A 72,089-nucleotide genomic window follows, 5' to 3' on the forward strand; every position below is an offset into this window, starting at 1 on the left:
AGAAACCCCAAAAACATTCCGGCCATCACTTCAAACACACATTTCTGCGAATTCAACTTTAGCTTGTATTTTCTAAGAGTCAAGAATGTTTCTCGAAGATCCTTCATATGATCTACCTCCTTCCGACTTTTAACGATCATTTCGTCAATGTAAGCCTCCATATTTCTCCCAAGTTGTGGCTGGAAGACAGTGTTTATGAGCCTCTGGAAAGTAGCTGGCGCATTTCGGAGGCCGAAAGGCATCCTCAGCCAACCATAAAGACATTTCTCAGTTATGAATGAGGTCTTGTCTTCATCCTCTGGACACATTGGGATCTGGTGAAAACCAAAATAAGCGTCCATAAAGCTTAGTAGTGCATACCCCGTCGTGGAATCAACTAGCCAATCTATTTTAGGCAGAGGAAAGTTGTCCTTTCGACAAGCCTTATTAAGATCGGTGTAATCCACACACATCCTCCAAGTTCCATTTGGCTTGGGGACCATGACTACATTAGCAATCCAATCCGGATAATAAGTCTCTCGGATGAATTTTGATTTTAACAGCTTCTGTACTTCTTGATCAACAGCTTGATTCCTGGCCGGACCCAGGTGTCTCTTTTTCTGCCAGATTGGCTTCTGACTAGGATTCATATTTAGCTTGTGAATGACAACTTTGGGATCAATTCCCGACATCTCTTCTACCGTGTAAGCGAAAATGTCTTCAAATTCTTTCAACAACTTGATCAGTTCATCTTTGACTCTGGGATCTAGAACTGACCCAATTTTCAACGTTCTTTCTGGACGTTCCTCATCCAAACAAATTTCAATCGGTTCTTCTACTGGTTCTGGCCGCTCTAATCCAACTCCCATGATGGTCATTACCTCTTCTGCTAAAGCCTTTTCTTCTTTAATAGCCATACACTTCCTCTTCTTGCTCGGCAAGAGGATGGACAGCTTGCTCACTTGAGGGTCTTTCTCCTGAACTCCTTTTACTTCATTCTTCAATTCAGCTATCTAGCCTTTCACTATCTTGGCCGACTCAACATCTATTTGGCTGCTCTGGATTTCCTCCCTTCCATGATGAAGGTTTTAGAGTGGTAAGGTAGCATTCTCGGGATGCTTGCTGATCTCCATATAGAGATCCAATCTTCCCTCCATCACACTCAAACTTCATTAACATCAGGTGAGTAACAATAACAGCTTTAATGTAGTTCAAGGTGGGTCGTCCGAGAATGACGCTATAAGCCGTCAAGTCTCGTACCACCAAGAACTTAACAAACAAAGTCCTAGAGGCCTCCTTGTCTCCTACCCTGACGGGCAAGGTGACAGTCCCCATAGGGTGGATTATACCTTCTTCAAACCCAATTATCGGATGATGGACTAGGACTAAGTCGTTTTCATTGAACTTAAGTCATGATAGACAATCTGCACTAATGATATTGGTTGAACTACCCGTATCAATCAGGATTCGTCTCACTCTAAGGTTTGCTATTTTCATTTCTACAACCAACGGGTCGTCATGAGGGGTCTTTTTCTTCCCGCAATCTAACTTGCTGACGACAACCTTAGGGAAAGGATCAGACTCTGCCTGATTAGTGAGCATTATCTGGCCGAGCTCCCGTAGGTAATTTTTATGGCCACGGTTGGTGGGACCTCCTACTACGAAACCTCTCGATATCACAAGCACTGCATCCTCATTAGTACTTTCATCTTCCATTCATCATCCTTGACGGTTATAATGATCATCTCGCTTCTGATATTTCCTCCCCCCCTTGAGGGAGGTAGGAAGTCATCTTTACTTTACGGGCTAGATCTTCCAAAGCTCTTTTCAAATGCTTGCACTCATTTGTATCATGACCACAATCTTTATGAAATTTACAGTACTTGCTTTTATCCCTATTCCTATAGAGAGTCCTCATCTCAGCTAGCGCCTTTAATTCATGCTGATCCTTTATCTCCATTAAAATGGAGTATTGATCTTTACTAAATTCTATAGGGTCTGCCCACACTGTCCGCTCACTCTTCTTGCTTCTTCTGGACGAGGTTGTCATTGAAGTCATTGTCCAAGTTTCATCTTTCCTGGGAATGTTCTTCTTAGGCTGAATTGCCTCTTCTACTTTTCTTGTCTCTGGATGTTTTGCTTCTGCGCATACTTCCGTAGCATGGATGAATGCCTCTGCTTCCTGAAGAGCCTCGTTCAGAGTAGTAATCTTCTTCTTCACTAGATCAAACTTGAAACTTCTTGGCCTTAAACCCCTAATAAAGGCGTTAAAGGCCTCGCCTGCATTCAGATCCTGGATCTGTAATGCTTCTAAGTTGAATCTCTTAACAAAGCATCTTAAAGATTCCTTAGGCCCTTGGATGATCTTACCCAGATGCATGCTAGTCTTTTGCTCCTGTCTATTTGCCACAAAATGGCTAGTAAATAGAATACTGAGTTCCGTGAAATTATTAACTGGATTAGGTGGTAGATTATTGAACTACTTTTGCGCTACTCCTTTCAATGTAGCCGGAAAATTTTTACACCAAGTGGCATCATCAACTGCCTAGACATACATTTGATGCTTATATGCTGATAGATGATCGTCTGGATCAGTAGTTCCATCAAAAGGTTCTATCGTCGGTAATTTAACCTTTGGGAAGGAGGGAGACTCCATGATTCTGACCGAAAAGGGGGTCGATAAGTTAATCTTGAGTGCCCCCGAAAGCCCTTCGTTGGGAATGAGCTTCCGACGATATTCCTTTAGCACTGGGTTGGACAAAGTATAATCAAAGCCTGGATGCCTATATATATTAGGCTGCATCTTCCTCCGATTCTCACTAATAGTTGGCTGATTCCCCTTGGACAGTTATAGGGACACTTCCTGCATGGGAGGTTTACTTGTCCCTGGCCGACCTTCTTGAGACTTCCCCTTAGGACGGGCTACAACAACTAGATCAGGAGAAACCTGAAAAAACAGCATGTTATTTTTAATCTGGTCCTCAACGACAGCGGCCATCTTAGTCTGAAGATCATTCAAGATTGTTTCCAGATGGGCAGTTGTTATAGAACGCTCGAGATTTTCCTGAATAACAAGCTCCCTGCTTCGTCCAGAAAGATTGACAACAGCAGGGGGCCGATCTCTTCCTCTTGGTGGTCTTTCATCACCCACCGTGTCTTCCACTCGGATCTCAAAACTTCTGTTCTTAGCAACGTTGGATGAGTGACAGTCAGTCATTGTTGCGTATGCCAGCAGACGGCACCAAATGTTACGTAGTGCTAGACTCGTGAATAATACTACTATCCCAACAGTAGGTTCAACAATAGGAGACTTGTGCAACAATGTTAGAACTCAAATCCCGAACCTGAGCTCTGCCTTTAGACCTGCAAAAAGGGATCCACGCTGGAGGTTTGGGTGCTATTTCCCCCTCCGAAGCTTAAGTCAGGTATCAGGAGTAGGAAAGGAACTTTTAGAGAGAGAGAGAGTATTTATGACAGAATAACAGTACTATGCTCTGAAAAACGTACCATTCCCTTAAATTCAAGGACTATTTATAGTATCAGTAATGACTGTTGAGTCTTGATGTCACCCTAATCTCGGAGCATCTGATTGGCTAAGCAATGATGTTGTGACACGTGGAAATCTCTGATTGGATGGCACACATCATCCTTTTTCAGAAAGATGCTATTTGCTTTTACTGGGCCTAAGTACGAATTGGACCATCATAAGGGCTAGTACACATTCCTTTATCCAAAAAAATGTACTTTTGTCCATACAAGCTTCTGATCCATGTACTTGATAATCAGCAGAACAGAGCCACTTGTAGGGCTGTGATGGGACCACGTGCTCCATTGATAGCCATTGATTTTTAGACTACAACACGTATCATGTGATATAGGATTAGCTCAATATTGAAACAACCACCTCATGTCAAAATTTTCCCTCTCTTGTCAATTAGTGGAAAACTAATTTTCCACAAAAAATATGCTAATTTTAGTTTTTTTGTCTAACTTTTAAGACATACTTCCTCTATTTTTTTTTAGTTAACCCATTTCTTTTAGGCACACTTGTCGAGACACTAATTTGTACCTTAATATCCTTAATTATTAATATACCAAAAATTATCAATATTTGATATTTGAAAAGTATATATTAAGACAAATCTACGAAGATCCCACATAACTATTTTTTTTCCTTAATTACAAATCACAGAAAATAGTCAAAACCATACATGTGAATAGTATCAAAAATTAAAGTGACTCGTGAAAAAAAACAGAGGAAGTGCAACTTATAAGTTGTCAATGTGTATTTATTTATCTCTTTGATTTATGGAAGTTCACATATCACATAATAACCTTATGTGATTAATTTCTTGTGTACTACCTCCGTTTCCTAAAGATCTTCCTTGTTACTGTTCCTACAGATACCAAGGAGAATCCATTTGTGTGGGGTGGGTAAAGTAAGAGAGAGAAAGGGGTTAAGATAAATAAACAAAAAAAAGGGTTAAAGTAGGAGAGAGAAAGGGAGAAAAATTGAATTAATAATGTAATGATGGACCATATGATAGGGACATGAGAGGGTAAAAATGGGAAAAAATTCCAAATAAGGCATAAAATAAAAGAGGGAAGATCTTTCGGAAACGCACTTAAACGGAAAGAGGGAAGATCTTTAAGAAACGGAGGGAGTATCAAGAATTTTCGAATACTTAATAAGAAATTACACTTGACATGGTCTGCTCTTTTTAGTTGTTGGAGTACAAAGTGACACTCAAGAAGAGGGGGTTGAATTGAGTGACAAAATATCAATTTTCGTCAAAACACTTTAGCACTGTGCCTCACACAATGTTAAACACTTGCAGACTTGTTTTTAATGTTTTTGCTCAAATAAATTGGCAGCAAAACTAAACGCAAGGAAATCAAATAACAAGACACATGAATTTAAAGTGGTTCGATCTCACCTCCGAGATCTACAATCACACTACCTACTCTTTTATGAATCTCTAAATATCACTCTTTTGATAGAATACGATTCCCCCACTACTAACTCTATTAGTAGTGTTCCTTAACACCTAACTTTAAGTGTTGCTACTTGTTGACCCTTGAGTTTTGAAGATGACCTAACCACAAAAGACATAGTATATTTTATTTGTGTTGTTGCAAGGTAACTCATGCTCGAGCTAAGAGAATACTTGATTGAAGATTAAAACGGAGAATTAATCAAGATCGAAGTAAAGATGTTCGAGAGATGAAGAATCAAGCATGGAATGAAGATTAGAATACATTAGGGTGTATTTATTATCTTCATGTTAAGGTTGAGTAAAAGCTTAATTAAGTTCGTGGTGAATTCTCAAAGGAACTTGGTTCTGTTCCCATGAAAGGAACACACCTGGCACTATAGGAACAAGGTTAGGGAACAAGACTTAAAACTGATTTAGGAACTCCTAAGAGACTCTAATGTTGTGCGCCTAAGTTAAATTTGTGCCCAATATAGTTGTTAGAGTTTTTAGGGTTGTTTTAACTAAGATCCACTATTTTAGGAATTTAGTTTAAGTTTGTTAGGAAAAGATTTTCTGATTTTAATTTAACCAATTTTCAAATCTTATCTTTTTATGTTTTATATTTTATTTAAAAGATTTTGTTTTCAAAAATAATATCTTTCCGGTTTTTAAAATGTTTCGATTTTAAAATATAAAACTGTTTTTCCGGTTTTATTAAAGATATTTTGAAAAAGATATTTTTCCTAAAACTAGCTAAAGTATTTAATTTATTTATTTCCTAAAAATTGGATTGCACGCCTAAAGCTACTACTACACGATTTATGTAGTTAGTGGATTTAGTGGCTTAGTTAATTATCCTCCAAGTATTTAATTAAATTAAATGAGTTTAATTATTCTTCAAGTTTTGTAAAACCACGTAATATGTTACTGCTTCCTTATGAAGTGAAGTAGTGGATTAGTGGTTTATTTACTTGACATACAATATTTAATTTATTTAATTAAATTAATTCACATGGAGATCATGGATAATGGTCTAACTTAGTGGTGATAATGTCTTGTCTTAATTGTCTATAAATAGGCGCCTAATTCATTTGAACAAAGTGTGTCTGACTTAGCTAATTTGTCTTAAGTTATCTAAAAGTGTCAGTGCCTTTTCCTTAAGAGAATTCATACTTACATTAATCGAGTTTATTACTTTCATTCAGTTTTACAAAGAGTATTTTTGAGAAAAGGGTTTGAGTGAACTCTTTGTGTGAGAAGCTTTGAGTAAAGCAAGAGAAAGAGAAAGAGAAAGGAACTTCGAGTGAAGTTTGAGAGGAACGTCAGTTGTGGGAATTGTCGTTGGGAACTTGAGTTGACTGACTTAAGTTGAGAATCGAGAGAAAAGTAATAGGTTGTAATCAGAGTTGTTTTGGCCTATTATAGTGGAAAGTTGTTTAAAATTCCCTTGTGGTCGAGGTTGTTTCTTCCTACTAGGCCTAGGAAGTTTTTCCTCGCTAAATCTCTCGTGTTCCCATTGTTTGTTCCCAAGTTTACTTTTAATTCCGCAAAAAGTATAGCTTATTCTCTCACTGTAATTCACCCCCCCCCCCCTCTTATATTGCTCATATTATACAACACTACTCTCTATAATAATGGAATTATAGAATGATTTAGTCCTCACAAGTGTGCTTCTTACATAAGAAAATTGAGAAATGTTACAATCATTATGGAGTACTTTCAACTCACTAGAACTCTGCGATATACTCTATGCTATGGATACATTTTCAGCTCTCATCAATCTATTTCTGGAAAATTGTATCTTTCAACTAATGATTATCCATTATATAGATTATATTCTGAACAAAGATCACTCTAAAATATATGATAATCTTCTTGAATAATTTTTATTCCTAAAATTAAGGGATAAAATCTTATATTTTCAAAAGCTGAACATTACCTTTTTTTTTAGAAAAACTATTTTTTGATCTTTTAACGATAAAAATTCACCCTTATCTTTTTCCAACAAAAAATTAGTTTTTACAAAAACAAGTTTTGTTTTCGAAAATCTTTTTATTAAAAACAATTCTTTTCGAAACCTAATTTTTGAAATTCTTTTAATAAAAACTCTTCTTTTTATTCTTTAAATACAAAAACATGAAATTAACATAATTACCTATTTTCCTAACTCTAAGAAGATAGTTACTTATCCTAATCTCATACTTTTAGCAAGTTTATTACATTGCATTAACATGACTAAGAACATAATTATACCTAAGCTTCCATTTCTTCAAAGTCCTTGAGCTTTCATGAACATCCAAGGTTGATAACTTTCTTAGATCACTATTACATACATCACATGCTAATAGTACAAAGTGTTTATCATCAACAAAATAAATTCATACTTAGAGTCACAACAAATTTCCCCTTTATTTTATGATACAAACACATAATACTACCCCCTTAAAAAATGCATTGTTAATCATATTAGAGAGAAAAAAAAAACATAGCACCACTTTTGATCAGACGTACAAAGCTTAAATAACTTATCATAGATTAATTTCAATCATTAATTTAAATATTATACCCTTCTTCCCCCTTTTGACATTATCAAAATAGAGAACAACCACATGTCTAGCTACACAAAAAGAGATATAGTCATCAAAATAAGCAAGTAGCTCAAGAAATTAAGCTAGTGATGTTGGTGCTACATATAAACCAATTCACAATTATCCTCAAATATGTATAATGAGCATCCAAAATAAATCACTAAAAAATCAGTTTGAGAAATAGTTCTAATGAAAAAACAGAACCCAAAAGTAATAACCAAGTAGTAGAATGAAATCAAGGAGCGGAAGGTGAGGTGATGACCATGGCGAGGAGGTTCATGATTTAGCGATGTTGTTGTCCATACCCTGTCTCTAGCTCGCTCACTTACCAAAAGTTGTTGTAGAGCCTTGACATTAGCAACTTGTTTCTGCATTTTGAGGCAGCCAACATAAGCCTCCTTTGGCTGAAAACCCAGAATATCCTTCTTGAGCAACTCTCCACCCATTAAACACAATTCCATCTTGCTTAGGACCCCATCACTCATAATGTCACGAGAACTCACACCCTTGGAGGTCTCACCAAGAACCTCATAATCCCTGAAAAGTTTGGTAAGCCATAAGCCATAGGGGAGAAAGGTGGAGTTAGGGGACAAGTTGTAACACCCCGACTCCTAAGCATCATTATCAGCTTAATTAATAGTTCATTAGCATCGCAAGACCTAATTTATTCGCAGCGTCATAGTCGTACCTCCCATCCGAAAGGTACAAGGCAACATCCTTTCATAATACTAAATATATAAAAACCATATCTAATAGCTTAAACGTAGCTAAAGTTTCATAATTTAGTGCAAGTGAACTTAGAATACACAACCATCATAGTTGTATAATGTAAAGTTAGTCTTTCCTTACTGATATGCCTTCCCATCTTCATAAGTAAACCTAAAACAGAAAAGCAAAACGTCATGAGCCGAGACTCAATAGCATACTACACTAACATCGTAAAAGAATTTCAGTTTATTTTAATTCCAAAAAGGGAGAAGAGAATATAGTCAAACTGTTTCATAAACGTATACTTTAAATCAAGAACATAAGAACCATTCAGGTTGTCATTATCATTATCATCATTCATTAACATAATCATTATCAACTTTCATTACTTAATTAAGTTCAACGGAAGGCAAAGCCATCGAGGGCATAAGTCCCCCATCAGAATGTGGCATATAATGCCATAAATCGTAGCAGAAGGCAAAAGCCACTGAGGATATTTATCTCCCATCAGAAAGTGGCATATAATGCTAATAGGTTAGAAGGCAGAGCCACCGAGGACATTGTCCCCCATCAGAAGGCGGCATAATGCCATAATGCGGGTGCCAGCGAAGATGTTGTCCCCCATCAGAAAGTAGCGCTGCCGCCAGAAGGTATTTGCACGACCCGACATAACTTAATACTCTTTCTCTTAACTTTATCGTGATTCATTTCTTTTAGGTATCATAATTACATTACATAATCGTAATCTTAAAACGTCATCATTATCATAATCATATCAGAATCTTCATACTTCATAGCATCAAATCATTTAATAAACATCGTTTATATAGACAAACATTTCATATCCCGCACACCATATAAAATATTGCATAAGCAATTCATAAAAGCATCATATGAAACATAGTTGGAAGGGGAGTGCGGGTGTTAGCAATAGACGTTACCTGGATTCTTGCTTAACAACCTTGATACCCGGGCGGGGAGGCTTGTAATATCCTTTATCTTCTTTAATTTATTAAAAAATAGTTTTATTAATATAGGTTTCATTATTTAGCTTTTAAGCCTAAATATTAGTTTGAGCTTATTGTAGTCATATGGTTCATCATAAGGTCATAAAAGAGTTTAATAGTAGTCATTATTGTCTAAGTTGTCTTTAATTTATCAAAGTAACTGTTTAATCGACTAATAAATGAAATGACTCCTTTAATCTCATTTTAAAATAATTGAACAATTATAATTCATAACAACTTATGCTAAATCATTTTATTATATAAGTGCATTATTATGTTTATAAATTATTATAATTATACGAGTCCATAGTTAATTATCAATTAACTCTCTACTATCAATGAACTAAGTTTATCGATATAACAAATTAACTGTCTACTATTAATTATCAATTAACTAATTATCAATTAGTTGTCTACTATTAATTTACTAAGTTTAGCCCAACAACATAACAAATCAGATTTAACAACACTTAGCTTTAGTTTCAAATGGATGATCCTAGGCCCAAAACGAGACATAATTGGGCGTGCAATACAAACATAGAAATAAAGATTAAAAAGAAACGTGGTTACCTCTGCTACTAGGAGCAGAGAAGCACGAGTCGTGATAAGTTTCAAATGATAAGTGGTTAGAAATGATAAGTGGTGCGATTGAAAATGTTCGGAGTGTTGTTGCTTTTTGCACATCAACACCAAAAAAGTATAAAAATTTGAAGATGCTTGTAATTATTGTAGGATTCCTCTCACTAAAAAACTTGTTTTGGATTATAAGACGAGATGCAATTCATGTTATGAAATGTTACAAGTAACCATTTTGTATAAAGATGCATTTACTAGGTTGGATTCAAAGGTGACTAATAGTGGAAGGGATAAATTTAAATTATCTAGTAAAGAAGAGTGGAAAATGGCTAGTGACATATGTAATAAGTTGGCATTATTTCATAGGGCTACCGAGGCTTTTTTGGGGAGAAAGTATCCAACGGCAAATTTGTATTTTCCAAAGGTTTGTAAAATTAGACTTGCCTTGAGAACATGGTTTAATTGTGGGAATAAGGTGATTGAAACTATGGCTTCAAAAATGATTGATAACTTTGATAAATATTGGAATGTGAGTAATGTGATGCTATCGGCGGCTTCGGTTTTGGATCCTAGAAGAAAATTAGAATGCGTGAGCTTTTATTATAAACTTGTGTATGATGATGATGTTGAATTTGAATGTGGTACAGTGAAAAGATTGTTGGTTGATTTAGTTCATGACTATGAGAAAGATATATGTCATGATGGAACTTCTTTTGTGACACCTGCATCATCTCTCAATGTTAATAGTAAGAGGCCTATGGTTGATTTGGATGAAGTTGAGGGGTTATGGGAGAAACATGTTTTGGAACAATCACCTAAGAAGTCTCGTAAATGTGAGGTGGAGACATATTTGGAAGAGCAAAGAATTGTTGTTGATGAAAGTAAGTTTAATCTTTTGGCTTGGTGGAATGCACAATCACATGCGTTTCCCACTCTCTCTAAGATTGCTAGAGATATTCTTGCGGTTCCTATATCTACCATTGCTTCCGAGAGTGCATTTAGCACAAGTGGTAGGATCATTGGGCCTCATCAAAGTAGACTTCTCCCGGAAACTATTGAAGCTTTGATGTGTCTTCAAAGTTGGAGGCGTTTACATTACAAAAGTATTTTCAAATTATTTCATTTATTAGAACTTTTAGTCACTACATTTTACATAATACTAATGTAGCATAATTATGATTTCTAGATGTTACCAAGGGTAGTCTTGAATGTACACCTATCTATGATGATGAAGATGTAGAAGCTATGGAAGAATGAAAAAAGGTGAATTTTATATGTTTATGTTTTGTGTATTTAGTTAATTTTAATTATAGTGACACTTGCAAGTTACAATGACTTTATTGTATAGGTTTATGTTGGCCATGGTTGATTAAAGTTGAGGGTTGAAGACTTGGATGAAGATGTTTAGTTTTCATGGAAAGTTGAAGAAAAGTTAATGTAATTAATTGATTAGTTTTCATGGGAAGAAGATTGCTATTGTTGTATGGACCTTAGGTTGATTTGGATGAATTGAGAACTTTATGTTGAATGGCCCTTTCTTTTTAATCATGTATTTGTCTATTTGATTTTATGTGCTTAGTTAAACTTAAATTATTGTCATATGAATATATGATTGTTACTTTTTAGTAATGATTATATTTTTTATATTATACAAGTTTTTTTTATAATATAAAACCGTGCAAAAAGAAAGTCGGATGTTCGGATTATCGGAATCGGATGTCGGATTCGGATCGGAGTGGAATGTTTGGATTTTAGTCGGGTCGGATTCAGATTATCGGAGTCGGATGCCGGAGTCAGAGTCGGAATCAGATTTAAAATCCGACTTCTTGTAGGGTCGGAGTCGGATTATGCATAATCCGGTCCAAATCCAACTTGTTGCCATTCCTAAGCACGACCACGAAGAGAGAGAAAGATGGACGCGCTCCAGCAGTACAAGCGGGGAGGCGGCGAAGCTCCGAGCATGGTTGGTGGTGCAGGCAACTCCGACGATGTGGCATAAGCGCACAACAACAATCAGAGGAGGAGCGAGATAGATTGAACGTGAGAATTGAGGGGAGTAGTAGGTTGGGTGCAGCGGTGGTGCAGGGGAGGTTTGATTTGGCGTGACAGGTGGGGCGAGTGGTGATGGGGCGGTCAGGCGTGTGGTGGGTAGAGACCCGTAAGAGAGGAGACACAAAAGGTTGACCCTTTTTTGACGAATTTTAGGCTTATTCAGACGAGTTTATGGCTCAAAATGTGAATGGGGATTGTGGTGCTTGAATGTGATGTTTCGCAGGTGGTGGCGAGGTGGTTGCTGAGAGGAAAAAAGTTGTTGATTGTTGTGTTTTTCATCAATAAAACAATGTGGTTTGTATAAATGAAATTTAGGGAACAAAATCCGATTTGGGAAGAAGATGAGTGGGGGAGAATCTCTGCATTGCTGACTTTAGGAAGGAGTGAGATTGGGGTGGCAGTTTTGGGCAGAGAAAAAGGATGAGGAATGTTGGCATGTTTGTCAAATGCCATTGAAGAAGAAGGAAAGTGGAAGGAGATACTTAGTTAACTTGGAGAGGAAAATTCCTTTTTTCTCTTTATTTCATTGTAATAAAAATCAAACAAAATTCTACACTTTCACCATATCTCACGTGGCTTAGCATTGGTATAATGGTTGTTAATATTTTTTTATGCCTATTTGATAAAATAATAAAACTAACATTTTTCTTTAATTCATGAAATCATAAAATATATTATTATCACTTAAATTTCAACATTTTTAAGTTGCTAAAATGTATATTATAATCTTATTCAATCAATTTATTATGTTTTGCTTAATTAGTGAAATAATTAAAATTAATTACATTTTAACTACTCATTATAGTTAATTATTTAAAACGAGGTTAGGGCTCCATTAGCGATAAAGGTATTTTGAGCACAAAGTCAAACCTTAGGGGTACCTTAGGAAATTTCCCTAAAAGAAAATTACAATTGTTCACGTCGAGTTCTCAAATTTTATGGAACCAATTTACAATAGCATCAATTTCTACATCACAAAGGAATTCTTTTTGTTTTTTACATCACAAAGGAAATCTTTCTCAAGATAAGTAATTAAACCATTGTTTAGCAATTCATTTTCCATGCTATTTAATAATTTTCTTTTGATGATAGTCTAACCAAAAAATGCTCTTTCTACACTTGCAATCGCCACATGAAGAAATAACACCAACTTCAAAAGCAAATAAGCTTTTGAATGAGCTTCATAACTTTTTGTCTCAACAAGGGTCATCGAAAGCTCATTGAGAGTCTTCACATTTCAAAACCTCTCATCACTTCGAACATCATCAATGAAGTTATTTAATAAATGTTCAAAAAAACATTTCACCACTTGAAAATTATTTTCGATAAACTCAACAATTTTTCTATGCTATATGATGCAAAATGATTAGAAGGATCAAGACATGCAAATAAGTAATTCCTTACTTTTGTCATTAAATTGATTTTCAATATGTTGCAATTGTTGATCAATAACACTTAGAAAAACCTCAACTCGAAAATGATGATGATTTGTCACTTGTGAAGGATTACCATGAAACATTATTCTCCCCGAAGCAACATACATTCCCTCTATGTTAAGAATCTCAATGTCATGTTTTGTCAAAAATGAAGAGACTATTCATATGAGCATCACACCCACCATCTCTTAGCTTTTGCAAATTCCTCTTAGACACATCAAAGAAAGTCATATCTTCTAGAATATCTTGATTACTCTTTTGTAAAGCCAAATTCAACTGATGTGTGACCCAAAAAAAGACATCAATAAGTTGATTGTTGTACATGCTTTGCTCTTGTCTGCTTTTTTAATGGAAGATTCAGCAATAGCATCAAGTGACTCAAGGATTGAACGATACAAATCAAGGACATCATTCACAATTGTTTTAAAATAAGATCCCCAGCAAGTGTATCAGGCCTAATTAAATATTTCTCTTGATTTAAACCAGTTCCAAATTCTATTTCACCCAAGGATAAAGCTTCTAATACATTTTCTTTTTGTCGATGGAACTCTTTTCGTCTAGTGTCAACTGAAGTTGCTGAGGGAAGCAATAAAACATAATATACTTGTGGAAACTCGTCAGCTATTGGAGTATTTAGACCAGATAATACACCTCGCATGTTATCAGCAGCATATACCTTTGTTCTCGTACTTTAGAAAGACTTAGAGAATGCTCCATAAGCAATGATTCAATCGCTTCTTTAAGAGTCAAATAAGTGATGTTAGGCACATATACCAAACCAAGAAAACACTCATTCACTTCACCCTTTTTATCAATATATCGGAAATAAAGATCCATTTGCTCTTTATTATATATATCTATGAACTCATTAGCAAGGATAGCAAAAAATAATTACTAATTTCTTCAATTATGGCTTTTGTTGTTTCTTTTGCACAAACATGTATGATGTCTTTTCGATGCAAGGAGCAATCATTTGACTGTTTCCCGAAGCGTATTCCAATACAACCTTTTCAACATCGAGTCTATCTTTTGCATGAAACTTAAGGAATTCAAAAAAAAATTACCTTGATTCAAATAAATAGAATTTTCATTATACCCATGAAAATATAACCCTTGAAGTAATAGTCGCTTCAAACATTTAACAGAAGCTTCTAATCCCTTCATAATAATTGCTTGCCATTTCTTGTGTTTGATTAGTGAAAGCAGGTGGAAGATTGTCCTTATGATTTTTAAAATCAACAAGACCCATCATGGCTTTATGGTGAGCCCTCATATGCCACCAACATGCTTATTAAGTGCATCTGGTTTACTCCAAGTTCTAAACCCCTCATTAACAAAAGCATCAGAATAAACCTTCGGTGTCATTCTTAAATAAATAGCAAGCAAAACAAAAGGTAGCATCATTTTCCACACTTAATTCGAGTGTCATACTTGTCAATATTGTGCACATGTTTCTTCGTTAAGATCTTAGAGGTTTTTTATAATTTAATTTTCGTGGCTTTATTAGAAGCTTCCCATTGGCGTCACCTCCAAGGTGTTTTTTAATCTAACCATACATGTTTATTGTATGTAATTGTTTTCTAAGTTTTCATGATGACCTATTTATAAATCACTTTATTGTAGTATTATCATGGCGCTCCTCCAACTCATTATCAAGATAAAGTTGATGCACTCAGGAAGTTGTAGATTACATATGTCGAGGATTTACATGAAGAATAGATGATGAATGAGTTCTATCTTTCCACCTTAATTTTTTTTTTTTTACCTTGATCCATTTTTAGAATTAAATATATATTTGTATATATGGAAATATATTAAAGATGTGGTCGGATAAACTTGATGTTCTTTCTATTTTAAATCAAATGTTTTTCATACTGATATGTATAAGAGTTTTTGAAGGTCTGGAAAGATGAGTATTAGTTATTTTATATATATATACTAATATCTTAAGGTTTGGGAATATCATCCTTGTTGATAGTAGGATATAGGTTGTATATACAAGTTCTATAGTTTAAATTGAATTTGTTGGGAATGGCAAACTATAGCTACATAACGCATGTGTGAATTTTTTTTTTTTTGAAAAAAGAAATATTAAAGATAACGGTTATAAGGAAAACCAGTTATATTCTATCATATGAAAACATAACAGTTGGATGGAGAGGGGTTTTATTTGACTTTAAAAAAGATAATCCACTAGGGGAAAAAACAGAAGGGCTGCGCAAGAAGGGTTGCGCTTTTGATAAAAGCGCAGCCCTATTTTTGAAGGGTTGCGCTTTTCTGGAAAAGCGCAGCCCTACAAAGGTGAAGGGCTGCGCTTTTTTAAAAAGCGCAGCCCTTCACCTTAGGAAGGGCTGCGCTTTTTAAAAGGCGCGGCCCTTCTCAAGGTAGGGCTGCGCTTTTTTAAAACTAGCGCAGCCCTACTAGCTGCTATTTTTTTTTCGATATTTCCTATGCGCGCGCCTTACTCCTTCATTCCCACTTTCCCTCTTTCACTTCTTACCCCAAATTGTGCGAAAAATCAAGTGCCACCACCACCACCTTGCGAGCCCTAATTCGAGACACCACCACTTTGCGCGACACCACTACCACCACCACCACCACATTTCTTCTCCACCACTGCCGCCCACCACAATTTCTTCTCCACCATCACCTTGCGCGCCACTCATTTCTTCCGTTTCTTCTCCACCACATTGTGGGTCCGCCACCACCTTGCGCGCCACCCACATTGCGCGACGCAACCCTTCTCTTCTCTTCTCTCTCTTCCCACCATCACCACTACTCTTCTCTTCTCTTCTCATTTCTTCTCCACCATTTGAGTGGTTAATTTGGTATGAATTAATTTTGTTTTTAAGTTACTTTTGTTTTTCGTAATTGAATTAAATGATTAATGTGCAATGTGGGTTTTGTCAATTGTAGGAAGAAGAGGCTAAGGAAGGCAAATAAAGTCCCAAGTAGCTCTTTTCTCTTCATTTCTCGTCGTTGGTGTTAAGAGGTAACTAATAGATAGTTTAACATGTAAACAAAGTTGATAATTTATTGAATGTATACGACGGGGGAGCAACACCTTCTTCTGAGGCTTCACAGGGCACATCATTTGAGGAGTCCTCCAAGCTTCCATATCTAGACCTGGCAAAGTTGGTCCTGATCCGAAAATCCGGTCCGAAATATCCGATCCGTGGTCCGATCTGTGTCCAAACGAGACAGTCCGAACCTTGATCCGAATCCGAAACGGTCCCGATCCGAAATAATCTTGATCCGAAACTCATCCGAATTCGAATCATCCGATATAATCTTACCCGATCCGAAACCGATCCGAGCCGATCTAAAACTGATCTGACCCAAAGGTAAACTGATCCGAAATTATTGGTTTCGATTAGGCTTTGATCCGAAATACCCGAAACTTACCCGTTTTTTTATATAAAAAAATATCATTGGCATAAGTATTCCATTCATTCCACCATAGTCCGATTCCGATCCGAAATAATAGTTTGAACGATGACCCAATCCGAAATGATCCGATCCGGTCCGATCCTGGTCCGAATGTAACTTGATCCGAAAACGGCCCGATATGAATTGGTCTGGTCCGTTCCGATCCGAAATAATAGTCCGAACGATGACCCAATCCGAAACGGTCCGATCCGGTCCGAGCCCAGTCCGAATGTAACTTGATCCGAAAATGGTCCGATCTGAATTGGTCCGGTCCGAATCCGATCCGATTGGTCCGATTGCCAGGTCTATCCATATCAGATATGGAAGCATATCACAGCTGAGGAGTGGTATGCATTTGTCAAACAAAAAACAACCCCAGAAGCTATTGTAAGAATTTTTTACTAGCTAAGATTAAATACTTTTAAATCCAATATTATTGTATAACATCATATCTAACCTTTGTTTATATTTGTATGTTTCAGGCATATGGTTCAAAAATAGCGCGAATGCAAACGCTAGGAAGCACTATCACCATCTGGGTGCTCAGTCGTATGGTCAGGCGAGAGAATCATGGATGTACAACCATTACCCCACGATTGCGTCGACCACGACATCGGGCACTAGCTCTACGACGACAGTTGCACAGCGGCAACCAGATAGAGGCGCTCGATTGGTGGTGTTCCATGCATGGGGTTGATGCAAAGGGACAGAGAGTCATACCTGATCCCGCAACAAAACAGATAGCTAATGCCATTGTAAGTACATATTATAAGTTTTTGATAAGGTTTACATAATAATATAACTTGTGCGCTCACGAGTATTTCTCTCTTATCCTTATGCAGATTGGCTTGAAGGAAAAGGAGGAACTGGTGAGTTCACTCCTAGAGGACAAGTTGATGCCTTACACGAGACTCTAGGACGGGACCAGTATGGACGTGTGAGGGGCGTAGGAGGTGTCCGCCTCGGGGTGAGAAAGGTGTATGGTGATCAATACACCTCTACGTCAAGATCCAGTGCCTCTAGTGTCAATTCAGCAGCTCCATAGATGTGGAGGCTATGAAAGCCGAGCTTCGGGAGGAGCTAGAGCGGAGATGACTCAGAATTTCAACGCCATTTTGGCGCAGATGGGCTTACCGACTTTTGGTGCTTTCCGCAGGGCGTGTTCCCAGCGCAGCCTGTTCCTACGCAGCCTCATCCATATCCGGAGTTCACGGTAATCATTTAATATCACAACTATTGTTCTTAAATATGTTGTTTCATAGACTAACTATGAATAGAGTTTTTTTTTAAAGGAAGAGACACCATGTGAGCTACTAAATCAAGGAGATGGTCATGGTAGTTTCATTATCGTGGCTTATGATCTGTACAGCCCCCTAGGGACCGGGTACGATTGCACAACCAGCCAGTCGCTGATATTCACTATGTGGTCAGCGTTTCAGACATTGTGCCCGTTTCGAAGCATTTCCTCTTCCGCTGCCGAATGCAGGAGTTGGTTACAGTTATTGTCTGATGCCTTGGCAGTTATATTCTATGGCCGCGTGCATTGGTGCGGTTATCAGATCAGGTACAATGTCTAACATAAGTTATATACATAGTTTTCTTTTATAGTTCCTATATATGATTGTCAGTAATATCTTTTAATTTAACTAATTACTAGGGTTCGGGGAAGGCCGACAGGAAGGGAAAGAAGGTAGCTTCACCTCAGGGAGGCCGACGTGCCCAAGTAAATGTTTCTACGGCAAAGTCTCCACTCATTACGGATATGGAGGTGGTGCAAGGCCTTACTCAACCGTGCTTCTGGCTACATGAGTGCGTTAGCGATGCAGACGATGAAGCAATGATTGAGATTAAGTTGTCGGACCACCAATTCCACTACATTGAGGAAACATCGACCTTCATTTCTAAGGTTGATATTAAAGAATTCTTACTTGGGGAAGAGTTGAATGTTTCCATGATACAAACATTCATGAGGTAATACTTTATTAGTATATTAAATTAATAAATATACATATATGCCTTAATTAAGTAGTATTCAATCCAACTAATAATAACTTCATAATAAGTAAGTTTTATTTTTATCAATATGAATTCTCAGGCTATTATACAATGATTTGAGGCATCTAGTCAGCCAATGTTTGGTTGGTTATGTCCAAGCTTTGTACGAGATAACAGTTGCGTAAAAAACGAAAGGAGGTGAAAGCATATCTCAAGGATTCTTTGAACGCATGTTCTCGTAGTGGATATAAGATCATTCTTCTTCCTTACATTGAATCGTATGCTTCTTAAACTCACTTTTTAATTAATTAAATTGACCTATTAGTTGTTCTACGATACATAACATTTTTATTGTTGTAGGAACCATTGGACACTGATTGCAATATGTTTGTCACGTAACGAAGTCTACCACTTTGATTCTTTGCGTAAAGAACAATACGGTCCTTACTAGTCAAATCATTGTTAAATAGGTAGCCTAATCGAAACTATATCACACTTAGCTTATTAAATATTAAATGTACATCTAATCTTATAATAATGTATTGATGTAGTGTGATGAAGAAGAGTTACTGCATCTGGACTTCGACAAGGAAAACCTCCTGTTTGGTATTTAGTCGAGGTAATGAGTAATTTTTTGCATCCTATAGAAACACATAATACACATCTAACATGTCATTTATTGCATCTTTGGTGAATTTTAGTGTCCGGTACAAGAAGGTGGACTTGCGTGTGGGTATTACGTCATGAGGTTCATGCTCGATATCGTCAACTATTGCAAAATGTTGGTGATCTTCGAAAGGTATGTAACTTTTAGGTTTCCAATTGTTGTTTGTTGCATTTCCGGCCTATTTTGCCTTCTGCTCAAAATGTAGTTATGAAGTGATTTAACCTCAAATTCTCTTTGAACATGATTATATGAGGCATAATATAACTAGTATGTAGATTCTTAGGCTTGCATATGTTGTTGGTTGCATTTCGGGAACGAAAAGGCCATTTCCGGCCTATTTTGGCCTATTTTGGCTTTTCGCTCCAAAATGTACTTATGAAGTGATTTAACCCCAAATTCTCTTTGAACATGATTATATGAGGCATAATATAACTAGTATGTAGATTCTTAGGCTTGCATATGTTGTTGGTTGCATTTCGGGAACGAAAAGGCCATTTCCGGCCTATTGCTATTTTGGCCTTTTCGCTCCCAAAATGTACTTATGAAGTGATTTAACCCCAAATTCTCTTTGAACATGATTATATGAGGCATAATATAACTAGTATGTAGATTCTTAGGCTTGCATTTGTTGTTGGTTGCATTTGGGAACGAAAAGGCCATTTCCGGCCTATTTTGGCCTTTTCGCTCCCAAAATGTACTTATAAGTATTTAACCCCAAATTTCTTTGAACATGATTATATGAGATATATTATAACTAGTGTGTAGACTTTTAGGCTTGCATTTGATTTTGATTGAATTTCGGGAAGGTATATGTCATTTTTAGAAGTACTAACTACGGTAAAATGATTGAATTCTTATATGTGTTTATTCCTTGGTTGTTTTGCAAGGTTTATGCGAATTCCACACCACGTTTGAGGAACTTCACCAAAGAAGAAATTGATGAAGTTCGGGATAAGTTGGCGTCCCACATTACCGATGATTGCATAGGATGAATTTAGCCGAATGTAAAGTTTCTATCAATCCTATGTACACTTTTTACATTTTAAATATATATTGAAGTTAATTATTACCTTTCTCCACTTGTCATATATTATCGTATTTAATTTGCGCTTTTTTTTTGTCCAGGGGGGGTTTTGGGTGGGGGTGGGGTGGTGGGGGTGGGTGGGCTGTGGATGGGGGTGCAGGGGTGTGCAGGGGTGCAGGGGTGTGGCAGGGGTGGGCTGGGAGGGGGAAAGTAGGGGTGGGGTGGGTTGTGGAGGGGTGTGGCAGGGGGTGGGGCTGGCAGAGGTAGGGGTGGGGGCTGGGGGTGGGCAGTGGGTGGGCTGGGGGTGGCAGTGGTGGGGCTGGTGGGTGGGGCTGGGGGCTGGGGTGGGCAGTGGGTGGGGAGTGGGGTGGGCTGGTGGGTGGGGGCTGGGGGTGGGCAGTGGGTGGGCTGGTGGGGTGGGCTGGTGGGTGGGGCTGGGGGTGGGGGCTGTGTGTGCAGGTCTGGGTGGTTGCATGCAGGTGCAGAATTATAAAATAAAATAAAAAAAAAAAAAAGGAGAAGGGATGCGCTACTTCAAACTAGCACAGCCCTTCTAACATAGAAGGGCTGCGCTAGTTCAAAAAGCGCAGCCCTTCTACTGCCCTTTTATGAAAGAAGGGTTGCGCTAGTTCTAAAAAGCGCAGCCCTTCTTTCATAAAAGGGCTGCGCTTTTTAGGACTCGCGCAGCCCTTCTTACTTGAAGGGCTGCGCTTTTTGTAAACTAGCGCATCCCTTCTTACTTGAAGGGCTGCGCTTTACTGGCGCAACCCTACTTGAAAAGTGAAGGGCTGCTACTAAAAGGGTTGCTGTCAAAAAGCGCAGCCCTACATGCCATTTTCAGCACAGCCCTTCTGCTTTTTTCCACTAGTGATCGTTATTTAAGATAGGTGTTATCTTTGCCTTCTTTCAAAAAACCAGCAAAAATAGAAAACTTAACACTTATTTGCTAATGTGTTTTCTATTAGATATTAACGGATGTAATAAAGAACTGTTATGTTTTCCCTCTCAAATATAACACTTCCACTAGGTGTTATCTTTTACTTTACATTACAACGACTTGGAAAACGCCTCAAAACAATTATGAAAAACCTTATTTGACAGTTATCTTTGCCCTTTTTGTAGTAGTGCATTTTGGTCATTTGCATAGTCCATCTATATGGTTTACAACAAACCCTAGTGCTTGGTTTTCTCGTTGCAGTAACTTTCTCTTATCTATGAGTTTCAAATGTAGCAATTATGACACTTCCATGTTCTTTCTCAAGCTTAAGGGTCATATGATCATTAAACTGCTTTATGTGGATGATATTGTCCTCACATGTAGTTGTCCTCATCTACTCCACAAATATATTTTTGTTCTTTCTTCTCATTTGCAACGAAAGATTTGGGGGATTTGCATTATTCCTTGGATGTTCAGGTTGTTTGTACTCCTAATGGTTTGATCTATCTCAGCTAAATTTACTTCGTAAGTTTCATCTATATACGATGAAAACGGTGCATACTCCTATTGTCTCTCAAGTCACTTTGTCACTCCTTGAATATGAACTACTTGCTGACCCTAAAAATTATCGTAGTATAGTTGGTCCACTACTATGACTCGCCCAGGTATTACTTATGTTGTTCATATGGTTTCTTAGTTTATGTGTGCTCGTCGTACTACTCACCTTCTTGTTATGAAAAGAATTTTGGAATATTTACTAGGCAGTGCTGATCATGGACTTCTTCTTCATAGCACTAACTCTCCAACTGTTGCTATTACCTACTATGATGTTGATTGTGTGGGGTGTCCAGATAGTCGACGTTATATTACTAGCTGTAGACACATAATTGTGTCTCCCCATTGAAGGATTTGATGATGAAACATACCACGATATTAGTTGGTGCGACCCAACGGAAGAGAAATCTAAAGAACCACTCCAAAATTGTGTTTCGAAAAGATATTCTAAAGCCCAATTAATTATTCATGATAATTAATTGTATTTGAGCCTAATTTTTTATAAAGCCCAATTAATTTATAATTAATGATATATTTTAATAAATAAATATTTTTGAAAGACATTTTTATATAGTTAAAATCAGATTTTATCCCGTAAAATCAGTATCAATGATTAAAGGATAAAATAATTAAATCTTTTAAACGCGTTTCAAATGAAGTTGGGAAAGGCATGTTTGTGCGTAAGGCGCAGCTCCGTCCACCTGTGCCAGGTGCACTAATCTGCACCTGACACATGGATTTCTGACTCATTCAGAGTCCTGCATCAAGCGCATGTCTCTGCATGAGACGCAGAGATTTTTCTTATCTTTTTCAAAAGGCGTGCCACGTGTATGCTTTCTACAGGGCATGTGTCGTAATGCGCTTAACACGTCAGCTATGCCAGGTGCAGTGTCGCTCTGCCTATAAATACTCATGATTTATCGAATCAAACATGGCTTCTCATTATTATTTTTACAAATACTAAAAAAATCCTTACGAATACACTTCGACTGTCAAAACACTCAAATACTTTCAATCGATTCCTAATCACACTGCGTTCTTAGTTCCACTATTGCTCCAACTAAAGGTTGTTGTACTCTTCAATCTAAACCGTATAGGTATAATCCTGAGGGTTCTTAAATAAGTTCTCTATTTTTATATTGAAGTTACTAACTGTTTCTTTCATGATATAGATCTTTAATATAAAATCGCTCTACTCTATATTCTAACCTTTTTTCTATACTTTATTTTATTTTCATATCGTTATTCATGCCTTTGTATATCATATGCTTGCCTGATCATTCTATTCATATTATATGATAGTTCCTGCTTGATTTTTATCACCCACATGCTATTTTTGCTAATCAAAGACCTAAAAAATTATTCTAATATTAATCAGATTAATTTGAACAACCTGTTAGGTTCCCTGTAATATTGATTGCCTAAATAACATATCACTAAAATTAGTCTTTTTATGTGTTTCTCGAACCAATCTAGACTAATTGTTTTTTAGGGTGTTTAAAAATATTATATGATTATTCTTTGGCATAAATTTTGTAATGAATCGGTATTTAGTAGAGGCCAGCAATGGGCAATATAGTTCCTGACTGTATTGTACCCTCGATCCGGAACTCAATCTTTGGTTCACATTGACCATTATGGAGTCGTGACGGGGAAATCTACATTGGATAATTTATCCATACGGTTTTTCCATATACAATTAGGTTTATGATTCTTCCTAAAGAGAATTGTTGGCGACTTCTTTCAAAACATTTTCAATACAAAAACCTTTACAGTGGGGTAGTCAAATCAAATACGCGCTCACACAGCATAGGCGAAATAAAAACACCCCTACGATTTGGTGACTTCACTGGGGAGGATTTAAAAAAAATTAATGAGTTGGTGAAACTTGAAAAATACTATTCATTCTTATTTTTATGCCTCTGAATAATATACAGTTTTGCATATGCATAGCTTTTGATCAGCCACCATAAGACAATCTACGTTGCCTCATTAGCACATATTATATGTGTTAGGTCACCCTCGGGGGGTTGCGCTTTGTCCTTCCCAAAAGCTTCCTGGGCCACAGTGCTAGATTTTAGTTACAAGCAAACCTATCCAACCATGACATTGTTCTCTTGTTCCTAACTTGAGAACTGGAGTGCGTCTGACACGTGTCCAACTCTTTAAGCAGGGGTACGAAGCGTGAGATCAATCTCTTAGTCATGGACCCTTTTCAGACTGAACCTCAACCTGACCAATAGTTAAATGTACAACTGGACTTTAGGTTGGAACTTTTTCATCCATGTTATATGACATTTCCCTGTGATTGCAATTCTCACCTGTTATTATCCAGTCAAATTGTCATTATTGTGCGTCGTTCCTAAAATAATGTCTAACGAATATAAAAAATTCATTAATTGGCTAATACGTCGCCTAAATCCGAGAAAAACGTGTTGTGGAGTAGTGCGCCAAGCGCATTAAGTTGCGCCTGGCGCACCAGTCCTGCGCCAGATGCACGGTTGTGGGCCGCATGCAGCAATGTTGTGCGGCACGCAGTCTGTGCATCACACGCTTTTCGTTGATTTAGTCGTCATAATGGACGATCCTACGTACAGTCCTATGTTCGTATGTCTGCATTCACTAAAAAAAAAAGTGGTCACTTTAGGAGTTTCACCTAATTCAAGAAAAAACAATCCTTTCATGCAAGGTCGAGTTTGTCCTAAAAGTGCATCTACAAAAGTGGTCATGGTAGAGCTAGAAGTGTCATCCATGTCTACCTCTTCCCTTTTCATCCCTGCTATCCCTGTCAATCCTATCTTACCATATTCATCAATTTCAAAAAAATATTTTTCAAAATAAATCCTACACCTTCTTCTATTCTACCTTTTTAGAAAATATTTACCAATCCACATCATACCACGTCATTTCAATAAAAAATATATTTTAAAAATTAATCCATCATCTTTTCCTAACAAAAGATGAAACAAGGGGTTCCTTTCAAAAATGAATTTCGAAAATTCTAAGCCCAGTCCATTACCTTCAATCCAATACATTTCGATCCAATCAATCCAAACTTGCATGCATTTTAGGCCCATATGCATTAGAGTCCATTTTACATTCATGTTGAGTCCATCTAATTTGAGTAGAGTGAATCTTAGGCCCATATGAGTTTAGTTCATTTCAAAATCTAGGCCCATCTGTATCTTTATGTCAAACCCGGTCCAAGTCTAATCCAAAGTCTATTCCATCCAAGTCCAATCCTAGTCCAAGTCAAACCTATATGTCAATTCATATCCTATGTCTAGTTTGCATCTCCATGTAAGACCTAGTCAGTCTTCGCACTACAAAAATTGAGTCTTAGGACTATAAAAGTTCATCCCTTGAAGACTATCCTGCTTGCTAACTCGTAAGTTCAAAGTCTAGCATTCCTTAAGACCATAGGCAATTTTTGTGTCTAGCCTGCTTGCTCACCCGTAAGTTCAAAGTCTAGCATTCCTTAAGACCATAGGCAATTTCGGTTTCTAGCCTGCTTGCTCACCCGTAAGTTCAAGATCTAGTATTCCTTAATCCCATAGGCAATTTTTGAGTCTAGCCTGCTTAGTTAAATGTAAGTTTCGAAGTCTAGCTGTCTAGCCTGCTTGCTCACCCGTAAGTTCAAAGTCTAGTTGCCTAGCCTGGTTGCCTTAAGTTAAGAGTTCGGTCTCTGTTATTGTCCAGCCTTCCTTAATGTCTAACCTACTTGCTTAGCTGCAAGTTCAAAGTCTAGAATTCCATAAGTCCATAAGAAATTTTTGAGTCTAGCCCGCTTAGTCTAATATAAGTTCTGAAATCTAATTGTCTAGCCTGCTTGCTCACCCGTAAGTTCAAAGTCTAGGTGCTAGCCTGCTTACCTTGAATTAAGAGTCTAGTCTCCCTTATTGTCCAGTCATCCTTAAAGTCTAGCCTACTTCGTCACCCGTAAGTTCAAATTCTAATCTCTCATAACCCCAATCGTGGAGTCAAGTCTGCTTGCACAGTCCGATTCAGTCCATATTTGCATTTGCATATAGTTAGGCCCATGTCTCCATCATGATCAAGTCCATACTAGTCCAAAATCCATAACCATTTCTATTCCCATTTCTAATCATTCCCCATTTTCGTTTCTCATCTCTCATTCCCCCTTTTCATCTCTTATTCCCACTTCCCATCTCCATTTCTCATTTCGAAAACATTATTTCTTAAAATTTACGAGGTCCATTTGATTTCTGTTCAGGACGGATCGTGAGGTTAGAACTTGGGAATGCCCAACAGAGACGATACAAGGTCAACCTACTCCCAGACTTGTCAAACGCATTCTCACATTCTCAGACGAATCCTCTTACTCGTCTGAATCATCATCTAAAATGGGAGACGCTAATGAATAGTTAAGTGCCATTATGGCCCAACTTCAACTGATGAACTCTCGTCTTGCGAAATAAGAGAAAGATATTAAGGCACTCAGAAAGAAACTGACTGAGGAAGAAGCGCAAGATGACACTCCTCCGCCACCACTACCTCCTGATAAGACCGAGACAGAACTGAGGTTGTTTGAGCAACTCAAGCAATTAATCCAGTCAATTCTTGCACTCAAGAGTCATGCTCATGACCATGAAATCGTTGATCCTGAACTAAGGGACAAGCTCCCTAAAAAGGTAACAATTGGTGACCTCCCAAAATTCAAAGGGTTCGAAGACCCGAATGACCACTTGAGAGCTTTTTCCATTTCTATGGCTCTCAAGGGCATGAGCAAGAACCTTTTTTATTATGTTTTTACTTTAACCTTGGATGCACACCCATCCAAGTGGTTCAGATCACTGAATAAAGCCAAGTTGAACGACTGGAACTACATCAGAGAAGAATTCCACAAATAATATATATACAATACCCAGCTTCCTATTGGCCTGCGTGAGTTGGAGTTAACTAAACAAAATTGCAACGAAGATTTTGTCACCTTCCTTAACAGATGGAGGGAAATAGCTGCACAAATGACTAATAGGCCATCCCAGGAGGATCAAGTTCGAGTGGTGATTCGTAACATGCAGCCTAAGTATGGGGATCATATCAAGTTCCAACCCATAGATTCTTTCACGAAGCTCTATAAGGTAGGCCTGCTGATTGAAGAAGAGGTACAGGCCAACAAGAACAAGGGTTCCAACAACAACAACTCTTTCAAGAAAAGTAACAACAGCCTTTCCAGCTCTAAAAGCAACGACATCAGTTCATAACTGCTGAAAAGAGAGGTTATCAAAAGCCTCGAAGAACATTCACACCTTTAGGCATGTCCCTAGAAGAAGCCTTCACTAGACTGCATGCAAAGGGAGCACTTCAGCCTATTGGACCTACTCCAAACCCTGCTCCCCAGAATAGATCCAAGAGGTGGATCTAAATGCCTACTGCAAGTACCAGCAAGGGAATCGACAACCAATATATGCGTCTTGGGTCTTAAAGAATCATCTACAGGATATATATATTGTTAGGATACCTTTTTTAGGTAAATCGTATTCTCAATCATTGACATGGTATCGGAGTCAGCGTGACACGAAGGTCACATGTTCAAATCACATCACTCCTCCATTCTAAATATCTAGCGCCAGATATGAAAGAGGTATGTGCTAAATCCACACGTCATGCCCAACGGGCTCTCGCATAAGGGGGTATGATAGAGTATAAAACTATTTTGGTACTCAACCATAAGGTTAAACTTTTAATTGAGTTAGTTCTTTGACAACGTGCACATGTACCAAAAATCCCATTGATAAAAAATGTTTGTATCATTTCTTGAAAGGAAAATTTAACTAGATACAATCGTAAGTATGGGCGTTCAATCATCAGTCCCTAATTTGGATTAATTCTTAGTGGTACCAACTCTGTAGGTATGCTGGTTTATACAAATTATCCAAACAGGTAAATGTCTTGCTACAAAAAGTAAAACATCTGAAACTACCACCCCCTTCCGCCCTCACTGTAATACTCCGTATTTTTAGGAGTTATTCTTTTATAAATAAGAAAATACAAAGAATAAAACAAAAATAATTTAATATTATTTACAAAAATACAGTTTGAGCAAGCCTACAGTTATAACTTAAATATACAACCCTAAGCCTTAAATCAGCCGTTTTTCCTCCCTCCTCCCTCAAAGAATTTCTTTATCCTCTCTCCTTCTCCCTCGTCACTCTTCATCCTCCTCCCCTGCCCTAAGTTCGTCAGCCTTTGAGTGGTTTGCGAGGCTATATGTGTGTGTGAGCGAAGGGTGCGAGTCGAGCAACGATAGTGCGCAAGGATGGGAGTGCAAAGTAGTTCGCGTGTGAGACCTTCGAGTGTGGTGAGTAGGGATGCAACGGGTCGGATCTGGACCGGGTGCAGGTGGACCCGGATCCAGATCCGTTTTCTGGCACTGGATCCAGATCCGACCCGGATCCACCGGGTCTAAGAAAGTTGGACCCAGATCCAGATCCGACGGATCCTGCGGATTCGGGTCCAAAGCGGGTCTAAAACGGATCCGACTCATTTCATTTAATTTCACCTACTTTGTGATATTAAAATGATTTCCAAAGCTATCATACAAACGCGCAGGAACGTGCTAGTTTTCCCTTTTTGTGTTTTGTGTTTTAGCCCTAGTAGGAGAGGGGGTACGATGTCTCCCAGAAATTATTTTAAGCTCTTCAGCTCATAACTGTTAACTATCATAGGATTTTACCCCTTATTCGGGTCGGACAAAGGGAAGACATGATGAAACTGTTTCTTAGCCAATCTCTTGAAATTACAACCAAATCAATGTATTATATAGTTACTGGTTCACTGCTTCGATGGTATACTTTGATACCTAAAACACCATCCCTCCCTAAATTACACACATATTTTATTACAGAACATAACATAATAATAGGCTACTTTCTGTGCCCAATACTCTTCACCAAATCTCTACAGTAAGATTGTATTGGTATAGTTAACAACAAACAATACAAAGCCTTCGAGAAAGAGAGAGAAAGACCTAGAATCATTGGTGGAGAACGCGCAGAAAACCAGTCGCCGGAAATGGTTCAGATTCGCGTCGGAACTGGTGCAGAAACGCGCCGGAACTTGGTGGAGAACACGCAGGGATGAGGGAACTGGTTGGTAGCAGGAGGGACTACGGAGTTAGGGTTTTACGTGTTTAGGCAGAAGTTTATTAACTCAGGATATTAAAATGGACCAACCAGCCCAATGTGGACATTTTTTAAAAAAAACGGATCTGCGGATCCGGGTCCGGGTTTATTATACAGACCCGGATCCGGATCCGGATCCGTGATCTGACAAGTGGACTCGAATCCGACCCGGATCCAACGGGTCCATAATTTTAGGCTCCAGACCCGGGAAAACGGGTCCGGGTCCACGGATCCGGGCCGGGTCCAGGATCCGCTGCCATCTCTAGTGGTGAGCTGCTGTCGTTGAATCGAGGGTGCGTCGAGGGCGAGTGTCGGGTGTTGTGTGCGAGCGAGGGTGCAACGCTGTGTGTGCGAGACGAGCAACGAGTCGTCGCTGCTGCTGTGTGTGCGAGCACTCGAAGGCAAGTGTCGTGCGTGCGAGGTGTGGTCAAGGCAAGCCGAGGGTTGTGCGGTGTGTGTTGTGCGAGGCTCGCGTTGGGTGATGCGAGTGCTAGCGAGTCAAGGGTGCGAGCGTCAGTGCGTGCGAGGTTGTGCGTCGGTGCGAAGTCACGCAAGGCGTAGAGGTTGTTCGTCGCTGCCGGAATTTCGTCGCCGGTGATTGTCGCCAGCGAGACTGTTTGGTGTGTGTATATATATATATATATATACATATATATATATATACAAATATATATATATATATACATATATATATATATATACATATATATATATATATACATATATATATCATATACATATATATATACATATACATATATATATACATATACATATATATATACATATACATATATATATATATATATATACATATACATATATATATACATATATATATATATACATATATATATATATATATTATAAATTTGTCTTTTCCTACTTAATTTAATTTTATAATCTGATTTTGTAATTTTAATGCAATCTAATTAAGTTGTAATTTGACTAAGTTTGTAAATACTAGCAACCTATAAATTAAGTAAAGGAAATCATATTTATAATTATATTGATAGTTCTTATGGTAATTTTATTATTCAAATCTGATTTTTATAAGACTTGTAGATATTGGGTTAAGTTTTGGTTATTATGAATACGTATAATATAGTCTAACTAAAATCAGATTTGTAAACATAGTATTTATTACTTCCCAAAGACGTTAGTGTCAATAAAGTTTATGAAAAAGGAAGTTTAAACAACAAGATTGATTATTTTTTATATTTCGAAACACTAAGTTTATAGTTAGTCAAGCTATTTTTATTTTAATAATATCAAGGACGTAGCACTGAAATATTTCATTATTCGATTAGGTCCCAATTTCATAAGCAGAGCGTTTAAATAGTCAGCGAAGACTCTTCGTTACATGGTATGTACGCGTACTAGTTCAGTTGGATATGTTAGTATCATGTTAGGTTATGAATTCTTTCATTGGAACCTAGAATCATGATGGGGAATAATTGTATGATTATGCTTGATGAGATTGTTTGGTAGCATGAAATCAATTGGAAATCTGTTATGTATTTCATGATTGTATGACTTGTGAATTGGATTGCATTATTATTGGAATGTGTAATTCTGCCGTATCACAAGCATGAAATGTATTGGATTGGAATCCTTTGATTTATTCTGTAGCAAGGATGTTACAAGAACTAAGGAATTGAGCAATGTATCTAAAAAATAACATTAAATGATGACATGTTTAATGTTATGTGAATGGATAATACTAAGAAAGAATTTTGGCAATAAACTTGTAGTCGGACTCCCTACAAGTAATGAATTGAGGGGAGTGCGGGACTTGTTCTACACTCCTACGCAAGCCTACTGTGACGACAGTAGTGTCTTTATAAATTTTGATAACTCAAGTAGGCGGAAGTTTCCATACGATCTTAGGGTATGCATATTAAGGTGATGGATGTGGGACGGAACAAAACCGTATTTGCATTTCATCTAATAGACCAAGTTGTCTATTAAGGATTAAGTAGCCCGTATGATTCTAGTAAGATGACGGTGCCCGTTCGCTGCCAGCTAAACTATAAAAGTAATAAATGTAATACTATCGTAATATCATGTCTATGAATGATTCTTATTGTTTTGATTATGCTTAGTATATTATCTCAATATTTTAGTACGTACTCAGTATAGCTGATTGTTTGTTATTTGTGTTTGTTTATTGACTTGTGATGAACCACTGATGCTTCAATGGGGAGCAGACTAGGTATGATGTTGTTGTTGCATGAGAATGGGCATACGGGGGATATTCTCTGGTTTCTAAACCTTTAAGTGTTTTGGTTGAACATTATAGAACTATCATAATTTACTTAGTTTGTGGTTTGAATAAAAAAGGGTCAATGATGATTCCCGAATTGAATTTGAAATTTTATTTCCACTACAGTTTAGTTTTCATAATAATGTTTTAAGTTAATGTTTCATTTCAATAAGCCTTGCATTTCACCGCGGCGGTAACACTCCCAAAGTCAATGCAATGTAGTTTAGACGTTTATGGATTTTGGGGGTGTTACAATCACTCTCGAAACTAGCACAATCACTCCAGCCACCCCCCAACCCATAAACCCCCTCCCCTATAAGCCCCCCTCCTAAAACTGCCACCCCACCCTACCCCACCCCACCCTACCCTCATATCCTATTCATAACCTTCTTCCCCAAATCAAACCAAAGCACATCATTCATGTGAACAAAGAAGGTAAGTGTACAACTTCGCATACCACCTCAAATGCTTCCCCGTTGAGCCCAACCACTCTAAGATCACCGTCGCGGCCTTACATTTACCTCCGACAAGAACTCGATAGACCACCTTTAGCGCGTGTGCCAATGGTAAAATTTGACATTGTTAGGATAAGAGTTGAGGTTTTTGAAGTGTAAGGCAAAGTTGGAGGAGGAGAAAGAACCCTAATTGGGAGGAATGGGGAAAGGGGTGGCGGGGAATAGGTTTTTGAGGTGGTAGCCTGATAAGGGAAGGGATTTCAATGACGACAGGGGAGGAAGGAGGGAGGAGAGAGAAAGAGAAGGGGGGAAACCAGTAAAGTAAATGAATGAAAAACTTAACTAGTTAAATTGGTCACTAATACCATTATTGTAAATCATATCAAAAAGTAAAGACCATTGAGGATTAATGAAAAATTGGGACTCAAAAATGGTGAAACGTTCATATTTTAGATTGCTCCTATCAATTTTTCATGTTTTAAATTAATTTAACATATCAATCCCATCTTCAAAATCGCCATAAATTTTCTTGGACAATTCTGAGTTAAAATCTTGGAGCTATGAGAACACAAATATCAATGTAGGAAGATTCCTAGAAACTTTAAAGATACAAAAAATATTAGTTTATTTTAACATAGAATTATACACACCCAAACCTATATTATCTTAATCTCACTCCAACTAAACACGTTTTGCACCAATTTGATCAACTCTTCTTGTCTCCTTCCTTTGTACCTTCAAATCTCGAACAACAACAAACAATATTAAAATATAACCCGACAGTCTTCCAGATAAATTATAATAATATCTAAATGGATTGAACTAGTCACTATATTCAAAAAGATGGTCCCTTCTATTCTTAATACTACATCCGCTCCTTTTTAATAGTTACACTTACACGTTTCACGCATGCTGATGCGCTACTTTGAGTCTTTATATCTCTAATTTTGTATTTGTAAAAATATAAAAAAATCGATATTTTTATAAAATACATATTGAGACGAATCAAACAAGACCCCACATGACTATATTTTCTCTTAACCATACATCACAAATGACAGTCAAATAGAGATTTGTGAATAGTGCCAAAAGTGAAAGTGTAACTATTAAAAAGAAACGGAGGTAATATTGAGTTTACGTTATTGCCTAATCTTAAATTAAAAAGTAGGTGGTCTCATATAAAACCAACTCTTAAATATAAGAGTTAAAAAAGATCGGCCTATGAAGCATTGGTAGAAGAGTTCTCATGTAGTAAAACATTGATGAGCAAGAAAAACCTGTAATACCAAGATCGAAGTTATATGCCTTACATAATATAATGATTTGGAAGATGTCAACCACTTTAAATTAGTGAAAGGTGAGTAGTTTATTACACTGAGATTTATAATAGTACAAGCATTGACAGAAGAAAAACTTACAATGATGGTACACCATACACCATATGATTAGAAGTCGCAGTAAAACATAGAGAATACTCTCAAAAACAGACATGAGGAGGGATTAGCTTTCCAGGATTCATGATATTGTTAGGATCCAAAGCTGTTTTTATGCTTTTCATGGTTCTCAAATTTTCTATCCCGAGCTCTTGTTCGAGGTACTGAAACCAGAAAACAAATAAAGTTGACAAGAATAAGTACCAGCACAAATTATTAGAATAGACGGTCTAATTTTAACATAAAATTAAACGAACTCAATACTGAATTTTTCTAAGAAGCCCATTCCATTTCACTCTAACCCAACACTGTTCTAGTCATCCCTTCTCTTCTCCTTCCTTTGTTTTCTTGATTCTCGAACTACAACAGACAATTTCAAAAAATAACTCGGGAGTCGTACAGAACAGATTAAACTAGTCACTAAATGGATTAAACTAGTCATTGAATGAGTGAAAGATATCATTACTGAATAGATTAAACTGGTCACAAAATAAATAAATTTGGTCCCTAAATAGATTAAATTGATCACAATATTAAAAAAAGGTGGCATGTTCTCTTCTAAACATTGGACTTAGGCCGAGCCTAATGTTAAACTAAAAGTAGGCGGTCTCTTACAAGACCAACTACCAAATACTCCATTCGGGTAAAACAGGTGGTTTATTAGACGTAGCCTTGCCAAAATTGGATGTCAAACGCAATACTATATGAGGAAAGTGGGTTAACAATAATAATATGGTTGATTATAAATATAGTTTCAAAAAAACAAGAAAATCACAAGAATAATCCCGATACACTTCAAATAATAATCCCAACTATTGATTATTCTATAATAATCCCAACTATAGGGGTGCCTTCTTATGATGACCCCAAAATATTGTTTAAGTGGTAAACATTTGTTAAGTTTTTGTTTTCTTTTATTCTTTCCTTTCTCTCTTCCCCTCTCCTCCTCTGCTTAACTAGAACTTTGACACATCTTAATTTGACCTACTAAACTGGTCTTTTCAGGTTGATCGCAATCCCCCCCAAGACTTAATCTGAAATATACTTGGGATCATTAGGAGAAGACTAACCATAGTCGGATTATTCTTGTAGCTTTCTCCATTTACATAACCAAATTGAAGGACCATATAATTTAGGAAAGATATCTGTACAGAACCTATCATATTTATAAATAAAATGCTATACTAAGTCAGATAGAGATCCCATCACCTTCATTTTGCCAGTACCAACTCCATGTTCTCCCGTACATGTTCCTGCTCAGTTGGAGGAACCAGCATAAGTAATATGTCATACAAAACTGTAAAGTTTCAACAAAGTGATACTACAAAATACACATTGCTACTCATTAGAAATTTGGTGACCTAAGTGGACAGGAAATATGAGTATATGATAGATAATCAGATCCACTTTCTTCAACTTCCTTTTGCCTTTTTTTTTTTTTTTTTTTGTGGAATGGAGGGGAAGGGGTTTGTGCTGGGAGTTTGTCTCAGCCATGACCCACTTATCTTATATGAGTCAAAATAAATTAGATGGATACCTTCCATTGACAATGCTGTCTGGACCATGAATTGATTCAGCCTCTCAGCTTCTTGTCTGTGTTCTTCTTTGTTAGGATCAAACAAGATCACGGTATGAAAGTTTCCATCACCAGCATGGGCAATAACAGAGCTGTTTGCGTACCCAATTTATTAGAAAGGGCATAATTTTTTAACTGTTCAGCTTGAAGGTATAGATAGCATCAAGAAGCATGCAGAAAAAGCTAGCAAGCTTATCAAACCAAGCAGCGGGATTACCATACTAACGGAGAGGCATCCAGCACTTCCTTGGACTTCGAAATCAGCTCTGCAAGTTGTGACAAAGGCACACACACATCCTGAAACAAGGTTCATGATAAATATGAAAGTGATAAGTCTGATAACTATCCATCCCATACTACTTCAAGATATAGGGTAATGGGGAATGGTTCAAACTTTCTTTAAAGTTCATTGATATAAACACTATTGGTCGGTTTGGTAGGTTGTAATATAGGCGGTTATGTTAATTAATCTATATATAATTTTGTACAGATAATCTAATGTCAATGTCCATGACAACCGATAGGAATAATAATTTATGATGCAAAAGAGATCTTGGGGTGAAGAAGCATTACCATGGTCATTGACATATGTATTTCATAATTGCATAGATTCTTTAACGTTACCTCCATTACCATCAACCAAATGGACAGTAAGCTTAACCCTCAAGGATCATGACATAGATTGAAAATGGAGAGATGATAAAGGTGACAGATAAAGATCTTCTCAATTCTGTTATTGCTATTGAGGATCAATGGGATTGGAGAAAATCAACTGGGACTTGAGCAGCCATCTGGCAACTCCATTCAAATAGACAAGAAAAGGAAGATCTTACACAGATGGATCTAGAATAGAAGAATCAACTGACCGAAATCATTGCCTCGAATCCAGGTTCCATTGCAAAGCAGGCCCAGAGTGCTTCCTTCCTCATCTGCGCAAAAATATGAATAACAGATATATGTTGTCACATTCACTATTTTGTTCAATATTCACTTCATCCATCTTCCTTTCTCCATTTTTTTCCTTTAATTTGTGGGCGAGCGAGAGGACAACACTAGCTCGACACAGACACCCGATGCTTGCTAAAAACACACGTATCGTGAGAGAAGTGTCCATTAACTTATTTTCCTTCACTAAAATCTTCCCTCATACAATACCTTTTTAATCATAAAGGGGAGAAAAAGGAACTAATATCATCGTTGGTCAAGTAAAAAAATGTTGGCCCAAAGCGATTTAGAAGTTTGAAGTTAAGGAAAATCATAGCAGCAAACTTTGATATGAAACTACTCAATTGTATGCTGCCATTGCCATAACAGATCATGAATTTAACTCCCACAAGCCAAATATGGATAGTCGGTCTACAGTAACAAGTAAAACAAATCTGAGCCTCAGTATGAAGCTTTAAAAAGGTAATGGAATGAAGATCCACAAGTTACATACACCACACAGGTACGCTGGGTCACTAGTACAAACTAGCAATCCTTATGTAACTATAGTCCGACATTATATCAAAGCTAAGTTATTAGGCTGTTTAACGCTGCAACATACCCGTTGTGCACAGAACTTCAACATTGAAGGTTTAATCAGCCAAAAGACTGAACTGAAACACTTGTAATTGGTTGGAAAAGCTAGACTACGGAACATTAAACAAGGCTATTCGGTGCATAAATGATGCAACGAGGCAGGACATCAAAGACCAGCTAAGCAAAGAGTCACAGTCAATTTCAGAAGGACTAAATTACATAGAATTGGAGAAGCCTATAAAATTTGACCAGAAGAAGAAACACAAAAGGGGGATGGGGGAAGAGAAGAAGAATATATCTTATACATTTGTACAGTTATTGAACCAAAAGTTACTTCTTAACTGTGCAGTCTTTCAACACATTAGGCGATATAGCAGATCTGTACGAGGGATGGAATGAAAGGCAACCGAGATGCTTTCTACCAGGAAAGAGTGACTGCGTGATTTATCAAATTAATCTTCACCCCACCCCCCCCCCCCCTCCCCGCCAAGATGAAATTAGGAATTAGTATGGCTCCTTCCAAGTTACCTTCCAAAGCTCCTTCTTAGCTTGAGGTTCTTCAGCATACATGAAATCTGAGCCACTGTGCTCACAGACAATCTTCTGAACCAGCATAGTTTGTTCGCGTGAATATGCTTCTGCAAAAGGAGGAAGTGAGTAAAGCTTATCACTTACCAGCCAGTAAATGCAATAACAAAATAAATATAAGTTCAAGTCCATCGGGGAAAATCACTATATACATAAGCAACCACTAAAGAGCTATTTGTTAAGTCATAGATCATATCCCCTCCCCCACTTCCTGGCCAACTAACAACATCAATCACCACTTTGTATCACTCTTAAGATAATTAGAAGAGAAAACCAACATGTAGCCCTCCTGAAATTCTTATTCAGCACACAAAATTGCGAGTTCTTACACCAACACAGAGAAACAGACAAGCACGCAGCACTTCTAATAATACTACTGGTATCAGCATCAGAAAGTATTACCTCCAGCAAGACACTTCGTTTGGCTTTCCTTTTTATAATACTACTGGTAGTGGAAAAAATAGATAAAAACAAGCCGCTAATTTGTCAAGTAAAATAAAGATGGAGGCCACAAGAAAAAAAATTACTATCCAGTATAAATTCTGCAAGCAGGTATTTAAGAGAATAAGACATCTCTAGTAGGACATAGACATACATAATAATATGACTTCACACTTCATAGGGAAAAATGGAAATTGTTGACTACCCTAGTATCATATAAAATCCAACTTTTAATAGTGAAAAAAAGCTTATGCTAACAGTGATAAATGACTACCTCCAGTTCAACAACAATTACAAGAAAACTGTAAAGCAATTATCAGAAACTTGATCAAGATAAAGAAAATGTCATTAACCTGTTCCGACAAATTCAAATAATAATGTAGGTGTTTCTGGCAAATTTGATCCATTGGCAATATTTATTGCCCTTACTTGAACCTCATCCATGAGTTCTACCCTGGATACCTGGTTTTGTGTGACTACTGTAAGTAAACTGAATGCATATTAATGTCGAAAAGGCTATATGACTTAATAACATCATGTGAATTATCATATTGGGAGTAGAGTAAAACTCCGATAAATTTATTGGTGTTAATTGTTGAATAATCCAACTCTAAACAATGAGCACATTTGATTTGAAGAAAATTATATATAAAAAAAAGGAAAAATTTAGGCTGCAGCCTTTCCTCTTACTAAGACTACCATATATTCGAACAGGAAACTTTACATCACAAGGGATTCTCAGATGAAAGATATTTAAGCCCTCCATTTACATGAACATGCTTGGGATAGTAAAAGAGATAGGAGTATTATGTGAGAGGAATACATAGTTACATATGATACCAATTTGGGTGTCATTTGATAAGAGGTTTTAAGATGGGGAGATAACTTCCTTTTCAAGATAACTGGGTTTTACTTTCTCATTTAATCCACATTAAAGATTTCAAGTGAGATTTTCTCTCAGTCCAAATGAAAAATCCTCTCTGACTTACTCTATCCATGTACACTCCTACACTTCCAAAATTACTTTGGATAGTTGATGCTTCAGTAGATAGAAATGAATTAACGATAAAATGAACAAAGGTGAAGCAACACGAGTCTTCTCATTTACCTGTATACCAGACAGCATAGTGGCAATAGCAACATCAGCAGCATCCTTGACTGTAGGGAAGTTGCACCTTGCAACCTGTACATATCTTCCTTAATCAGTCCACAATTCATGGAATCAACTGCAGTATGTAATTAAGACAACTATAAACAATTCAACCCTGTTAAGCTTCATATTAGCACTAAGCGGATTTCATACTGGAAGTCCTTGTAGGCAAACAGTTCTGTTATAAACTGAAGAATATGCTAATGAATTGGAAGAATGGAAGAACTAAAGGGCAGAAGTATAAGAAGATGAGAGAGGTAAAAAGGTGAATTATGATTCTCCGGACATTCAAGTTTTCTGGTGTCACTCCCAAGAGAACAAACTTGACAATACTTTTCAGTAATTTTCTGGCTCTACTCTGCTTTCCTTTTCTTACAATTCTGTTGCAAAAATTCTGAAACAACGGAAGTATGACTTTGAGGCATCAATTAGCTTATACGACTATGTGAGTGCTTGATAACTTATAATTCAAAACGAAAGAAATAGAGGACATGATCAAGGAACGCAAAAAAAGATTTTATCCAATATCAATCCCTCGACAAGAATGTGGACGATCCACATTGACATTTCTTGATCATTTAAAGATTTCTGCTCGCCTAGGAAAGCCTCACGGCCTGGTGGTTGGCGTAATGATAATGACCCGGAGCTTTGTTAGGATGATTATTTTATGGAATAGCACCACCCACATCTGATCTCACATTGGACGATCAGGAAAATAACAAACAAGAAAATTTAGATGAGAGATTTTAGTGGCCAAAGCTTGACTTTTAAAATAACGCTTGTGCAGGGGAGCTCGAAGTCTGGCGGAAAATCTGAACCATAGTTAACATTTCGAATAGAACCGGTGTTGTAGACTTCTCAGCGTAAGCCAAAAAAAGAGTACTATTTCCAGAATTAGAGTTTGACGACAGCTGCTTCAGCAGACTAACCACGGAGCTTGGATACGATTTCCCGATTGCAACGTGGGTAGAAGATCCTTCTCTTTCTCTGTAAAGATAGGCTGTGCTTTGCATGTCCTACATTTAGAATAGTGGTTGATCTTTTGAAGCTGCGAGCTAAATAGTAGAAGCAAAGCCAAAATTGGAGCCGTGAAGGGCGTTTCAAGTTTGAATAGATAGAGGACTAAGTATTTAAGGTCCCGATCGACGGTCGAGCTTGGCACTTTTAAACTCCCGACGAAACGGCTCCGAAACAAACAAAAAGGTGTGTGCCACAAAATTCTGAGAAAACGCGAAAAGGCCTGGAGACATCATGTCAAGAGGGAAGACTAAACATAATTTATCCCAGGTGGAATGTGCGAAAACTTATATATGTTTCAGACAGTGGACATCTAATTAGGACACCCAGAATATCACAGTGGAAATCCACTCTCTGATGGAGGGAGCATACAGCATAGTCAACAAACCAAAAGAAAACTTTCTATCTTAAATGTGAATCTGCAAGTACCACTGAGTATTGAGGTATTTTTTGAAGGCGTAGAGTAACTTCAGTAATCACACCCAAGGTTCCTTCACTTCCAATCACCAGCCGGGTCAAATCATACCTGACAAGTAAGCATTAAAAAAACTTGATGTCACTATGTAAAACTTAATTGGCAAGCAAAAAGCATATAGGAGAAAAGGAACAGGCACAAGCATGAAAGCAAGTTTTCAGATGACCCAAAATCATTTATAAATCCCACAAAAATCAAACACATAGGATTGCCCACCTTTTTCTGTTAAATTAGCACCTTTTATATGAACAATTAAACCCAATTGGTTTCTTTGGTGACCTGAAAGGCTAAAATCATAGTCTTAAATAAATAACATTTACTACTTCATAATTTGCATGTCTACACAAACAATTACAATTAGAATGAAAATAACAAAAAATTGGAACAGAATAACAGACCATCCGCTTTTAATAATCCCAATTATGAGTTATTTATGAACAATCCCAACTATTGAGAATGTCTTCCCAAGTTTAACCTCATAATTATATGAGTGTGTCTTTTAGCTGGTATTCCTAGTTTCTCTTCTTTTTAGGATACCGTCGTGGAGGTTATTAATAGAAGATGGGGTAGATACATCATAGTTCGAAAATACGGTTTCAGTCGCGGTAACGGTCACGATGATGCGGGAACGGGGATGATGCGGTTGTCGTACCGCTGAATATCGGCTTAAACCATGAAATATCCCTAAAACCAACCTGAAATACTTTTTTTTACACCTTTACGATGCGGGTAATATTGGTTCGGTAGATTTGAAAACGGAACGATGCGGCCTTGTTTGACACCATGAGATATGTGCATTAATTCCATACAAATACATCAAAATCATTCAGGCATTCCCTTCTTTGAACCTCTCTTTGAAGGCCTAGCAATCAAGTTGGAGTCACAAGAGGATAGAGGAGACAAACACAACGATTTGTTCTCAAGATCTTCAATTCTGTATCCATTTGCTTTGCCTGTAACTAGAGAACTTTGAGTACACTCATCCACCTCCTTCGTTCTTCTCTCTAATAAATCTCTTTTTCTTTTTTAGGAAAAGATGCATTTCCAAGAACAAGAAAATCAATATTGATGCCCGGACAGCTAGATAAGTGAGAGGAAGGAAGGGCAAAGTGAACCATATCTAGCTGAAAGAAAAGAGTCATGATAGTTCTACTGTGAAAACTATGAGAACATTCTCATTTGTTTGAGATATACCCTTGGTCAAAGGAAGAAAGAAAATATGCATTACAGTCTGAAAGAAGTGGAAAAACAAACCCTGCAGCACTCTTTCGGGCACGATTTCCTGTCTTGACAACATCACCATTTGCCAGGACAACCTATAGAGCATGAAAGATTTTATCAGGACATTGTAGTCATCTTCAGAAATATACAAGACAAGCAACAAGGACAAACCTTTAAATTGATGACATTTTCACGCATTGTCCCATACCTACATGCTAGAAGAAAAGGCATCAACATTTACACTCTCAGTCCATGAAAATCACAACATCATAAATCCATAAAAATTTCATGCTGAAGACATGGCTGTTGGAAAGAAAGCTGTCAAAATGAAGAAACTCGAAAGAAGAGTACCAATACTACACTATTAACTAGAGACAATAACTAATAAACACCTATATCTGATTCAGATTAGTACAGCTTAGCCCTAAAGAAGTAACAAAAATATTAAATGCCTGAGTTGAAGTTATCAATCACCATAATAATTGAAGAGTGATGACGTCTTAGAGATCTATGTCATCTCACTCAGTCAGCCTGGTGTACCCCAACTCCACAATGTTATACATTTTTGTATTGGGTTTATAGCCCAGTTGCAAGAAGGATATTACTCCCTCTGTTTCAACATATAAGGCACATCAACCACTACTGCACATATTAAGATTTTAGCTGACTTCAGTTGAACATGCTTTGGTATTTGGTAATATACATTGACATTAACATTGATGCTAAAGAATTACCTATCAAATCACCTCGTCTTTATTAACAGGCATTTAATATTTTTTACATTAAGAGTTTTGGCTAAAATGCCTTATAATATGGAATAGGGGGGAGCACACACGTCCTTGCTGTAAATCAGGCATTCAGACTATTAGTAATGTCCACAAGAATATTTGGTCACCAAGGCAAACATTTATAAGACTGAAATTAGAAAGGGAGGGGGGGTTAAAGCAAATTGAATGTCAATTATATGATTTATAATTATAATTGGAAGGTCACAACTTCCATGCTTTCACAAGATTTTTGATTCTTTTCGAATAGAAAGTACAAGAAAAAATGACCGGGTATCAACTACCAACCTCACAGCTAATGAACCAGAGCAACGAGTCGCACACATGCCACCAATTGTAGCACCAGGACCTGTTCATTGAGATGAAATCAAAGAATTCTTGATCAACAAACATAACAAGTTAACCTCATGAGTTAATACCACAGAAATCATTAGAAGATTAGCCAAATAAAGAAACTTGTAAAGATATCAAAATAGCAATATAAAGGTGCAATCATTAAATGACAATCATAACCAAAGTTTCAATAAGTATATGGTCCAATAATTATGATTGCATCATCTGCTCTCCATCCTTCAATTCTTTTCAGTGTAAAACTTAAGAATAAAAGAGTGAAGAGTCACCCTAGAATTGCATTGTCCATATTAATATTGCACTCCCTCCGTTTCATAAAGATCTTCCTTGTTACTGTTACCACAAATACCAATGAGAATCAATTTGTGTGGGGTGTGGGGTGTGGGGTGGGTAAAGTATGAGAGAGAAAGGGGTTAAGATAAATAAACAAATAAAAAGGGGTTAAAGTAGGAGAAAGAAATGGAGTACAATTGAATTAATAATGTAATGGTGGACCATATGATAGGGACATGAGAGAGTAAAAAGGGGAAAAAATTCCAAATAAGGAATAAAGTAAAAGAGGGAAGATCTTTTGGAAACGCACTTAAACGGAAAGAGGGAAGATCTTTAGGAAACGGAGGGAGTATTTTTCATACTTTCCTTTATCCAATTACATGTATAATCACAATGGATATGATGCACAAATGCAATTATAGAGACTAATAACATTGTTTCAATCATAGATTATGTGAATAATGTAGGTCTTTTCTCTTGTTGCACGCAGCAGCCATGTCGATTACTCAGTACTAAATTTAAAAATGATCAATGATACATCTTTTTCATTACAGAGATCACTTTTGAGAGCAGAATTTCAAATGTTAAGCTGTTGACTTACCTGTAAAAGACAGTAGTATTACTCAGTTAAGAACCTAGCAATTTCCAGTCAGCTACTTTTTTGAACCAATATTTGACTGTTAATGAGGGAGCCCAAAAATCATGATATCTATATCAAGGAGATCATCAGTTTCCATCTTCCACACAGTCACTCCAACTACATCATATTGAAGAAAGACTTCTAGCTCCTGCTATAAAAGATACCAATTTCCTACTAAACAATGCCCACAACCTTAGTTATAAAATCTTGAACTCTCATAATATGATAAACAAGTGCCTCTCCTAGTCTCCTTTACCCCATAAATCTGCTTGTCACTTATCTGATAACAAGGATGCAGTTTAGAAAATGCACACAACGATAGAGAGATATAAATCCACACGGCCTAGAGCAGTTATGTGCAATACAACACAAGCACAAGAAAGAACATATGAAAACATCACACAGATGAAATAATGAATGTTACCAGGATCGAGAGGAAAGAATAAGCCATAAGGTTCCAAGTATTCATTTAACTCCATCCATCCGATCCCAGGCTCAACAACCACATCCATATCCTTGACGTGTAATGCTTTAATATTCTGCAGTCATATTAGATAACGTTCTGACTATCAAATATTTAGGAAATCTCATGTGTATAGAGTTAAATTACAAGTAACAACCAGATAAAACGTCCTTGTCTATATCAGGTTCCCTTGCTTCTGTGAATGTGGTGCTTCATTTACTAACTTTATCATCTTTCTGTAATCTCAACCTACCTTATTCTCTAATAACTATCTGATAGAAACTTTAATAATGCTTTTGGCAGTGGAGCAATGAATGTCAAGCAACAATATTGAGCACCAGGAAATCCTACTGAGCCACTGTCTATTAAGAGAGGAAAATATAGTTCCTAAGACACAGGTGACTGTTTACAAATGTTCACCAATATCTTATCCTTGCCCATCAACAAGTACTTTTTGTTCTTAAATTCAATGCGCTTCAGTCATATAATGTCATTATACTACCATACTATGCATAGCATTCATAAATCATCTTACCAAGTCTAAGTAAACAACTAAAGTGAATTATGGAAAAAAAAAATAGAACGTCCACAAAATGCTGTCAAGAAGAACACCCTTTCTTTACATAGAAAGTCGAGAACCATGATTTGTATGATACAAAGTCCTCAACATAAAACAGCATTACTAAATGTGGAGAGTACGTACTTTCATTAGGGACATGTCAATGCTAACTCCTCCATGAGGAGACAAAGTATGACCCTCAATAGATGTAGCTCCACCATAAGGTACAATAGGAACCTGCTTGTGAAAGAAGAAGCAATTCAGTCACAGGAAAGTAAAAAATAAAAAATTCACAATATGGATCAGATTTCTCACAAGAACAGGTCACTGTCAATATGAGAAATACAGTGAGATAACCAGCTGAAACTACAAGGAGACCATCAGGGGTTTAAGCTGCCAACGAGCATGTCAAAAAAATAAATAAATAAAAACTGTACCTTATGCTTGTTACAAGACTTAACAATCAAGGAAACTTCCTGAGCAGACCTGCAAGGAATAAGTTTAACATTTCTTATTTCCATAAACTAAGCAATAGGGGTAAAGTCTAATGAATGAATGAATGAATAAAAGTGAGTTGATACCATATAACTCTGTGTTTAGGTGATTTTGTCAAATCAACCCATGGCCAAAATTATTCCCATTTCAAGATCCCAGATCAAACTTGGACCCCACTCCCCGAGGTGATTCCAACTTGCAGAATGACCCTAAACTTTATTACTTTGGGGATGGCATTACTAAGGTAAATTATCCTATGTAAAAACCACGAATTTCCTAATTTTCATCTACTTATAAGAGTTTCTTCTTTGTTTAAAAGTATTGTACAATATAACAAAGGATTATATCGATAAAAACTTCGAAAGAAAATGTGGGGTGCAAGAGGTATAAAAATAGGATCTTTAGCTCGGTAATGTTGTCCCCTCGATATCGTTAAGTTTGATGACATTTTACAAGGGTTAGCTTAGAAAGGGTACAAATGTTGGGAGTAATTTAGGAAAACCAACCTAGAAGGCTAAAACACATGGACACATAGTTACTCCATCCCAGAATAGTCTGAACACTTTCCTTTTATGTATATCCCATATTAGTTAGACCATTTCCATTTTTGGCATGGTCCTACTATTAGTATATTATTTATTTTACACTCCTTTGGCCCACTCTACCTTTATCAATAAAAAGTTACCCAACTTTCTCTCTCCTCCAATAAAAAGTACTTTCTACACCACTGCCAAGCACGGTATAATATATCGACCCGCATCTCCGCTTCGCTATCGTATTGTAAAGGTTTTTGAACTTACCACAACAGGAAGGGCCGCGACAGCCACAAAACGATCGCAATGTCCACAAAAGTGGTTCAGCGACCGTAACCGCGATTGGCATCCGAAATTTAAAACCATACTGTCAAGAAACATCTTATACTCATAAAAGGAAGACATGCCAGAAGATCTCGCATGCAGGATATATAGAAGTAACAGTAATTTTTGGAGCAAGAAGCTATCGAACAACTCGAGATCACCTCAGATGGATTAACTTAGATATCCTCGTGAACTTATTATTCGACATGCAAGAAAAAAGTATATACTGTTAGGCAGTAATTAGACAAGAGGAGGGAAGTGTTCAAACCTTGGAAATACGACAACATCGGGAATATTGACAGCTTTGTGAAAGCTGTTTTGCGGCTTCCCATGCAAAAATCTTTCATCATAATCCACTGTCATGTTTTCCTGTCATAACACACTACTGATATAATCCACCATGATTAAGACTTTCAATGGCTGAAGTGAGAACAACTTTGTGACTGATATTCACAACAAAAATGGAGTAAAATCCATGTAGGACACAATTTGAATATAAAACCTTAAGAAAACTAGAAAAGTTTGCAGTTCATTAGTGCAACACACAAGGCTCCACTAAAATTCAACATTACTCCAATCAGAATATCAACATATATTTTACTTTGTTACCTGTTTTGATATTCATCTGTATACAGAACTACATCAGAAATAACAGCTTCCAGATTTACTTGTCAGTTCAAAAGTACCAAGATATAACAAACTTTAGATTTCTTGTCCAAAATGCTACATAGAATTTCTGGAATCTCAAAAATCAAAGGTCAAAAGCTGATAATACTGCCAAACATGCCCGCAGCATATCTTTTATTAACTTCTACAATAGCAGCCTTTTTATTGTCAAGGTTTATTTTTAGACATGCTCGTTGGCAGCTTAAACCCCTGGTGGTATCCTTGTTGTAGTTTCAGCTGGTTATCTCACTATATTTCTCATATTTACAGTGACCTGTTTTTCTGAGTAATCTGATACAAATCGTGACTTTTTTTTTTTTTACTTTCCTGTGTCTGAATTGCTTCTTCTTTCACAGGCAGGTTCCCATTATACCGTATGGTGGGGCTACATCTATTGAGAGTTATACTTTGTCTCCTCATGGAGGGGTTAGCATTGACACATCCCTAGCGGAAGTTTGTACTCTTCTCTTTAGTGATGCTACTTTTTGTTGGGGACTTTGTATCAAACAGATCATTGAGGGTATCTAGATAGAGTAAACCGGAGCGAATTACTCGTCACTAACTTTTTTACATACTTGCATAATCGTTGATGACTACTCAAAATATCATAGATTAATATCAGTGATATTGATATACTGATTGGATAAATAATCAATAATTTCAACTCACTAATGTAAGTGTAGCATTTAGAAGGAAACAAACATAACAGTACTCAAAGATTTAATAGCATAACTCATCACTAACTTGGTCTAAATTTTTTCCAAACATTTACAGTAAGATTTACCCCCGCATGCAAAGTGGGTGTTTGGCAATTAGAGTTTTGGGGCAAAAAGAGAGTTTTTTATCACTTTTAGAGTTTACTCTACGGAGGCGTTTGGTAAAGGGAGTTTCAAGAGAGAGTTTGGAGTGAAAACTTTCAAAATGAAAAAGCTCCTTTTTGGAGCTTTTTCTTTAGAGAATTAAGTGAGAGAATGTGTGAATGACTTTTTTGTCCATAATTACAATACTAACATATCAGTTAATATGTCCATAATGCATTTTATACAAACAAAGGGTAATCTACTTTTAGCGATCCGCTAAGTTTTGCCAAACACATTCATGTGAAAAGTTAGTCAAATTTGAAATGTGCTAAACAAAAAGGTAAAGCTCTACAACTAACTCTAAATCTCTATTTACCAAATCTAAAGTCTAAATTTTTTTCAAAACATTTACACTCGGATTCAAAGAAAGACGAGGGTTGCTCCAAATTTAGTAGACAACTCCACTATACAATAGTCTAAAAAAGGGAAATCGAACTTCTCGAAGCAAAGAAATCATGACATCAAAAGTCATTTCTTTTCCTTCAATGTTGTTTGGATTAAGAGCATAAATGTTCCTATAATAGAAGAGCGGTTTTTGTCTACGATAGTTTTTAAAACACAAGGTACTAAGTTGAAGTTGCTAAATTTAAAAAACAAAAATAAGGGCCAACTTAAACAATGAAAAAATCTCAACCCATAAAACCTCTCAAAATGCCACTAATTTAGAAAATGAATATTTGAAAACTCCAATGCCCCAAATGTTGCAATTTTATTCTTGAATACGTCTTTAGTGTTTAGACAACCCCTTAATGAAATTTCTTTTCCGTCAAGAGCAATCTTTAGTATTAAACCACTTTCTCGAGGCGAAAAGGGATTTCTAAACATCCCATTTCCAGTTACGAGCCTATGACATTTTAAGCTTCACATACAAGCTCCCACATTACACCTCAACAAAACATATTCTTCGCATTACAACTTTACAAGTGAGACAAGGCAACGAAACGAAAGACATCAGTAACATGTTGGCTCATTCACACTTGAATGTAAACTATCTAATTGCTATGATAAGATTGGGTTGACATAGAAATAGCTCATAGAAGACTTGATCCTTGCTCGACTATCAAGCAAAAGATTCCCACAAAAGCACACAAGATAGTGTAAACTAAATAATGAAGACATCAACTGAATTCAAGCATTGAGTAAAAAAAAATTAGGAAAATCATACCCCACATATAGCCTCCAAATCATCGATGAGCTCTTGTGGGACGCTTCTGTGAGAACCCTTCACTACAAACTCAGTGCTTCCTTTGCCACCTATGCCAACACCTCTGATCACAAATCAGCAAATGGAAACGCCGTCAACATTTAGTTTTTGCTCAAGTATCGACCAATCACTTCACTCATACAATCACCCATAAGTTTCGCTCAAATATAAATTAAAAGGCCCTTTTCCTGTTTTCCATCCATCTAAACTTCACTGAAATAATTCTTACTCATCTGAACACAATTCTATAAATTGAAATTTACTAAAACTGATTAAAAACCCATGAAAACTTATAAAAAGTGCACCAATATCAACTATATACATACACAGAAAAACACAAAAAAAGCTAAAAAGCTCCTCTTTTTCTTCTACTATTTCTTTTCTTTTTCCTTTTGCAGTGAAAAATAAAATGATGGGAATGATGAGAAACTGACCGAGCATTAGGATCAAAAGCGTCAGAAAAAGAAGGAGTAGGTTGAATCTGCAACATAAGAGAAGTTGCTGAAATGGGGACCAAGTAAGAAGACCACCATAGAAATGGGTTTCTTCTGTTGGACGAAGAGGTAACTTTTGAAACGGTATTTGCACGGCTGGTGGTGTGGGTTGTTTGAAGATGTGTGAAGATTGTTTTGGAAGTTGCGCGCATTCGAGAGAACCACCGTGAGAAGGCCATTGATTTTGCTTTTGTTGATTTCCGTTTGACCGTTTGTGAATTGTGAGAGAACACTTGAAAGAAGAAATAAAAGGAAGCCAACTGATTCCTATTTCTGCAAGTTAGAATTAGATAATGCACACGGGTGCACTATCGTCCATAACTCCGCATCATTCGAAGCTATTAGGCCTACCAAAGTACCAAGTACAATGTTTTAGCCCCCGAACTATCAAAACTAACCCGACCCGACCAGATCTGTATAACCTAAGTCGACATCCGGATTAAATCTCAAATGAGAACTCAAAATTGACTCGACACATGAAATAAACTGACCCAGATCCAATCCGAATCAGACAAACTCGAATTCGACTCCATCTAAAAATGATTCCATCCAAATCCATTGAATTATAATGTACATCAGGATTCTCCACTATAAAGTAAACCAAATTTTAAAGTCATGTAATTTTATTATTATGTAATCTAGTTTAATATTATCTTGTTACTGTAATTAATAAGTATTAATTTAAAATAATTATTTTTTTATCATTCGTTTTTTGTATAGATTTAATTCAAATATTAACTTGGTCTCGAACAAATCCGACTCAAGTCAACCCGACTCGACCCAATTGTATTGACCCAAAACCGACTCGATCAAACTTGAACCCAATCTAAATATAATAATCAAATCTGAGTTTGTATTCTTTCAATACATAATTTATATAATCATAGATTCATTATCATTAAAACAGTAAATTAAAGTTTCTAATCATAATTAGTACTAAAACAAAACATAAAAACATAATCTCTAATCAAAACTTGAGGAGGAAGAAACGAATCAAACCAACACAACAAAGAGAACAAAGGAGGAGAGGGCACCGACAACACTCTGGCAGCGGCGGTAGCAACAACAAATCGGCGGTGATGGTGGCGATTGTGGAGTTGTGGTATTTCTTGGTGAAGAAGAAAGTGTTTCTTGAAGGAGAAGAAAGAAAGAAGAATAAAGAAAAGTAACGTGGAAGAGGAGAGAGAGAGAGTACCGCCGGTTTGTGTGTGAGGGAGGAGAGAGAAAGTTTTTGTGTGGGTAGAATTTGGGTTCAAAGTATTTATATGTATGTTTTCCTTTTGGGCTTAGGAAGAAGCAATTGGGTTTCAATAGAGTTTAATGATGAATAGGATTGATGATTAAAACTCCTAACATCACTAGAAGTCCTTTTCCTATTCCACTTAAAATTTGGATTCCTCAAACCCATTTAAACTTCTTTTTCAAATCCAAGTAGTATTTCAAATATATTTTCAAAGCATGCCTTAACAAATTATTTTAACTTCCTTAAATCATTAAAATAATCCCTTTAACTTTCAAAATAGTCAACCTTTTTAAATAAATAAATTATTTAAACTAAATTATATTAAAATATAAATTTATATATACCAAAATATATTTATAAAATTCATAAATTTACGGGGGATTACAACGAAAGTACTAGAAAACTGAGTGACTTTAGGATCGAGTACTCGTTGATCATGTTCTGATATCCTCATGGATCGTCACAGTGCTAAGTGTGGGTGTCAAGTCCATTCGTCAATTAATTCTTGTCATCACTATCGTGACCATAGCGTCTTAAGGAAATAAAATGAGGGCGTTCCTCTTAATCGGCGCGTCGCGCCAAAAAAAGCGAAATCCCTTTTTTGTCATTGAACTTGTCATCATTATGTCAAACGGTTTTCAATCTACATTTTGATGTTAGCTTTGAATGTCTTATTGTTTACAAAATTATAAGGGAAATTTCCTCAGGAACCCCTGAGGTTTGGCGTAATTTCCAAATTACCCCCTCACATTTGGGGAGTTCCTGAGATACCCCTGAGTTTTGTATTTGGGCACAAAATACCCTTACTATGGATGAAACCCTAACGACGTTAGGTTTTTTCGTTATTTTTCTCTCTCCTCCCATTCCCCCACCCACGGCCAACACCCCCTCCCCTAGCCGGCGGCCAACAGACGGCGACCGCCACCCACTTCGACGCCGGCGACCCTACCCCCTCCCTTTGTCGGCCACAACAGCAGCACCTCGGGCGACCCCATCCTCTCCTTTTCCCCCACCCTCGACACCCCACCCTAGCCCTCCCTTTCCCCATTCTTGATTCCCCCACCCTACCCCGACACCACCCCCTCCCCCTTCCCCCTATTGGAAATGGCCCCGTTCCCTGTCTCCCATGGTGAGTCAACCCCCTCCCCTTCCCCACCCAGATACGATTCCCCCAAACCCTTAAACCCGCCCTCGAAACCACCCTAGGCTACTGTTCTATCCGGCGCCAACGTCGAGGGTGAGGGAATCGGGAATGGGGAAGGGAGGAGGTAGGCTCGCCGGCGTCGGAGTGGGGGAGGGGGGTTTGGCAGTGGGTGGGGGAATGAGAGGAGAGAGAAAATTGGGGAAAGAGAGAGAGAGAGAGAGAGAGAGAGAGAAAATCTGACGATGTTAGGGTTCCGTCCATAGTATGGGTATCTTGAGCGCAAATACAAACCTCAGGGGCAGCTGAGGAAATTTCCCAAATTATAAACGTTTCAAGCAATTGGTTATGAATGACCAATTGTTAATCGTTCTAGCCATGTAGATGAGGAGTTGAATAAATATGAATGTAGTGTGACGAATCAATCTAACAACCAAAATGGTTAGAGGTCACTTAGCATTTTGGATGACTACTTGGCTTTCGCTTAAATCTCATGATGTCAAGTGTTGACACCAAGTGTCTTATTCGCCTTGCTCCACGTCGTGAGCCTTGATGTCAACTGGGTAGTTGTCGCCTGATAATGTTGTCTATCACCATTGATGTGTTTGTAAGACATGTTGTAACATGATCCAGCTTTGCAATGCCATTTTGTCTTTAGTTTACACATTGGTATCAATCTTAATTAAAGGTTTCTGTACTGCACTCCACGTTAGTTTAAAAAGGAGTAATAATAACTTTACTCATAACTCATTGACATAGTAAGTTGATATTTAGCTTCATTGAAATAACAATGAACGTTAGTTTGGATATGTGATACTCAAGTGCAATTTATAACTTAAGTATTAAATACACTTCCCACATCATTATGACAGTTAAGGAATGAAGTTTTGAAAAATAAACATTAAAGCGTACTCGTGAGTGATGTTATCTATAATAATAAATTAAAGCTTACTTGTCACCATTTGTGACTTGAAGACAAATCATTGTGCAAACCTTCTTTCGATTTGTTTTATATGTGTCTCTTGCAATTTTCTTCTTTGCCCAGTACTTAGACATCTTCATGTTTTTAACAAGTCCAACGAGGGGAGTTTTCCACTTGTCTTTATATGTTGTCAGCTTGTTCGCATAGGAAGTTGTTCAAGGTTTACATGACTTTATAGCCTCGTGCTTGGCGTGAAGAAACTTTTTTATCTTCATCTTGATGACATAAGAAGAAGTTCCAACAACTGGAGAAACTACCATAATGGACCACATGTGGGTAGATTGATTTCTTATGACTAAGAGAGAATTTTGCGGATATGTGTTTAGATGGAGGTATCTAACCATCGGCCCCACGGTGGGCGCAAAATTGTTGAGAACGATTGTAAACATTGTATACGATGTCGGGATGGAGAACGGTTCTAAACGCTATGTAGTTTAAGATTGATATATGTGTCGTCGGTCTATGCAAAACAAAGTTAGTACGCGTTCATGCCAAAAATCACACAAGGGACGATTATTGGTTGGGACATTGATAACTAGATTAAGACAAGAAAAATAAAAAAGGATGAAAAAAAATACACACAAGATGGTGACGCGGAAAACCCTGATGAAGGTGGGTAAAAATCGCAGGTGGATATAAGACCAGCAATCTACTATGATTCGGGAGTTAAAGCCATAGTAATTACAAGTACATTGTTGAGCCATGTATGCTTGATTGCTACTGATATAAAAGATTTGGCATAAGAGAGTACAAATGATGATAATATGGAGGGTTGCTGGTAGTAACAAGATACTTGGATTTTGTTGGTTGATTCCCATGTAGCCACATGGTTGCTCCTTGTATATGTTGCAGGCTCGAGATACAATAGTTGCTTGTGGTAGAATTAGATCGGTAGGTACTTGGGTCATGTGGTATGATATCTGCTGTTGTATGAGTATTTTGTAAGAATAAATATGGTAGTTTTTCCTTAGGCCTTTTGGGAGATGTATATGTGGGCTATTGTATATAAGAAAGTTGTCAAAAATTATATATGTGCCTATATCTCTTTTACGTAGCAGGTGTTTTATGTGAAAGCATATTGTATTTTTATATAGTAGAAGTAGAATGATAGTGCAGGAATAGATGGGTATTTTTGGAGGATATTGTTCCCCTTTTATAACATGAAGTTACTCCCTTGATTTGCTCTAATTAACTTTCTTCATAACATTATCTAACTGATCGGACCTTGACTTCCAAGCATCCATTTTCCACATGTGCCTTTTGAACTGGCTAAGTAAGTGGGATGACTATCCCATAACAATAGGAATCACCTTGACTTGGTATTGTTTGCTTGTAATTACTTCCATGATTCTAGGAACTTCTTGTTTTACCTCTTGTAAAATTTGACCATAACAGTACGCAGGGTAATAACTACAAGCAATCTGATCAACTCTGGAAGAAGATGTTATCAAATAGGTGTGAAAACCTCAAATAAGACACATAATGATGCAAAGATGCAAACTTAGACTCTCTAATAACGCATGAGACGTTATGCAAGGATCAGGGTTATGAAAATCTAAGGTATGAAACGTCATGCAAGGTCGGGGTTATACAAGACTAGGAAAGATGAAATGTAATGTAAAGTCAGGGTTATGCAAGATTAAGAGGTATGAAATATAATGCAAGGTCAGAATTTTTCAAGTTTAGAAGATCTGGATAGGTAGAGAGATAGAATGATTAGAAATTGATTTTCGAAAACTGTTTTGAGAAGCGTTAGGGTCCGCAACTGAGATCCACAAATTACAACTCTTCGAAAGTTCGATTTGGAGGAACCGCTACATATCTAGGAAGCCCCCACTTTGGATAAGCTTGTCTTCAACTAGGCGTTATGAGCTTTGATTGGAATGTACTTGATCTGAATAGAGCATTCAGAGTTCTTTACTAGGGATTCTTCTTTGGGAGTTAATACATGCAAAGTCAAACATCGCCCGAGATCAGGAAATTGTCGGAGAGTCCTTCAAGGAAAAGGAGATTTTGGAATAAAAATAATAAGGTTTAAATTTGTGACTAAAATAATTGTAGGTGGGAAAAGGCTTTGACGAAGCTAGGTTCAGACTCGAGTCTATGTCGAGATCTCGAAAGAGTATGCTCCTGAATTCTAAAAAGCTAAGTCAAATAATTATACTTTGATTATTTTTTATTTATTGAAGCTGTCGGACCTCGAGGTGAGGATTCCTACGTATCCTTGCGGAATCAGACTATTCGTAGTTCTAGATTTAACTGAACTCTTTTTTATTATTTTTTGAAAATATTGACATGAACAATCCCAACTTTCACCAGTCTTCTCAAATTAATCCCAACTTTGAATTATTTTAAAATAATCCCAACTTTAGATGGTATCTTCTCAAAATAATCCGAACTATTAATTTTCAACATATTATAGACCTAAAATGGAATAGTGTAGGCAAGAAAAAAGATGGTTTGGCTTATTTTGAGAAGATCCCCTCAAAAGTTGGGATTATTTTGGAATAATTCATAGTTGGGATTATTTTGAGAAGACAAGTGAAAGTTGGGATTTTTTTTGTGCCCTAACTATTGCCTAGGCCGTCCTTTCGGGTTTTCAACCTAGCGGGTTTGGACATACCTTGGAGGAGTTATAGTTGATGAAAGTTTGAAAGGGTTTGAGTTTATGATAAAGGTTAAATTGGTTGGGCTAAGGTAAGGATATATGATTTGGATTATATGACTAAAGTTTTGATGAATTATTTGGTTGTGTTAAGGTGAGATCACGGATTTTGATTATATGGGTTAAGGTTTTGATGGATTGAAGGATTTGAATAAGGGATAAAACTTGTGTGCAAGCCCCTAACTTTTATGTCTTTGCCTTTGACTTTAGCTTTTTTTCGCACTTCAATTTTTTTTTCATTTTAATTGTCTTTTATCCTGCCATTGATTTTTTTTTTTATGTATTGCGGCTTGCACACAAGTTTTCGTGGTTTGGGGTATTGAAAGGTTTGAAGGGTATTTGTGGAGCATTAGTTTTGAAAGATTATTTCGGGGTCATGTAGATGATGGCTTAAGGAATTTTTATTTTCTTGGTTGCATGAGCAGTGGTGGATGGCCAGGAATTTGAAATGGTTGGTCACACTAACGCAAATCGGCAATACAAGCAATAATCAATACATGAATTCATAAAAGTTTCCAAAGCATTCATATTACAACCAAATATTACAATTTTTCTCGACGATTTTTCATGTTTTCATATCGATTTATAATATCATCTTTGCTAACATTCAAAAACATTTCTTTCTCTAAATAAATAATCAAGCAATCATTTGTAATAATATCATCCTTCATAGCATAATTCCTAAATCACAAATTCACAACACAATCATTTGTCAATTTGGCATCCTAATCTAATTCCTCAATCACAACAAAATTGTGTTTTCAATTTTCAGCAATACATTACAAGGACAAATTTGCAGCAACAAATGAAATCCAAATGACAAAATTAGCATGATTCAATTTTCAGCAACAAAAGAAATCCAAATGACAAAAATACACAAATACACAATCTTTAGTAACATAAATACCTAATTTTCAGCCACAATTGAAAAAAAAAAAAATCAATTTTCAGCAACAATGAGTCAATGAAGAACTAAAGAAGCGATTAAGGGAAGAAGGTCAAGAATTAGAAGAATACTTGAAGTCTGCGCCGCTGGCCGCTGACGAAGAAGAAATGAAATAATGAAGACGAAGAGTGACTTTGAAGCATGACGATTCGGCTGAACAGACGAAGACGAAGAAATGAATACCTGAACTATGAAGCATAGCGAGTTGGCGACGACTCACGACTCACAAATGGCTGAATGAAGGAATGAATAACGGCGACCACCAACCGCCGAAGATGAAGGATTGAAGAATGACAGGCAACCACCGATGACGAACGAACTGAATGTGTGACGGCGTGGAGGACGCGTGTGGGTCATGGGATTCGAGAAGGAGAGAGCTAAATAGATAGAGAGAGAAAGAAAGAGAAATAATTAGGGTTTAGTTTAGGGTGAGAAATAATGAGCGCTTGTTTTGAATTTTTTTCCAAAAATATTAGTTGGTCAAGTGACCAACACTGACCACGTGTGGCTCTGCCACTATGCATGAGGATAGCTTATGGATGATGGATTATGGAAGGTAGTGAAGGAAAAGGGAAATAACTCATAAATCAAAGTATGTCCATTTTTTTCTTTTTATTACTCAAGGTCATTTAGGTAATTTAAGTTTCATCATCGAACTCGAAGCATAAATGATGGTGAAAGGCCGGTGAAAATAAAAAAAAAGGAAATGAAAATGGACAAGATATAATAGATGAATGACTATAGTGACATAGACTCGATGGGGAAAGGATAGAAATGGCTTAGGGTAAGGACTCTCTAACTCATCCTAGGAAACCAAAAATAAAAGACTAAGCCCTTTGAATTATTGATGCACCGTAGAAAAGGTTGCTGATAATGTTAATTCTCGTTATAGCAAGTTTAGAAGTCTCTTGTCAACGATCATATTTCCCAACGCATTGATGGTATATGACACTAGATGTCAGATGGAATTGCAGTAGAAGTTTAGGTTTCATCGTTTGGATTACTTAGTTCATGTGTAGGGTTCGAAGTAGACCCTGTGATCACACCTCTATTGTGAAAGCGGTCAAAAGTAATCTCATGACTCTAAATGAAGTCGGAGTTGTGATAATGTTCTAAATACCAATTTTAAACCCCTATTATATATAAAATGTCGCAATAAAATTTTTTTTTACAAAGAAATAAAATCATGAAAACTATTGTACATCGTGGGACGTGTGCCACGCTAGAGGCACGTTACGTCTTGGAACGTGAGTTTCATTCCGTCGTGTGGTTTTCCATTTTTTATGTGTTCGTCACACAATCGCGGTTTAGAAATATAATTTTTCGAAAATCGTAGTCAACGACTACCACCACCGATTTTAATAAAATGATTTGTTGACAAATCATTTTCACATTTAATAATCCGACGAATGTTAGTTCGTTAATAATTTCAAGTTAGTTTTTCGAAAATCTGAAAAACGAGTTGCGATTGGCGCCGGAATTTTAATCGTCTTTCCAAACTAACGGGAATCAGTTTCTTGATGGTCAAATCATAGTTCATTGAATAAAGATTAAGAATATATTCTTTACCCACTAATCACATCCTTTATCCATTAGTTAAGGAATAAGAATCATGAAAAAGAGTGAGAATAAGAATCAAATCCCATGTGTAAGAGACAAGAATCCATATTTTTTCCACCGGATCTGAGTTGTGCGCCAGGCACACAACCATGCGCCAGACGCATGATTGTGCGCCTAGTGCACAACAGTTTCTTGCACCAGACGAGAGACCATGCGCCTAGCACACAGAGTTGTGCCTAGCGCAGGTTCTTGCTTTTGGTGCAACAATCCAACCAGTTTTGTTTTTCACATTTTTCGATGCATTTCTACGAATTAGGATGTATTTTAGGAAGAATAATTTCTGAAAATTTAATTTTGCCTCATTGATGAGAAAATCCAAAAAGAACAAGAATATTTGTGTTTTCAAAGAGATTTGGTGATGTCATTAGGCTGAGGTCATTAGAATGATGTCATTAAGGTAATTTAGGATGGAAAAAATCAGATTTTTTGGGTTAAAAATATGATATTCTAGTTCCTTCAAACCTCAATATATCACTTGATTGTAGATCCCCTCCTTTTGTTTTTATTCCTGACCAACAACTTCTCACTCACAAAATCCACTTCAAAAACAATTTCACATAACTTCACTTAACTCTACTACTCTCCTCCTTAATTTCTTTTTTTTTTTTGGTAAAATGTAAGAGATATTATACCAAAAATCAGATTAGTCCCACCAATTACAGAGAACAACACACCAAAAATAACATAAAGCAGCTAAACACACCCTACTGACTACCATTACACAGCATACCCTGCAAACTACTAAGTGATACAATACTCAAACCTTATTCTATTCTATCTTGCATCTAGTTCAAGTTTTTCTAGCCATTCTATATCTTCTCTAGACCATTTACTTGTCACCTGATGATGTACCCTAGTACACATAGTCTTCTGAATATTCCTAATAACAATACTAGGACAAGGAACCTTGAAATTCCAAATTGCACTGTTCCTAGCCCTCCAAACTTCATAAACAACAACTGCCAGTGTAGCATACCCTATCTTCTGTCTTCTCTTACTACCATAGTTCCTTCCCCATTTCTTCCATTGTGTGTACACACATTCAGTTGCAGAACTTTGTTTACCTAGCCATTGCTTAATACATGACACACTCTCTTGCTGAAAGGGCACCTAAAGAATAGGTGATGACTGTCTTCAGTATCTTGATCACACAAGGCAGAGTTGCTCTCCCTGTTTACTCCAATATTCATCAGCTAGTCTCTAGTTTTGAGTTTTCCTTTCATAGCCATCCAAGCTATGAGTGAATGCTTAGGAATATTAAAAGGATTGCACACCTAGTTATGCCATCTAACTTTCTCTCCTTCATGATGCAACTAGTGATACCCAGACTTAATAGTGTACTTTTCACCAGAGTTTAACCATTTGTCCCCAGTATAAGCCTGCTTCATCCTCTCCTTTGACTTTGCAGATATTCTTCCAGCACCAGCTAGCATTCACTGGAGCTCTATACTCCCACCATGATGTCTCCTTAATATACACTGAATGGATCCACTTGATCCACAACAAATCAGCTTTCTTTGCTATTTGCCATACATACTTCCCAATAGCTGCCACATTCCAGCTTAAGCATTCCCTAATCCCTAGCCCTCCCCTAGTCTTAGCATAGCACACCTCCTTCCATGCAATAGGGGGAGGCTTAGAGGTATACACCTTTCCTTCCCATAAGTAAGCTCTGCAAATTCTTGTAATGGCCTCCAGAACACTTTTAGGCAATAAGAAAACTTGAGCCCAGTAAGTGTGCAAGTTTATTAGCACTGCATTTATCAATGTCACTCTCCCAGCATAGGATAAGTGTCTGGAACTCATGCATACAAGCCTCTTCAATATTTAATCCACCAAAACTTCACAATCTGCCTTAGAAATTCTTTTTGAGGTAATAAGCACCCCTAGGTATCTAAAGGGAAAGTCCCTTTTTGAAACCCAGTAACTTGTAATATTCTCTGTTGAATTTCCTCCTTCACATTGCCAAAGTATACAACTGTTTTTTCTGAGCTAGCACACAATCCTGATGTTACTAAAAATGTTTTTAACACTCTCTTCATCATAATTGCACATTGAGTCACCCCTTTACAGAAGAGCATCAAATCATCTGCAAATATCAGGTGAGACAACTTCAATTCAGAGCATCTATAGTGAAAATCAAATGCCGCCTTCTTTTGCATTTTCTTCATCAGCCTTGAAAAGTATTCCATTGCAATGACAAACAGAAGAGGGGAAATAGCGTCCCCCTGCCTCACCCCTCTCTTCCCTTGAAAAAATCCACAAAGCTTCCCATTGATACTCAATGAATAACTGGGAGTAGTCACACATAACATAACCCAGTTAACAAACTTGTCAGGAAACTTCAAGCCAATCAACATTTCCTTAATGAATTCCCAATCAAGAGAATCATAAGCTTTGCGCAAATCAACTTTCATAGTGCATCTTGCAGGTTCAGACCTCCTTTTGTAATGTCTTAACATATCCTGACATATGAATATGTTATGAAAAATTACTCTTTGCTCCACAAAGGCACTTTGAACTGGTTCAATGATTTCTGGCAGCACCTTCTTTAATCTACTACAAAACAATTTTGAAATAATTTTATATAAGACATTGCAGCAGGCTATAGGCCTAAATTGTGTAACATCCTGAGGTTGTTCACATTTAGGGATCAAGCATAAAGTAGTGTTGTTTATTTGCCTTAGGATCTTCCCAGAATTGAAAAAATCAAGCACAACCCCAGTGATATCCTCTCCTATAATATCCCATGACTTCTGAAAAAAATGGCTAGAATATCCATCAGGGCCTGGAGCCTTGTTGTCTTCAATTTCAGCCAAAGCCTGCTTTATATCCTCACTGTTAAAAGGATGACACAAGCCTTCTTGTTGTCTTGTGTTCAGTTTCGCACCCTCATCCAATACACTATTACTAACCTTCTTCCTGTTAGGCAAAGACTTACCTAACAGATCGTTATAGAACTCCATAAAAGCCTGTTCTATTCCTTCCTGATTTTCATCCCACACACCACACCTGTCTTTCACTTTGTAGATGTGATTTTGACCTCTTCTTCTTCTAAAGCAAGCATGAAAATATGCCGTATAAGAATCACCTCCCTTCAGCCAGTCACATTTAACTTTCTGATGCAGGAATGCCATTCTAGCTTGATTCAATTCCAGATATCTCCTCCTAGCTTCAGTTTCACTAGCTTGCAGCTCATAGTTCCTCAAATCTGAGTGCAGTTGTTTTTGGATTGTTATTAACTTCTTATAAGCCAGATTAGCCTCATTCTCTATATTAGAGAACTTGCTTTTATTGAGAGCTTTCAAATCACCTTTCAACTCCTTCAATTTCCTCACAACTTTAAACATAGCACAACCTGTGACTTGCTTTTGCCACCCTCTCAACACTATGGTCTCAAACTCCCCTGCTTGAGTCCACATATTGAAAAATCTAAACATCTTTGGAGCACCACCCTGGTTGCCTTCTAGGTGAATTATGCAAGGAGTGTGATCAAAGATACTCTCAGGAAGGAAGTTTGCCATAGAATCTTCAAATTGCACCAACCAAGCTTCATTCACAAACACTCTATCTATCTTTGAGTATACCCTCTCCTCCCCCTCTTGTTTATTGGACCAAGTGTAAAATGAACCCACACTCACCAAATCTTGCACCTCACACTCCCTCAGACACCTTCTAATCCCTTCCACCTCCTATAATGTCACATTAGACCCCACTCTCTCATTGAAGTTTACCACATTATTGGAATCTCCACAAATTACCCAAGGCTCCATACTTATCTTCAATCTCTTCAAATCCTCCCACAGAACCATTCTATCTGCAATATCATTTGAACAATAAACCATGGTCAAATAGAAACACATACCAGTCCCCTTATGTGTTACCTTACCATGAATATATTGAGCTCTACTTTCCACTATCTCCACTTCAAATTTATTATGTAACCATATCAACCATATTCTTCCACCTTTATGATAGGAATAATTAGCCACAATACTCCAATTAGGACATACTCTAGGGTAAACCTTATCCACATTTTTAGGTTTAACCCTAGTTTCAAGGAGACTAAACAACCCACAATTGTGGTGACTTAGAAGGGTTCTAACATCACCATGTTTATTTAGGCTGTTCAATCCCCTTATATTCCAAATCCCAACTCTATCCATTAGGGTCCAAGGTTAAAACCTGAGCACCCTGCTCACTTACCTCCTCCAACACCTTCCCATCTTGCATCTGCCTCTCATCACCTTCTTGTTCCTCTATAGGCCTATCCTGCTCACCTTCTGGAGAGTTATGCTCATTCCTTCTTTGCACCCCTTGCTAACCCTCCTCTTTAGGCTCCTCTGCAATAGGAGCTAAACCTCCTATAGGATTATCTCCCACCACTGGCTCAGGGCTCTTCCTTGAAACAACTTGCCTTGGAGGATTTACCTGGCCATTAGGCACCCATTTCTGCTGTGGTTTAATTTTAGCTGTAGCAACTTTCATTATCTTTTGCCTACACTGCTCCACATTGTGCCTGATACCTCCACAATCACTACACATCACTGGTTTACACTCATATAGGACCTGCTGTGACTGCATCTTACCCTTTTCATTATAAAACACCACCTCATTAGGGAACTCTTGATTTAGAGCCACTTCAACCAGCACTCTAGCATAGTCTAACAGATCCTTCTGAGCAGTAGCCCTGTCTGTTCTTATAGGCTTCCCAATACCTCCAACTATATTGTTCAAAGCTGCTTGGCCCCAGTATTGTAAAGGAAGGTTTGGTAATTTAATCCAAGTAGGGACCATTTTCACACAATCAACAGCTAGATCAATATCGGGGGACCATTCTTTAACAATGACAGGCTTACGATCATACATGATAGGACCAGCCTCAATAGCTTGATTTCTGCTATCAATACTATGAAATCTAACCATGAACTTGCCAGATTTTAGCATATTCACCTTTGCCACTCCAAATTTCCTCCAAATCCTCATAAATCCTTCCACAATCCTCAATGGTGGTTTCACCCCCAGAATATAGCATACTACAACACTTTGCCAATAAGCAAGTTCAGCTTGAACATCTTCCATGGTTATCTTAACAACATTCATATCACTGCACTCCCTAACCTCTACATCAGCAGCCACCACAGGTATTTCTAAATTCAAACCTTCATCTACAATATTATGAAACAGGGAATGTCGCCAAGTACATGGGTTTGTTGATGCTCCGGCATTACTGACCAGTTCTTGCATCGGATGTGGAGAAGGTTGGACCATTGGTTTAACCGAACTTGCCGGAGTACGAATCAATGCTATCCACTTCGCTCTCCTATTTCGAGCTTCAACAAATGCCTCCTTATCCTTTTCCGATGCTTCAAAATCCGATGAGGCCTGAGTTTCATCTTCCTCCGAGCTCCAACTTAACAGCGAATCATCCTGCAGCTCATTTACATTTATCACCTTCCTTGCATCTCCTGATTGTGGTTTACGAACAACCTTTACATTCTGACCTTCCTTAACATTCTTCTTACTTCCATTACCCTTTTTCGCTCCTTTTGCCATGGCTCCAGCGTTGCTGAGGGGCAAAAATGGTGTTGAAAGAAACTGTTACATTAGTTTCTAGAAAGAGGAGAGAGTTTCTCTCTCTAGCGTCTTTGTAATTTCTCCATCAAAGCAAAAGTTATAATTAGTTTTAATTTCGTATTTTATTTCATTTTTCGTCTGTATTATTTAAATATTGTTTAGGATGTAATATTCTTCCTATGAAGATCAATATGTTTCCAGAAACTGAGATTTGGAATTTCTAGAAAAAAATTTACAGTTAATTAAAAATCATACAAAATCGTTTAATGAAAAACTGATTTCGTCCAGTACCACATAAGCTTGTTCTTTCGATAAAGTTCAAACTAAACTCATTTAGGTAAAACTAAAAACATCAATTTTAAAGTAGACATCAGTAGCTTTCAAAAACATCAAAATAATGTTCATATGAATTTTATATAATTTTATCTCATTTTTACAAAACCATACATACAAATCACTAAATGTCAGAAAACTGATTTTCTCTTCAGTCAAAAAAAATTAATACAAAAGGGTCTTAAAAGTTTCCAATTTAAGTGAAATTTTCGAGGCTTTCAATGTGCCCAGAATTTTCATACTAAAATTAATTTCAAAATAGGTTCAATAAATTAAGTTTCAAAGAATAAGTTGGATAAAGGTCTTGCTTTTGACCAGTTTTAGTATACAATTCACCATAATTCGATTTGTCACTGAAAGCTTGTTAAATTTTGGCAGTAGATAAAAAAAACTCACTGACCTATCGATAGGTGTATCACAAGTTCAATTTCATGTTCTATACTTAAAGTTAGGAATTTTATAAGTCAGTACAAGAACAAAAGTGCAATAATATGGAAAATGAAATAAAGTAATCAACTCAAGTTTCATAAAAATGTTTTCTTTCACCGAGGAAAATGTTAATTAAAAGTCATTAAATTTTATGTGTCTCTTAAAATACTCATTTTGATTAAGTAAGTAAAAATCAATAAAAATCATCATAAAAATCAAATTAAAAAAGTTAATTAATCTTTAACTTTCACAAGTTTACAAATAAACATAAATTTCAAAGCCTATTCAAAGAGATGAAGATCAAGGAGCATCATGGTGAAGATCAAGATTGAAGATTTGTATAGATCATAGAATTTGTACATATTGTTGTAATAATACTTTCTTTGTAAATATTTATTACATCACTCAATTAATGGAAATATGGAGATGTTTATGCATAATCATCATAAATAATTGCACAACTCTTTTTGAATAATATGAGCAACCAATGTTACAAATATTGCATGTTGGGCCCAATATATCATAATATATCAATTAAATGACTCAATCTCAATTAATAGAAAAAATTGCAAATCTAACTAAGTTAAACTAAATGATGATCCATCTCACATTTTCAAAATTGTTCTCCAATGGATCAAATATATAATTGACATACTCCCTCCGTCCCAAAATATAGTTCCCATTTCCCTTTTTTCACGGTAATTTATGCAAGTAGAATCTAAGAGGGATAGTAAAGATTTTTTGTTTATCTAAATAAATGTTGTATGGGAAAAGATAATTTTAGGAGAGAGAATGGAGAATAATTGGTGAAAGAGCATTAATTATAACATTTTGGTTAAATAAACAAAGGAAAAAAATAAAATTCAAGAAGCAAATAAATGATGGGACACACTTTTTCTAGACAAACTACGGAAAAATGTAAAACTAAAAATGGAAATGAGAACTATATTTTGGGACAACCAAAATGAAAATGGGAACTATATTTTGGGACGGAGGGAGTAACTAAACAGGTAAATTATGACCTCCTAAACGATTTTAGGCCGTTTCACGTGTCTCACTTTATATGGCCAAATTTCGATTAGCCAAATACAATTTCCAGATTCCATCTCAAATTGATCATCTTGCTAAAAATGACTTGGTAATCTTCAATTAAGATTATTTCTCATCCATCCCCAAGTCTTCAATTAGGAAGCAAATTTCTTTTTCAAAAAGCCTCTCTTAAAAGATCCTAATCTTAATCACTGATTAAGGTGATTACTTCAACTTACATTAATTACTAATTAAGGTGATTACTTTCATCATATTTAATCACTAATTAGGATGATTATCTTAAATCTTGATGAATCACTAGTCATGGTAATTATCTTAACCTTTTATCATTTTTAATTACTAATCAGGGTAAATATAAAAATATTTCATCATATTTAATCACTAATTAGGGTGATTATCTCAAACTTTGGTTAGTCACTAATTAGGGTGATTACCTTAACCTTTCTTGAAATTTAATCACTAATTAAGGTGATTATCTTAAACCTTGGTTAATTACTAATTAGGGTGATTGCCTAAACCTTCCTTGAAGTTTAATCACTAATTAGGGTGATTATCTTAACTCTTGATTAATCACTAATTAGGGTAATTGTCTTAACCTTTCATCATATTTAAAAACCTAATTGGGGTGATTATCCTAAGCCTCGAATAATCACTAATTAGGGTGATTATTTCCTAACCGCCATTTCTAATCACTAATTGAGGTGATTATCTTTTGTTCCCTTTTAATCACTAATTAAGGTGATTATCTTTTGTTCCCTTTTAATCACTAATTAAGGTGATTATCTTAATCCTCTTTTTAATCACTAACTATGGTGGTTATTTTAATCCCATTTTAATCACTAATTGGAGTGATTACCTCATGTCTAATAGATTTGTTTAAGTTTAAAGGTGAGTTTATCATAATTTATTTTCCTTTCTTTACCTTTCTTCCCTAATAGAATTGGCCATTTAGGGTGAGACATAAGATTGAACTACGATGATTTGATCCATGAGTGGGTTCTAATCCCGCAATGATTATTGGTACGTAGTGCAACTTCGATGCTCAAACCTACCATGTACAAATGATATATTGGTCCTAAATAAAAATGGTTGACGTGTATATGTGCAAACAATGTGATTTTCTTTCTTTTAAATAGCCATGATTACTTTGAAATGGAAAATAACACATTTAGTAAGAGCCCGCTCTTTAGAACGGAAGAGGAGATGAGTTCCAGAAGTTTGCGCCTTTTAACCTAAACCTCGAACCTTATCTCATGGTATAAAAGATCAATTTTCAAAAAGCCTTATACATATGAAGTCATCATCGTGTTAAATGATATTTCTTGAAATTGATTTATTAAATAAATTTGTCCCTATTCAGATATTAATAGGTTGGCGACTTTAAAGTTTTCTAAAAACTCATAGTATAATGAGAGACTTTTGTGGGATTCAGACCGTTAATTAAGACAGACAAAAATCGGATACCACAAATGCATTTGATGAGCTTAGGAGTAGGTTCACCTTCTTGTTCCTCTATTAGTTGTTCATAAGTCGTAATCTCTCGACCGATCATGAACAAAATCGAGTGGACCTTGCTTGTAAGATTTTAAAAATGATTTTTGAAATGGGAAATGGAAATGAGAGATAGAATTGGGTTTTGGAGTAGTATGGGCCTAACTATATGCAAATGATATGGATTGGAGTATGCAACTATATGGGTGATTATGGATTGGACTCGATGACTGGTCCTTCTATGGTGATAAGGAATACTAGCTTCACTAGACTTAATGGATTACGCTTATGGGTTGCATGGGTGATTGGCTTCGCCAAACTCGATGATTTTGATTTTGTGGATCTAATATGGACTACCTTCACTAGACTAAAAGGTTTTAGGCCATTATGGACTTAAGGTAGACTAGCTTCACTTGACTTGAGGATGTAAGGTAGGAGTAGCTTCGCTAAGCTCAGAGGGTGCCTTTATGGTCTTAGGGGTGACTAGCTTCACTAGGTCAAATGGTGTCGTTATGGTCTTAAGGAATAACTAACTTCGCTAGGTCAAAAGGTGTCATAATGGTCTTAAGGAATGACTAGCTTCGCTTGGTCACAAGGTGTCGTTAATATGGTCTTAGAGGGTGAGTAGCCTCGCTAAACTCAAAGGGTGCCGTTATGATCTTAAGGATGACTAGCTTTGCTAGGTCTAAAGGGTGTCATTATGGTCTTAAAAGTGAGTAGCTTCACTAAGCTCATAATTTTCCTATGTGGTCTTTAAGAAATGTTAGCTTCGCTAGGCTTAGAGGTTAAAGTTTTAGAATTTGGATTTCGTCCTATATGGGTTAGGAATCGGACTTGATTAGAGTTAGGGTATGAGTTGAGCCTTATATGAACCTAATTTTGGACTTAGTTCTATATTGGTTTGAAGTTAGACTTAAAGGTGCGCATGGGCTTGACATTGGAAATGTACTAGAATTAGAAAACTTTGCTTAACACATTGTGTGGTTAGTATGTTTTTCATATTTTTGGAAAAATTTAGATTTAATTTGATTAGTATGTTATATTTGTTATGTATTTTATAATACTTGTTAGTAGTTGACATTGTCATTGGACTTAGCTCGTCTAATTAATTTATCGTAGTTAACTTTAAATTCCAAAGGTAAAATACATTCGAAATTGATAATTTACATAGTGGTATGAAAATGAAAAAGGGTCATCTAGTATATCAATTACAAATTCAAACACTATATTATTTGTATCATTTATTAAAAATACTTGCAATATACTCTCTTTGTTTTCTATTGTTGTTTCTATTTAGAATCTTTTTGTGAGAGAAAATTGGTCAAATTAGGAAGATATTTTAGAAACATACTGAGTATAATAGTTTTGATACTCTACTTGAAATGTTCCTGCAAAAATAATCTTTAACTATATAATATTTATATGTCCTTGCAACAATATCTATTTGAAATGTATGAAAAGTAGTTATTATAGGAAAAAAACAGAGAAAAAAATGAAGGAAGAGAGAGAAACATACACGATCAATGGAACGAGGGTTGTGCAACATTGAGCTTGCCATAAAGCACCCTTATTTTGCATGACTTGATTTTGGTTGGTTAACTTGGTGACTGGTTAAATGAAATTAGTTGTTTTAGGGAAGTTGAAAAGACGATAATTAAGGTGAGGAAGGGTGAGTTTATATTATTTTAGTGTATAGAATAAAAATAACTCGAGTGTTGTATTTGTTTAGAATATGAAACAACTAAGATATAATATCTACCTCTATTAGGGTAGTGATCTATCTTAGAATGACGATAATATTGTGTATGGAGGAGGAAGGAAAGGAATTTTGTTCATTAATTGTGGTATGAGGTTTTTGGAGATTTCGAATAAGGTATATGACCTATTCTTTCATAATTTGTGTACAATAGTATACCTTTCTTCCATGCCAAAATTTTTAACTTCTTTCTTTATAATGACTTGACAACCGTATATTGAGTTGAGGATGGATTTGCTTCCTGTTATTTGTCGATCTAACTGACATGTATGGCAGACACTCTCTCCACTTATTTGTTTCGACATTTTTTAGTATTATTTCTGAGATCAAGTCATGCGCCAACTTGGATACGAGTAGAAGATCCCGACTGCTTGTGATACTAGCACGACTCTTCATAGCATAGATCAGTGGTTGAATAACAAGAGCTATCCACTCAAACATCAGCCATACATAGAGGAGTGGAGTCAACGCGAGAGTAGAGTTGTTCAGGGCACTCCGATCCATTTAGGGGTCATACTCATGGGATGGACGAGTATATGGCATGGTATCGTTGCATCACGAGGCTGTGCATTACTGATCTCATGAGACGACAACCTTCCACGCATTATCAGCCAGCATCCTCAAACATAGTCCTAATATGTGTAAGACTTTTAGTTTTCATTTTATTTATTTTTCAAACTTGTGTATAATGTATCATTTTTTATGCATGCACATCAGTGGCGTATCCAGGAATTACAGGATGGGGGTACAGATGAGAAAAATTCAAATAAAACAAAATACAATACTTGAGTTAAGTTACGACTAAAAATTCAAATCAAAATACAATGCCAATATCAATTAATGATTCAAATTACAACTAATTTAAAACGACAAAAATACATAAGTTTCAAATAAAAAAAATTACAAGTGCATCCGACGACCTTTCATAGATTGGGAAGCGCTTAATTGCATCATCATCACTAACTTGCAAAAAAACATCTCTCTCAATATAAGTGACTAGACAATCATTCAAAAATTGGTCCCCCATACTAATTCCAAATTCAACTAATTTCAATTCACAACCTCTATTTCAATTTTCAATCTCTAATTTCAATTCAAGTAATCTCAATTTCAATTCAAGTAATCTCAATTTCAGTTCAAGTAATGAAGTAATCTCTAATTTCAATTCAAGTAATTTCAATTCAACTATTCAAGTAATTAGTAATCTCTAATTTCAATTCAAGATTGAAATCTCTAAGTTCAATTCAAGTAATCTTAATTTCATAATTCACAATTGCACAACATATTAATTCTGAATTCATATCAAAATGAGAAATCTATCATTTATAAATTATCAGAAATTATAAAAAAATTTAAAAAACAGAAAGTGGGGCTTACACTGTGGCGTTCAACTATTCAAGATTGAGTTTTGCTTTTTAGTTCTTACTGGCTACTGCCCTTCGACGGTTCGAGTGTGGCCGGCGGTGGCGGGTGGCGTCTCGTGGGCTCGTGGGGACAAGAAGAACTCCGGCAAAGGGGCGACAACTACAAAGTACAACGTCTACAAGTCGGCCTCCGGCACCGGCTGCAAAATGGCAACAACAACGTCTACAAGTCGGCTCACGAAAAAGAAAAAGAAAGAAAAAATCCGGCAGCCCGACACTCCGGCAGGCGAAAAAGAAAGAAAGAGAGAGAAAAGAAAAAAGAGACGTTATGTTTTAGACTGACCAAAGGAGAGAGAAAGAAGGAGTAGCATTAGGGACGCGTGCGGCGTGAGTGAGAGAGATTAATGAGCGCTTTTGTCAGTTTTGGGCCCCGAAATTTTTTTTTCCTTTTGCTTTTATTTCCTTCAAATTTTTTTTTTGAAAATGGGGGTACAGCTGTACCCACTGTACCCCCAGTAGATCCTCCCCTGATGCACATACTCTATCTGATGTTGCTTACAGATACGGGATTGTGCTGGAGGTCGCCAAGTCATTGCCCCCTGATATGTGTAGACACTGCAGACCATGAGGAGGCTTTGCATCGACGTTGTTGGCAGAGTCAGATCGACAAGGCCACATCTTGTTATCTGTGCCAACTTTTGCTTCCCATACATCCAATTCTACGCCCCATCATAAACTTGTCACAATGACACCACTTGCTACACCTCAACCTTGTCAGAGTACGTATTGACGACGTTCGACGATCACTCTTTCTTCTCGACGTCATTGTAGAGCTTGATGTGTCAACACCCAACTCATCCAGACCTACTTAGAAGTAGAAACGGGGTTTAGCATTTTCACTTTGTGCTTGTATAGTTATTTAGTTAGCTAGTTATCATTTTTCTCCAAGATTATGCACTTTCATTGCAACATGAGACTCATGTTATATTATGCTATAGTATTTGGAGTACTAGACTTATTTGAAATTTTATGGATTTATTCGCTCTTAAAGTTTGAGATTGTATGTGTTTGAAGATTGTTGTTTGCATGAAATTGGTATTTAGATGAAGGTGTTTGGATGAAAGTAGTATTGTTAGATGAAAATGGTGTTATCGAATGAATTTGAGCTGGTTTTACAGGTTATATAGCCTGTTTGTAGGTTGTGCTCTGGTGCTTTAGCCAGTATTGGGAAAGCAAGTGTGCATTGCTGTAGCAGTTGTTGTCAAGTGCTATAGGAGTATCAGTTTCCATGGACCAATATGACATGTGATATCTTGATATAGAATTATTCGTTGACTGCTAATTAGAGTGGCAGTTTGCATCTATTGATCGCTAATGGGACTAGAAATTTATATTTATTGACAACTACTTGGACTAGCGATTTAGTTAAAATATAACTGATACTCCTATTAGCGGTTTACTTTGAACGAAATCTAAAAAATATTAAATTTTCTCACAGCAAATCGGCGAATCCTATATAAATAATACGGCGGGAATTAAGTTGATATCTGATGTAAAGCGAGAAATAAAACTTGTTTTTGCAATACTTCATGAAAAAGTTCGATAATCATTCATAGGAAAGAAGTTGTTGCTCAAAAAAAAGTTTGTAAGTTGTAATCCTAACTCTTCAAATTCCAATCCGTAGAATTTGCTAAGGGAATTCCATCTCTCTCTACGGATTACAGAATTTTACATATTTAGTTTTAGTTTTTTTTTTTTACTATCCAAAAAATCCGATTTCGAATTTCGTATTTGCAGCATCAATTCAAGATACTTCTCGAGGAGATGTTGAAGGATTTTTTAGACGATTCAAAAAATTGAAGGTTTGTTTAGGATCAATTTTTACTATATATTGAAGTTATAAGATTTAATATTTGTACTTTAATTTGAGTAAGAGATATTCAATTTAATTCAATAGTATGCTCGCTCAAATTAAAAACTCGAGATTTTAGGGGCTCAGTTGAACCCATTTAACCCCCTTATGTTAAAATTTTTTTGTTGTATCTAAACTTAGATTATCGTTCTTCTAATTTAGTTGAAATTGCTTAGTTATGGGAATGGAGAAAAGGAATTTGGTGTAGTTTATGTAATTAAATAGGGATGCTTCAGTTGAGTAGGATAGTTTTTATTTTTTCTGCTGCTAGTTGGTGGTTACTTCTGTAGCTAAAGTTGTGTCCCATGAGTCTACTGGGGGGTTTTCGCAACATCACTATCGAAATGCCCACAACTCTCCTACTTATTATCATCACCGGTTTGCTATGAGACTTGTTATTACACTCGTTGAAGCTTGTAGTTGCTGAAAGAGTGTTGAGAATTAAGATAAACATGTCACTGTAATATGAGGCAGATTGAATAATATTGCCTATTGGTGCAGATCAGGCCCGTTTATGAGATTTTGGAGCATAAGGGCGAACCTACATATTAGGCCCCTAATTAGGTTCAAGTTTTTTGAATGTTTGATTTTTGTTGTAGACCGAGAAATAAACAGTTGTTTGTTTCTGCATTTTAATTTCGAAATGTTGATTTTCAGTCCGGATCGCGAATAATTTCCTTTTTATGTACTTTTACATAACTTCTATAGAAAATTTA

At 36.7% G+C, this 72,089-nt stretch overlaps 1 protein-coding gene across 3 annotated transcripts; it reads right to left on the reverse strand.

Annotated features, from left to right (window-relative positions):
• Positions 1-32,282: 32,282 nt before the first annotated feature.
• LOC104893210 (D-lactate dehydrogenase [cytochrome], mitochondrial) lies at positions 32,283-49,165 on the reverse strand. Of its 3 annotated transcripts, none has more exons than XR_790046.4 (19): positions 48,805-49,165; positions 48,332-48,434; positions 45,909-46,009; positions 44,726-44,774; positions 44,433-44,525; positions 43,691-43,805; positions 42,291-42,351; positions 41,389-41,425; positions 41,251-41,312; positions 39,951-40,047; positions 38,463-38,537; positions 37,708-37,816; positions 36,854-36,963; positions 35,671-35,733; positions 35,022-35,101; positions 34,766-34,896; positions 34,438-34,481; positions 33,214-33,392; positions 32,283-32,530 (listed from the first exon to the last, which is right to left on the reverse strand). XR_790046.4 is itself a non-coding variant. In XM_010679306.4 (18 exons), exons 1-18 carry the CDS (start codon positions 49,041-49,043, stop codon positions 33,273-33,275), a joined length of 1,689 nt encoding a protein of 562 aa, XP_010677608.1. In that variant the 5' UTR covers positions 49,044-49,165; the 3' UTR covers positions 33,076-33,272. The 3 variants fall into 3 exon arrangements, 1 of the variants encoding a protein (XP_010677608.1); XR_007274395.2 differs by lacking the exon at positions 32,283-32,530 and adding an exon at positions 32,592-33,072; XM_010679306.4 differs by lacking the exon at positions 32,283-32,530 and having other exon boundaries at positions 33,076-33,392.
• Between the last annotated feature and the right edge of the window lie 22,924 nt (positions 49,166-72,089).

The sequence above is a fragment of the Beta vulgaris genome, chromosome 5, assembly GCF_026745355.1.
Source record: "Beta vulgaris subsp. vulgaris cultivar EL10 chromosome 5, EL10.2, whole genome shotgun sequence".
NCBI lineage: Eukaryota > Viridiplantae > Streptophyta > Magnoliopsida > Caryophyllales > Amaranthaceae > Beta > Beta vulgaris.

Bases quoted from the DNA above. Each gene is read 5' to 3' on its own strand.
- LOC104893210 (XM_010679306.4), bottom strand. From the start codon at position 49,043: ATGGCCTTCTCACGGTGGTTCTCTCGAATGCGCGCAACTTCCAAAACA. The intron at 40,048-41,250 runs GTTTGTTTTTCC...CTTACTTGTCAG, and splicing joins GCCCGAAAGAGTGCTGCAGG to GTATGATTTGACCCGGCTGG. The intron at 38,538-39,950 runs GTACTTGCAGAT...AGATATGTACAG, and splicing joins AAATACCTCAATACTCAGTG to GTTGCAAGGTGCAACTTCCC.